This window comes from Pan paniscus, chromosome 9 (assembly GCF_029289425.2).
Source record: "Pan paniscus chromosome 9, NHGRI_mPanPan1-v2.0_pri, whole genome shotgun sequence".
NCBI lineage: Eukaryota > Metazoa > Chordata > Mammalia > Primates > Hominidae > Pan > Pan paniscus.
This window is the reverse complement of record NC_073258.2, coordinates 57,752,665-57,824,753: the sequence shown is the minus strand read 5'-3', so window position 1 is coordinate 57,824,753 and position 72,089 is coordinate 57,752,665. Positions and strand designations below refer to the sequence as shown.

At 36.6% G+C, this 72,089-nt stretch overlaps 4 protein-coding genes and 2 pseudogenes across 4 annotated transcripts; 4 read left to right on the top strand and 2 right to left on the bottom strand.

Moving 5' to 3' along the window:
* Positions 1 to 609: 609 nt before the first annotated feature.
* Positions 610 to 1,538, top strand: LOC100973568 (olfactory receptor 10A7-like; annotated as a pseudogene).
* Positions 1,539 to 7,339: 5,801 nt separating this feature from the next.
* On the bottom strand, positions 7,340 to 8,272 carry LOC100973224 (olfactory receptor 5AR1). The gene has a single exon (XM_003806809.4). The coding sequence runs from the start codon at positions 8,270 to 8,272 to the stop codon at positions 7,340 to 7,342; it is 933 nt and encodes a 310-aa protein (XP_003806857.2).
* Positions 8,273 to 29,507: 21,235 nt separating this feature from the next.
* Positions 29,508 to 30,459, top strand: LOC100975587 (olfactory receptor 5AP2). Its single transcript, XM_008957732.5, is given in 2 exon segments — positions 29,508 to 30,413; positions 30,415 to 30,459. Coding segments are annotated over 2 exon segments (951 nt in total).
* Positions 30,460 to 39,523: 9,064 nt separating this feature from the next.
* On the bottom strand, positions 39,524 to 40,506 carry LOC100978835 (olfactory receptor 5M5-like; annotated as a pseudogene).
* Positions 40,507 to 54,543: 14,037 nt separating this feature from the next.
* Positions 54,544 to 60,159, top strand: LOC103787108 (olfactory receptor 5M1). The gene is made up of 2 exons (XM_057299114.2): positions 54,544 to 54,561; positions 55,884 to 60,159. Exon 2 carries the CDS (start codon positions 55,901 to 55,903, stop codon positions 56,846 to 56,848), a length of 948 nt encoding a protein of 315 aa, XP_057155097.2. The 5' UTR covers positions 54,544 to 54,561; positions 55,884 to 55,900; the 3' UTR covers positions 56,849 to 60,159.
* A 10,897-nt stretch (positions 60,160 to 71,056) lies between these two features.
* On the top strand, positions 71,057 to 71,995 carry LOC100978172 (olfactory receptor 5M5-like). Its single transcript, XM_003806081.3, has one exon. The coding sequence runs from the start codon at positions 71,057 to 71,059 to the stop codon at positions 71,993 to 71,995; it is 939 nt and encodes a 312-aa protein (XP_003806129.3).
* Positions 71,996 to 72,089: the final 94 nt, after the last annotated feature.

Sequence of the window (72,089 nt, the reverse complement as noted above, 5' to 3'; positions counted from 1 at the left end):
CAGATTCCACAGTACGGAAATGGTAAGGTGGAAAAATTGGCAATTAATGTGCCTCATGACGGTTTTTGTTAGTGTGCACAGTCTTTTTTTGGTGTCAGGGTGTCTAAGGACTAGAAAGTTGCATCAGGGTAATGTAGAGGAAGCTTGGCTTTATGTGTAGATTAGTGGGGTAATGCATGAAGCAATAATCTTCATTGCCATTTATTTGAGTGATGTGTTGTGCTGCTCTGTCAGGTGGAGCACAACAGCAACAAGAATCAGATCTTTGTGAAGTAAGTGAAGTCTTTGAAGACTAAGTCTTTGAAGAATGAATCAAGTTTGAAATGATTATGAATAGGCAAAAGAGCATTCCCTTTCAGAAAAGGAAAGAATATTTACTTAACTCAAATCGGTATTTTAATTTGACAGTCTGATCTCATCAAATATTCCCTGAAAAAGCAGAAGAAAAGCTTTTCATTTGTACTAAAACTCAGACACTCAGGACACAGTCTTAGACCAAGATTTCTCCTTATTTTTTCCATCCTGAGTTTCCAAAACTCTGACATATAGGGCATTTTGTTTTGTCTTCAGGTGAGTCAATGGTTCTGTGAGAGGAAGATGCCATGAAAGATGGAGTCAATAAACACAAACTTCACTGTCACTGAATTTGTGTTCCTGGGGTTGTCCTCTGAACCAAAGATACAGCTTATTCTTTTTATTATGTTCTTGTTCTATTTATCAACGGTGGCTGGAAATGTTATAATCATCACTATTATCCAGATGGAACCTCTCCTCCAAACCCCCATGTACTTCTTCCTCACTAATTTATCCTTTCTGGACATTTGCTACACATCCACCAATGTCCCCCAAATGCTGTCCAACATGGCGGGGAAAAAGAACACCATCTCATTCTCCAGCTGCACTACTCAGATGTACTTCTCCCTCTCCTTTGGAATGATTGTGTCCTCCTTGGTGTCATGGCTTATGACAGATATGTAGCCATTTGTCATCCTCTTCATTATACCTTCATTATGGACCAAAACACCTGCATTCAACTGGCAGTTATTTCTTGGTCCAGTAGCTTCCTGAGTTCCATGGTTATCAATGTTCTCACGTTGAGTTTGCCCTACTGTGGGCCTAATATCCTGAATCACTTTTTCTGTGAGGTACCTTCTGTCCTGAGGTTGGCTTGCACCAACACCTCATTCACAGAGCTGGTTGTTTTTATCTTCAGTATCATCATTGTCTTCATCCCTTTCCTCCTCATTGTTGTTTCCTATGTCCGGATCCTTCAATCTGTTCTCAGGATGCAGTCAGCCTCTGGGCGGTATCAGGCATTATCCACCTGTACCTCCCATTTGACAGTGGTAACCTTATTTTATGGGACTGCCATCTTCATGGACATGAGACCACAGTCGAGGTCCTCCTGGGCTGGCGGCAAGATCATTGCGGTTTTCTACACGGTGGTCACACCCATGCTTAACCCCTTGATTTACAGCCTGAGGAACCAAGATGTGAAAGGAGCTTGAAGGAGAGCTATTGCAAAGCAGAGGATGTGACAGCTGTTAATGAGACACTAACCTTCACTCTTAATCTAACATAATTACCTTCTGATTATGAAGTGATAGAGTAAAAAGTAGCTTAGACAGTCAACATCTGCCCTGCCATTTATAAAGGACACATAAACCCAGGTGTAAATTCAGCAGAAAAAAATGTTTCCTCCAAGCACATGGCAGGGCTTTAATGTGTCCAAACAACTCCCTTCATTGAGCTACTGCTCTTATGTTACTCACTGAAAAACAAAACAAAACAAAACACCTGTTTCTTTAAAGTCACAGACTATCTGAAATTAATTTTTTGAAATTTTGTCCGTGAGGTGAAATATTTTTCTCTGTGCTTGAGAATCTAAGTCACTTTGATCCAGAGGAGAAATCTCAATTTCCAACTCAGGTGCAGGAATTCAGATTAAAGGTTTTTTAATGCAACAGTCCGCATCTGTGTTAATTTTGTGGTTTCCAGGAAAACAAGACCCCACATCTACTTTTTGGTTTGGACTTATCATTGTTCCCTTTGCGTATCCTACTTTGTAATATTCTATCAAAATATTGCTTCATTTAAATTTCACCTAAACTCATTTCTTTTTTTTTTGTATTAAAAACTTACTTTAATTATTTTCTTCATTTGATTATCTACAATTTTTGTCATTTTATTGAGGTATACTTTACACATGATAACACTTACCCTTGTAGAGTTCCAAGAATTTTGACAATTGCATGCAGTCAGCTAGCCATACTACAAACAACGTATAATGCACTTCCATCACCCCACTGTTTCCTCATTCCCCCTCCTATTTAATCCCCTTCCTCCAACACCCAGCCCCTGGCAACCACTAATTTGTCTTCTGTCTCTATGGTTTAGCCTTTGCAGAATGTCATATGAACAGACTCATATGTAACCACTGAATCTGACTTCTTTCATTTAGTATAGTGCAGTAGTATTGTGCAACTTAGTTCACTCAGATCATTTTTTTTAATTGATGGGTAGTATTTCATTGTATTGGTGTACCAAAATTTTTTTTAAAAAATCTATTCAGCGTTTGGACATTTGGCTTGATTTTTGAATAAAGCCATTACAAATATTTATATGGACACATTTTCTTTTCTCTTAGGTCAATAGCTAGGAGTGGAATTGCTAATTTTTAGGTGCATTTTTAACCTTATTAAACACCTCTAAATTATTTTCCAAAGCGTCTGTACCTATTTTTATTTCTATCAGCGATGTATAAGAGCTCTATTTGCCTTTCACATCCTTATTAGCACCTATTATTGTCAAAACTGGTTTGTTCATTTGCTTCTCTATTTCTTTCCTTTTTTTACCATTTTGAGATGGAGTCTTGCTCTGTTGCCCAGGCTGGAATGCAGTGGCGCAATTTTGGCTCACTGAAACCTCCGCCTCCTGGGTTCAAGCAATTTTCTGCCTCAGGCTCCCAAGTAGCTGGGATTACAGGCGCCTGCCACCACGCCCAGCTAATTTTTTTTATTTTTAGTAGAGATGGCATTTCACTATGTTGGCCAGCATATTCTCACTCATAGGTGGGAATTGAACAATGAGATCACATGGACACAGGAAGGGGAATATCATACTCTGGGGACTGTGGTGGGGAGGGGGGAGGGGGGAGGGATAGCATTGGGAGATATACCTAATGCTAGATGACGAGTTAGTGGGTGCAGCGCACCAGCATGGCACATGTATACATATGTAACTAACCTGCACAATGTGCACATGTACCCTAAAACTTAAAGTATAATAAAAAAAAAAAAGAAAATACACAGATGTCAAATAAATATATAAAATAATTCTTAATATCATTAGTCTTTAGAGAAACGCAAGCTAAAACCACAGTGAGTTACCACTACATAACTATCACAATGATAAGAAAGAAAAAAGAGGCCAGGCGCGGTGGCTCACGCCTGTAATCCCAGCACTTTGGGAGGCCAACGTGGGTGGATCACGAGGTCAGGAGTTCAAGACCAGCCTGGCCTAAACTCATTTCTTCCTACAAATCCTGTGATAGCTCTATTTCTTCCTATGTTTGAAGAAATAGTCCATGGTTCCCCTGATGTGTGTTCCCTATCTTTGAAATGGGTCAGAAGCATCTTAATTTGTCTATGTATAAGTTTGTTCCTGGTGACCTTAGACTAATTGTGTATACAAGAGGATGGCAATGATCAGAAGCAGAAGATTTGGTCTCATATTAATTAACATGTTAAAGGATTCATTTATTCATTGATAGCCTATTATTGCATGACTATGTAATATAATGTTAAACAGAATAGAAATGTGTCTTTTCCTCAAAGCATATATATGTCATATACTTATTGTCTATGTTATATACATTATACATAAATTGACAAATTGTGATAGCTGTAATAAAGAAATAATTTTCAAGAGGCAGTAATAGGCAATAGGTAGGATGTCCTCCTCTGAGGAGGTTGCATGCAAGGACCAGAAAGAGATATAAGAGAAAGATTGAGGTCTTTCTTAGTAAGGAGATGTTGGACCAAAACTGGAGATGTAAAAGAGTGGTGCTGCCTTTGAGGAAATAAGCCACAGCACTGGAAGTCTGGCTGGGGAAGCAGCTGCTAGCCCATGCAAGGCTGAGGGACTGTGGGGAGCAGTAGAGGCTTATTCTTAGTAAAATGTAAGTATTCTGAAGAAGAGTGGTACAGCACAGCTAATGTTTTCATCAGATTTTTCTGTGTGGTGTGTGGTGGACCTTAACTAGCAGCACACATTTGTGAAAAAGAGTGTTTCCAGCATTTTGATGCTTTTCAGCCAGTATGTTGAAGGAAAATTATTCTTTGAAGTAGAAGAGTAGCTAGATATAATTTAGTATTAATAAAATTAATAAATGATTAATATTATTAATATTTAATTAATATGGTCTGTGATTTACACATTATTAAATTAGAGACAAACTCTAAAAGTTTCTCACTGGTTTATTCAACAATGTAGAGTAAATTTTTTTTTAAAGTTCATCTTTCAGATATCAACAACTAAAATGAAACAATTTTTTTCTAACTAAATATAAAGATCATATATAAACAGTAAATAAGACATATCTAATTGCATAGGTAGAGTAGACATCACTGACTTAAAATTAAAAATATTTAAAAAGCTAAAAGCAAAATCACTAGCCAAATAATCAAATTCTTTACACAGTAGTTTTTTTTCTTTGTTGTTGCTTTTTATATTCACCTTGCTTTATGGATGACTCGATATATTTTATATTTGATTAATATGTAAAGTAGGAATAGAAATATATAGTTTAACAAATTTCCTTTTGAACAATTTATTAAAAGTAAAAGTAACATTTAAAATTCTCTCAGACATTATCAAATAAACAAGCATGCTTAGCAGTTAACTATTTATAATTCAGAAACATAATATTTTGTTAGTTTAAAAAAAACACAAAATATATAAATGTATATTCAGTTAAAACATTTATTTTTTGATTCACAATATTATAAGCCCATCTTACCCAAGAGGTAATGATGAAATTCATCCTAAAAATGAATGAATTAAAAATGCAGAAAACATTGCAAAACCCTTCTCATAAGGGCGCTTAGCTTTTATAAATATATAAAACAAGTGGAAGTAAATATTTGCTTTTTAGCAATTCATTATTTAACGCAATGATCTCCAATTCCATCCATGTAGTTGCAAATGACTGGATCTCATTCTTTTTTTTTATGGCTGAATAGTAAATAGAAAAGAATGAATAAGACCTATTATTTAATAGCACAATAGGGTGACCGTAGTCAATAATAACTTAATTGTGTATTTTGAAATAACTTAAAGAATGTAATTAGATTATTTGTAACTCAAAGGATAAATACTTGAGGGGATGGATACTCCATTCTTCATGACATGCTTATTTCACATTGCATGTCTGTATCAAAACATCTCATGTAAGCCATAAATATGTACACCTACTATGTACCCACAAAAATTAAAAATAAATAAAAAATAATAATAAAATAAATAAAATGAGGATAATGTCTACTTCAAATGATCATTATATGAATTTAATAAGATTTAAAGTGGTTTGTTTATTGTGTGAGTACAGGAAATGAGAAAAGGTAGCCCTGTAGCCACAAGGTCACTGATTAGAGACTTAGCAATGGGATTCCAAGATGCCTGATTCTAAGGCAATTGCTCTTTCAATTGTAACATACACTTGGTTTGTAGTTAATGGGATAGGAAAGCCCTTTTTTCTTACATTTCACAGAGCATACATGATTTTCACAATGGTGAAAAAAAGAAACTGAAGGCTAGAGCTGGACTGTTTCTGAACTGTCAACTCTGTATCTGTGCATTAGCTGCAGGTGGTTCTTTCCCCAAAATGAGTTATGATGTGACTAATTTTAAACTAGATCAATTACAACTTGTGTACAGATAAACCCCAGTAAATCCTAGGTTTTTTATCGTAAAAACTCTTCAGTGCCTTTTATGATGAATATGGCAGCTCTATACTTTAAGGCAACCATTGTGTTTCCCTGACTTTTAACTATGTTACACTGGAGGAAGGGTTGAAATAGAAAGATGATTGATTATAAGTATTCAAAACTGTTATTGTGACAGAATTTCAGCACATCTGGGAAAATGTTAGTTTATTCAAGATCTCAATCTGCTGCTGATACCTGACATTCTTGTTTTCAATTGAATATTTTGTAGCCTTTAGAACATGTGAATAAAAATTATATAATTTTTTCTTGTTAGTCATTCCTACATCAGGATTAATGAGACTGTTCTTTGAAAAGGGCCTGCTGATGCTGGTGGAGGGCATGGAGACCCATGGCATCCCAGGGAAAGCTAGGGTCTAATTAAGATACAAGACAGTACTAATTTTAGATGGGAGCAGGTAAGCTAACCTTGTAGACATAACAATCTTGCTAAAATCAGCCTTAGAGATTGCGTCCAGCTTTATCTTTCTTAGAGCCCCAGAATTATTGGATTTCCTCTGAGGGCCAAGAAGATGTCAATATATACAGTTGACAAAACTATGATGCCTACTCCTTTTTAACATTAGGTAGAGAAGGTCAAAGAAATCCTGTGGTTATTAGTTGAACCCACCCACTTGACCCACTAAAGGGAAAGCTGAGGACAGAAAAAGAAGACGATTTTATTCCCTGATTATAGCTAGTTACCAGCAGAACTTAAATATCTGGCTCTTATCCTTGGACTTCGCATAGTCACTGATTTGTTACCAGTGGCAGCAGATTCAGAGAGACAATACAGTCACTGGAAGCACAGCAAACTCCTTGTTGGCAAAAAGCCTTGTGTTTATATTCTCTAGAACCTGGCACATACATAACACTTAAAATTTTTTGCTAAATATATGAATGGATAGAACTCAGACTGAGTTACATTGTCCCTCACACCAGCCTCATTCTCCATGTTTTTAACTACATTTTCTCTGACTTCTTTTGAGAGTAAAAAAAATTTCAACATTTGGACCTGGCATTCCTCATGACCCCAGGGGAAAAAAAATTGTTCAGAGTTATTGACTATTTCTTTCTCTTACTGAGTCCTGTCCCAGTTTCTAATTAATATGTGAACCAACTTTAAATAAGAAATGAATGTATCTTGCCCAGTATGTCTTTCAAATATACTAATTTAGTTTATATTTCTTTCAGATTGCAGAGTTAAGGATTAGAGCCCACCCTTCAGAATTTAATATTCACTTAGCAAGGAGATGGTAACTTGGGTAGTGTTTATCGAAAAGTTATTTGCATTTTCTATGTCCTTCTACTACTGTCATTTACCTATGACAGAAACAGATTATCATTTTGTGTTATTATTGAGATTTTTTTCCAATTAGCTTTTTGAAAGCAGCTTTCACATCCTTGTTCCGCAAACTGTAGATCAAGGGATTTAACATGGGGATGATAACCGTGTAGAACACAGAGGCCCACTTGTCTTGGTCCAGGGAGTAGCTGGATGTTGGCCTCAGGTACCTAAACATGACTGTGCCATAGAAGAGGGTGACGCCAGTAAGGTGAGACCCGCAGGTGGAGAAAGCCTTAAGGCGGCCTTCAGCTGAACGCATTCTGATGATTGCAACAAGGATAAAGGTATAGGAGATGAAGATGATGAGGATGGTGCTGAATTCAATGAAGCCACACAGACTGAAGAGCAAGATCTCACTGATGTAGGTGTCTGAGCAAGAGAGGGCCAAGAGTGGTGGGATTTCGCAGAAGAAATGATTGATGATATTGGAACCACAGTAACTCAGGCTGAAGGTGAGGGTAGTGTGAGCTACTAAACTCACTAGACCAGCCAGGTAAGAGCCCAGCATGAGAGCCAAGCAGACCCGCTTGGACATGAAGGTGCTATAGTGGAGGGGTCGACAAATGGCCACAAAACGATCATAGGCCATGGCTGCCAGGACATAGCACTCAGCATCCACAAAACCTACAAAAAAAGCAAACTGGGTGGCACAGCTGGAGAAGGAGATAACTTTGTGATTTGTTAGGAAGTCAGCCAGCATCCTGGGGGCAATGGCTGAGGAGTAGCCCAGGTCAACAAAGGAGAGGTTGCAGAGGAAAAAATACATGGGTGTGTGAAGCTGAGTGTCTGTTGTAATCAGGATAATCATACCAATATTCCCCACTACATTAACCAGGTAAACTATGAGGAAGACCACGAAGAAGATGATCTCCATCTGAGGGTCCTGGGTGATGCCCATGAAGATAAACTCAGTCACCATTGAGCTGTTTTCTTTATCCATTGCTTCAAGTGTATGTGTGCCTGGATTTAGTTTTTTGATGGATGTAGTAAATTCCCTGTCACTGAAAATATTCAAACTAAAGACGAGCAATCATATGCCAGAGATATTGCAATATACACATATATATATTTATCTATTGTGTATATGTGTATACATATAGTTCTACAGTAAATGAAGGCTTTGTTTAGGATGATTCATAAAAATCTTTCCAGTAATTAGATTCTATGACCAATAGAATAACTCAAATGCTTTGTTAAAATGGTGATGTGTCCTCTCCATGTGCCCACTGACAGCATGAGGGGTGTTAACTTCTTGGGAATGGCAAGTTCTGCTTCTTCAATGACCTTGGTGCTCCGGGGTCATTTATCACATGATACTAGATGTTTGACTCAGTCTGCACAATTGTGTGTCTTATTAATGAGTAAAGAAGAACAGTGTGGATATTTCTTCTTTCTAAAAGAAAGCAAATATAAATTCAGATAATGAATAAACTTTAATTTTCATTACAGGTAGACATAGATAGGAAAATAAGTGACATGAGGACCTCAAAGTATAACACATCACACATATACAGAAAGTGAAATACTTGGAACAGAAGATCAGACATATAAGAAAACACAGTAAATGATAATTTTTAAAAAGCCAGAGTTACTGAATGGCACAAGAGAAATTAAAAAAGACATATTTCTGATTTAAAAAACTTGTATCCATAACATACAAAGACATTTTAATACCTAATAATAAGAAATCAGACAATCCAATAAGAATTGGTCAAAAATTTCAATAGATACTCACCAAAGGAGATAACTGAATCACAAATAATTGCGTAAAAATGCTCAAATATTCATTAGGGGAATACAAGTTAAAAACACAATAAAATAATGTTACACACTAATTATTAAAATTTTAAAAGACTGACTATACCAAGTGTTGACAAGGAAAAGTAGTAATTGGAAATTTTATCGTTGTTGGTAGAAATGTAAAGTAGTACAACCACTTTGGAAAACTGTTTCATAGTTTCTTATAAACTCAAAAATATGCATACCAACTCTATGATTCAGTCATTAAATAACCCTGCAAACAGCCTAACTGTACATAAGTGACAGGGTAAGTAAACTGGGGTATGTCCATAAAATGAAATGCTAATTAATGATTAAAAGAATCAGATTATTGACACATGCAATGTGTTAGATGAATCTCAAAATAATTAGACTGAGAGAAAACAGCCAGATAAAAAAGATAACGTTTATGATTTCATTTGTAAAAATCTAGAAAGTGTAAGATAATTAATATTGACAGGAGGCAGATCAATAGTCACCTGGATAGAGATATGTGTGAGGTGGAGCAGAAGGGAGGGAGTATCAAGAGGCATGAGGAAACTTTTGGGGGTAATGGATTTATTTACTATTTTGCAGGTGATAACAGTTTTGTGAGTGTATACATATATTAAGACATATCACATTTTATATTTCAAACATATTTAATTTGTTGCATGTCAGTTATACCTGAATAAAGCTGCTACAAAAAAAGAAGAGAATATTTGTCCCTACTGCAGTTCAGCTATTTCTCACTACATGTGAATGCAGACATCTCTTCATAGGTTAAATTGATGAGGAAATAAAAACCTAGGCTGAGGGGACTGACAAAGTCACTTGCTGATTCTGTGAGTTGCAGGATCAGCCACTGAATTTGGAACTACCAATTCCCTATATAGTGCTGTATTCATTGTATTCATTTTCCCCTTGTCTCTTCATGCAGGAATTTTAAAATAACCTACCAGGAAAAACGAAAAAAACAAACAACAACCACAAAAAAAACGAAAAATGATCCGATATTTGTCAGCATGTTCTTCAACTTTTAGCAAGAGAAAAAATAATCCTATTGTTGAAAAAGGACCTATCTAGCCAACCTTATACTTATACTTTATGTATGTATGTATGCATGTATTTATGTATTGTTAAGACGGAGTTTCGCTGTGTCTCCCAGGCTGAAGTGCAGTGGCACAATCTCAGCTCACCGCAGCAACCTCTGCCTCCTGGGTTCAAGCAATTCTCCCGCCTCAGCCTCCTGAGTAGCTGGGACTACAGGTGCTCGCCACCACGCCTGGCTAATTTTTCTATTTTTAGTAGAAATGGGGTTTCACCATGTAGGCCAGGCTGGTCTCGAACTCCTGACCTCAAGTGATCCAACTGCCTTGACCTCCCAAAGTGCTAGGATTACAGGCATGAGCCACTATGCCTGGCCTATACTTATACTTTTATAGATGAGGAAACAGATTCAGACACTAATTAAAATGCAGATACCAGATTGCAATATTTAAAGGAGTAAGAGATAACCTTGTAAGAAGCACTAGGAATCAGGACTCTAATCCACAGCTGGGTATGTGCCAGTCAATCCATTTCATTTGATTGGAAAATGTAATTATCAGATAATTCCTTCCTCCCTTGTAGATTCGAGGCTCTGGTTAAATAAAGCAGTGTATGAGAAGGTGCTTCATCAGCCATAAAGCATCCTGCCTGTTCTCATTTATAGTGGACAGACAATTTCAGGTTTTACCATCTGCTACTCCTGATTTCCAGCACAATACTTAGCTTCTCGGAGTCATAATTTTTCATTTGTTCCTTGAGACTAATAATGCCTCCCTTAATAACTTTCTGCAAAAATTGATTAGAAAATATATAAAGGGCTGAATTTAGTGACATCATGTGTTAGGTGCTTAATGCAATTGTCAATTGTGTGCAAGTATAGATGTTTTAATTTATTAGATGAGCATGCATTCATAATTTCTAGAAAAAATGTTTCATGCTTATTCCTTAGAGAGGATGTATCACGAACTGCCTGAACTTTTAGGGAGACATAAATTTAATTCTTTAGTAATTCCATTAAATGATATTTAGAGACAAGGTTGTAATATTCAAAATTGAGCTTGACTAAGACAAAAGGAAAGAAAACCTCTACACTTTTCTTTTTGGTCCCATGTAGCCAACGTTCAGCCCATTAGACTCTTAAAGAAATGGTAGAATATTCAGCAAATAAGCATATTCCTTTGTTAATAATAAACTCAAATATTTAACAAAAGACCAGCACAAGTATTCTGTTATGGAAATAAAGGAAAAATGTACTTTAGATTTCTATGTATCACTTGCTTTTTCAAGTTTATATGAAAAGAATAGTGGAGCAAGAGTCTGGAGATCCTGGTTATAGTCCTATGTTTTTTAAAGAATAAATTGTTTGATCTCAGTAAATTGACACATTAGATGCACCTTCCTTACCTGTAATACAGATGGGGTGGCGAATACAAACTCTGTAGAATCTTCCATTCCTAGCATTTTTTGAATTTATACTTGTAACGAGATATCCTAAAAGCCAAACTCATGGTTTTGTCTTTTTTTGAAATGCTAAAATGGCAGGGACCTTGTGCCAAGAATAACCCATGCTCAAAGGGGCACTGGGCAGCATAACACTCCCCCCAACAGGTCGCATCGCTTTCTACATTCAGACCTATGTCCTGACCTGCTTTCTACCTGCTGGTGAGAGGTTGAGTGTTCCCCTTCTTTGATGGGTTGTACCAAAGATATATTCTGAGAAGAATCGAAACACGGTGAATCAATCTGGTCGTTGTCTGAGCTACTAGCTCATCCCACCCTCGCTCCTGTGTGCAGGAGGTATTTAAGTTTCACAAACAATTCCCAGAAGTACTTTATGCACTCACAGGAAACACAAAGGTTTGATGAACTGTGATCCTCCAAGGAATTTCACTCTCTTCTCCTTCAAATTGAATGATAAAAGAAGGAAACGCAGGGGAATTTTGTAAAGCATTCTAGTGATGATTGACTTAGTGAGAAGCACTGCATGGGGTGCTTTGTGCAACCCAAAGATGCCTACATAATGAGAATTAGGGAGTAGTTGAGAAAAGTCTTTTTGATGGTGCCTGAAAGTCTTTTGAAAGAGGTTACTTTCTGTGTTTTATGAACTGGCATATATGTATTGCTATAATGCTTAGAAAGAAATAAATACAGAGTTATTTCTAATTAAAAACAAAAATAAAAGAACACAGGGAAACCCTGGGTGGTGTTAGATATTTCTATTACCTTGATCGTGGTGTTGATATCATGGATGTTTGCTTATGTCTAAACTCAACAAATTGTACACATAAAATATGTGTAGTTATCTGTGTATCATTTATAACTCAGTAAAGCTTTTTAAAAATAATTTCAGGTGGCATAAAAGAGCTACCACAAACAAAGTCTTATTGAAGTTCCTTGGAGAAACCAACATTTACCTATGAAGAAAATGAAGAAGCATAAATTAAAAAGCAGTAATTCAGAGTTCTATATACCTGTCACCATGAACTTTCTGGTGTTTCCGGTCATTTTCCGTAAACTGCAGGCCAATATCCTTAGCAAACTAATGCAGGGACAGAACACCAAATACCACATGTTCTCACTTATAAGTGGGAGCTAAATGATGAGAACACATGGAACCATAGAGGGGAACAACACACCCTGATGGAGGGTGGGAGAAGGGAGAGGATCAAGAAAAATAACTAAAGGATACTCGGCTTATCACCTGGCTGATGAAATAATCTGTACAACAAATACTTGTGATTTAAGTTTACCTACGTAACAAACCTGCACATGTACCCTGACCTTAAAAATTAAAAAACAGACACAATTAGTTTATATTTTCTTTTAATTTTTACATAAAAGAAACTTCAGGTGCTTCCTTTGGCAAAGAGGAATTTTTGATTTCATTCACTAGCAGATTGAAGAACTTCTTTCTGTTTCTAATCAAAATGAAAAAGGATCATTGAAATTTCACTCAGGCTTTTTCTTTTTGCTGAGGCACTGACAGGGTTCTTTGAACTGATAAAACAGACTTTAAACCAACAAAGATCAAAAGAGACAAAGAAGGCCATTACATAATGGTAAAGGGATCAATTCGACAGGAAGAGCTAACTATCCTAAATATATATGCACCCAATACAGGAGCACCCATATTCATAAAGCAAGTCCTTAGAGACCTACAAAGAGACATAGACTCCCACACAATAATAATGGGAGACTTTAACACCCCACTGTCAACATTAGACAGATCAACGAGACAGAAAGTTAACAAGGATACCCGGGAATTGAACTCAGCTCTACACCAAGTGGACCTGATAAACATCTACAGAACTCTCCACCCCAAATCAACAGAATATACATTCTCTTCAGCACCACACCACACCTATTCCAAAACCGACCACATAGTTGGAAGTAAAGCACTCCTCAGCAAATGTAAAAGAACAGAAATTATAACAAACTGTCTCTCAGACCACAGTGCAATCAAACTAGAAATCAGGATTAAGAAACTCACTCAAAATCACTCAACTACATGGAAACTGAACAACCTGCACCTGAATGACTACTGGGTACATAACGAAATGAAGGCAGAAATAAAGATGTTCTTTGAAACCAACGAGAAAAAAGACACAACATACCAGAATCTCTGGGACACATTTAAAACAGTGTGTAAAGGGAAATTTATAGCACTAAATGTCCATAAGAGAAAGCAGGAAAGATCTAAAATTGACACCCTAACATCACCATTAAAAGAACTAGAGAAGCAAGAGCAAACACATTCAAAAGCTAGCAGAAGGCAAGAAATAACTAAGATCAGAGCAGAACTGAAGGAGATAGAGAAACAAAAAACCCTTCAAAAAATCAATGAATCCAGGAGCTGGTTTTTTGAAAAGATCAACAAAATTGATAGACCCCTAGCAAGACTAATAAAGAAGAAAAGAGAGAAGAATCAAATAGACACAATAAAAAATGATAAAGGGGATATCACCACTGATCCCACAGAAACACAAACTACCATCAGAGAATACTATAAACACCTCTATGCAAATAAACTAGAAAATCTAGAAGAAATGGATAAATTCCTCGACACATACACCCTCCCAAGACTAAACCAGGAAGAAGTTGATCTCTGAATAGACCAATAACAGGCTCTGAAATTGAGGCAATGATTAATAGCTTACCAACCAAAAAAAGTCCAGGACCAGATGGATTCACAGCTGAATTCTACCAGAAGTACAAGGAGGAGCTGGTCCCATTCCTTTTGAAACTATTCCAATCAATAGAAAAAGAGGGAATCCTCCCTAACTCATTTTATGAGGCCAGCATCATCCTGATACCAAAGACTGGCAGAGACACAACACAAAAAGAGAATTTTAGACCAATATCCCTGATGAACATCCATGCAAAAATCCTCAATAAAATACTGGCAAACCGAATCCAGCAGCACATCAAAAAGCTTGTCCACCATGATCAAGTGGACTTCATCCCTGGGATGCAAGGCTGGTTCAACATACGCAAATCAGTAAATGCAAATCCAACATATAAACAGAACCAATGACAAAAACCACATGATTATCTCAATAGATGCAGAAAAGGCCTTTAAAATTCAACAAACTTCATGCTAAAAACTCTCAATAAATTTGCAATTGATGAGACATATCTCAGAATAATAAGAACTATCGATGACAAACCCACAGCCAATATCATACTGAATGGGCAAAAACTGGAAGCATTTCCTTTGAAAACTGGCACAAGACAGGGATGCCCTCTCTCACCACTCCTATTCAACATAGTGTTGGAAGTTCTGGCCAGGGCAATCAGGCAGGAGAAGGTAATAAAAGGCATTCAATTAGGAAAAGAGGAAGTCAAATTGTCCCTGTTTGCAGATGACATGATTGTATATCTAGAAAACCCCATCATCTCAGCCCAAAATCTCCTTAAGCTGATAAGCAACTTTAGCAACGTCTCAGGATACAAAATCAATGTGCAAAAATCAGAAGCATTATTATACACCAATAACAGAGCCAAATCATGAGTGAACTTCCATTCACAGTTGCTTCAAAGAGAATAAAATACCTAGGAATCCAACTTACAAGGACGTGAAGGACCTTGTCAAGTTGAACTACAAACCACTGCTCAAGGAAATAAAAGAGGATACAAACCAATGGAAGAACATTCCATGCTCATGGGTAGGAATAATCAATATCATAAAAATGGCCATACTGCACAAGGTAATTTATAGATTCAATGCCATCCCCATCAAGCTACCAATGACTTTCTTCACAGAATTGGAGAAAACTACTTTAAAGTTCATATGGAACCAAAAAAGAGCCTGCATTGCCAAGTCAATCCTAAGCCAAAAGAACAAAGCTGGAGGCATCATGCTACCTGACTTCAAACTATACTACAAGGCTGCAGTAACCAAAACAGCATGGTACTGGTACCAAAACAGAGATATAGACCAATGGAACAGAACAGAGCCCTCAGAAATAATGCCGCATATCTACAACTATCTGATCTTTGATAAACCTGAGAAAAACAAGAAATGGGGAAAGGATTTCCTATTTAATAAATGGTGCTGGGAAAACTGGCTAGCCGTATGTAGAAAGCTGAAGCTGGATCCCCTTACACCTTATACAAAAATTAATTCAAGATGGATTAAAGACTTAAATGTTAAGCCTAAAACCATAAAAACCCTAGAAGAAAACCTAGGCAATACCATTCAGGACACAGGCATGGGCAAGGACTTCATGTCTAAACACCAGAAGCAATGGCAACAGAAGCCAAAATTGACAAATGGGATCTAATTAAACTAAAGAGCTTGTGCACAGCAAAAGAAACTACCATAAGAGTGAACAGGCAGCCTACAGAATGGGAGAAAATTTTTGCAATCTACTCATCTGACAAAGGGCTAATATCCAGAATCTACAATGAACTCAAGCAAATTTACAAGAAAAAAACAAACAATCCCATCAAAAAGTGGGTGAAGGATATGAACAGACAGTTCTCAAAAGAAGACATTTATCCAGCCAACAAACACATGAAAAAATGCTCATCATCACTGGCCATCAGAGAAATGCAAATCAAAACCACAATAAGATATCATCTCACACCAGTTAGAATGGTGATCATTAAAAAGTCAGGAAACCACAGGTGCTGGAGAGGATGTGGAGAAATAGGAACACTTTTACACCTTTGGTGGGACTGTAAACTAGTTCAACCATTGTGGAAGACAGTGTGGCAATTCCTTGGGGATCTAGAACTAGAAATACCATTTGACCCAGCCATCCCATTACTGGATATATACCCAAAGGATAATAAATCATGCTGCTATGAAGACACATGCACACATATGTTTATTGCGGCACTATTCACAATAGCAAAGACTTGGAACCAACCCGAATGTCCAACAATGATAGACTGGATTAAGAAAATGTGACACATATACACCATGGAATACTATGCAGCCATAAAAAATGATGAGTTCATGTCCTTTGTAGGGACATGGATGAAGCTGGAAACCATCATTCTCAGCAAACTATCGTGAGGACCAAAAACCAAACACCACATGTTCTCACTCATAGGTGGGAACTGAACAATGAGAACACATGGACACAGGAAGGGGAACATCACACACCTGGGACTGTTGTGGGGTCGGGGGAGGGGGGAGGGATAGCGTTAGGAAATATACCTAACATTAAATGACGAGTTACTGGGTGCCACACACCAACATGGCAAATGTATACATATGTAACAAACCTGCATGTTGTGCACATGTACCCTAAAACTTAAAGTATATAAAAAAAAGAAAATAGATAAGAAACAGCTAAAGGCCCAGTGCAGTGGCTCACATCTATAATCCTAGCACTTTGGGAGGCTGGGATGGGAGGATCATTTGAACCCAGGATTCAAGACCAGTCTAGACAACATGGTGAAACCCTGACTCTACCAGAAAAATACAAAAATTAGCTGGGCATAGTGGTGTCCACCTGCGGTCTCCAGTTACTCGGGGGGCTGAGATGGGAGGATCACTGGAGTCCAGGAGGTCAAGGCTGCAGTGAACTGAGATTGTGCCATTGCATTTCAGCCTGGGTTACAGAGCCAGACCTCGTCACAAACAAACAAACAAACACTAGAAAAGTGTCAACCAGAAAAGCTGTAGGTATACAAAACATACACTAAAGTGGGGATTTGTTAGTAATGTCAGTAATAATCACTATAGACAACTAAGCATTGATGTTTCTCGAGGAAGAACTGGTGGGACAAGACAATGCCAGCTGCTTTTGGCTATCAACTTTTTTCCTAGAGTCTCAGTTTTTACTAAGAGAATATTGAGTATACGGACATTGGAGGAGATGTTCTATATTGTTCATTGCAAGGAAAGCATAAATCATCTTTCTACAAATGAAGGGACCTATAGAATCCACTCTTTTTCAATCAGATGGACGAGAGAACAGTTGAAAGTTTCAGCTATTTAACAGTGTGGAGACATCCATAAATAAAAAAAGTTTTAGATATTTAACAGTGTGGAGGCATCTATAAATACAAGATCTTTAATGAAGATCTATAATAAACACTCTAGGGAACTGGAGACAAATTTGCAGTCTTTCTTACTCCTTGGTCATTAACAACAACAACAAAAATTGTGGAAAATGACATCTTAGGGTAATTTCTGGAGGAGCGCTCTATCCTATCACATGTGAGGCTGTTCTAATATCTAGTAACATTCTCTTTAGTAACTTGAAAAAATTATAAATAACTTACTTCCATAAATAATTACTAAAACATTATGTATTGCTATAATTATTAAAGAACAAATACATGAAAAGTTATTTCTAATTTAAAAAAAGTATATGAATCTGTCATAGGGACATACATCTGGAATTGAACATTGTAAGACAAATTAATAAGATTTAATCTTGTTTGACAGCCTATTTTTGTGGACAGGGAAAGGAAATTAACATTTTTAAAGAACTTTTATTCACTAGAGATGCTGTAGGGCTCCTTCACACATGTGATCAATTGAATGTTTTGGGGCTAATGTCTCTGGTTTCAGATAAAATTAGTGAATTTCTTCTTTATAGATAAAGTGAGTGACTGAGAGTTAATTCCCATTTCTAGGGTTACACAGCTTAGTGAGGTAGATAGAACAAAAACACCCATCTGTGTATCACATTCATGCTTTTACTCCTTTTATAAGAAGGATGAGAAGATCAACATCCACAGGGCTAAGATTCTCACCCAAGGAAAGAATTTAGGGCACCTTGACAAAAGTTTTCATTTTTGATCTCATCGTATATATTCTTGAGGAAAATAGAATGAAGGAAAGATAAGATTCAAATATTAAACCAAAAAATGGGATTAAGTGAGTAAAAATTTTTATGCATTTTTTTGTAAATTTCAAGAGATAACATACAAATTTGTTCCAGATTTCCATTGTGAAGCAAACACAAAAGAACAAAAACACTAGGAAAAAAGAGCAGTTTTAAGATTCTCATTGCCTGTACAATTGAAAACCACTTAGGAAATGCTATTTGACTTGAGAGGCATTTCTTCTATGCGTCCTCACATAAAGTTTACTGTGTGATGCACTGAAAAATATCCTCAATTAATTTCCTAGAGAAAATACAATCAAGAGTTTGCTTAGGATCTCATAAGATCCTTCAACGTACGCTCATAGACATAAAGGAAAAACACTTCAATTATTGAATTTCACTATTCCAAGTGAATAACAGTCTAGATTAGAATGAAAGAAAATGGAATGGAACTTTTCAGTGGACAGCGGGAATACTTACATGTGTATGTGTGTGCATGATGTGTATATACATACACACATGAATTACACATGTATGTAGCACGTGGGTTCATACTGTTGTTTCTAAACACAATTTAAAAAATTTTTTTTTATTTTTATTTTTATTTTTTGAGACGGAGTCTCCCTCTGTTGCCCAGGCTGAAGTGCGGTGGAGCGGTCTCGGCTCACTGCAGGCTCCGCCTCCTGGGCTCACGCCATTCTCCTGCCTCAGCCTCCTGAGTAGCTGGGACAACAAGCGCCCACCACCAGGCCTGGCTAATTTTTTGTATTTTTTAGTAGAGACGGGGTTTCACCGTGTTAGCCAGGATGGTCTCGATCTCCTGACCTCCTGATCCACCGGCCTCGGCCTCCCAAAGTGCTGGTATTACAGGCGTGAACCGCCGCGTCCAGCTAAACACAAATTTTAAACCTACAAAGTTGTTTATTAGTTTTTGTCTTTATTCCTGAATCTTTTTTTCTGATAAATACTTAATTCCTAATAACATTGACATAATCGCATATTTTTAGATATTAGTTTTCAAGTCAACTTTTGGGTCTTTTCGTTTTTTACTTTTTAAGTAAAGCAAACATTTACGTGTTTTCCAAGTCAAAATTTTACAATAGTGACACATACAGGAGTCTTATTTATACCCCTGTTTTCTTTACTCCATAACTTCCCTCAGTCTAGCCATTTCATCTTTTTCTATTCACATATGTATTATTTACTTCTGAAGTATAAGTAATGCATATATATATATATTTATATTTTCCACTTCTTATATACATGTTGTCATTTATACCATATTGCAGATTGATTTTTAAATTTTTCACATATTCTATAACTTACTCTATGTCAGCATATAAAAATCATTCTTTCATTTTTGCAGCTTCATAATAATCCATTGTGTGGATATACCATTGTCTATCAGGTATCTGTTCCTAGACATTTGAGTTGGTATCGAAATCTTGCTATTAGGAAAAAATGCAATGATAAATAGCTAACTGCATATGCTTTTCCCTACTTTGTCCAGTATATCACTAGGGTGGTTTCTTAGAAGAGGGATTATTGGGTGAAAGGGAAATGTAATAGGCAGTTTTGCTAAATGTGGCCAAATCTCCTCAAGCAAAGCATGTGTGCTTCTTTCCCCTGGTCTTTCCAATAAAGTTTATTGTCTAGGTTTGTATTTCCCATCTAAATTTACCTCTATCTATCTATCATTTCTCTCTTTCTCTCTCTCTCATTTATCTATCTGTCCGTCTATCCTCTATCTCTGTTTTTGCTGATCTTAAAGGTGGAAATGTTCTTAGAAGCTAGTTGTAATTTGTATTCTTTCTTGTTAGGAATAAATATCGTTCCACTCATAACTTTTTCTGTCTTTCAACTCCAAACTTACCCATCTTTGCCCTGCTTTGGTCCTACTGCACCTGGACATGGTAAATTAACCCTACTGGGTGCTTTCTTGCTTGCTAGGCCTGGCCAAGGAATGTCCCTGCCATGTAGCAGGACACAGCAACACCCAGTACAACCACATCAGAAGGAGCCATAAAGGAGGGGTGGGGGTCTTCTAGTTTGTTTGTTTGTTTGTTTTTTCCTACTGTGGATATTCTGCTTCAGCTCTAGAGGCAGTGGCTGCTCTGTATCTATTCTTCCTGTTTACTTGAGACTTTTCTCAATCACTCGATAATTAATTTACTGCTACCAGGTGATAATTCTCTATATTAAATTTTGTCTGTTAGAATTACTGTGTGGTTTTCTGTCTCCTGACTGGATCCTGGCCATTAAAAAGATTGAACTTTTAAAAATATTAAAGGGACATTTATTTGCATTTCTGTTTTTGTGTGTCTAATTTTATCAGTGCACATTTCTTCTGTCTTTTTGATGTTTTTATTAATCTTTCTCTTCATAGCTTTTAGGTGTTCTTTATATATGGGAGACATTTATTTGGCCTGGTGTATAAGGTATACCTTTTCTCCACTTTATCATTTATCTTCTGATTTTGGTTAAGATATTTATTACCATACAACAGGTTTTTTTTTCTTTCCTTCCTTTCTTTTTCCTTCATGTTGCCAAACTTATCAATTTTTAATTTTGTCATATCTGGATTTTGAGTCCTATTTATATTCAAATTCACATCAATTATTACATAATTCATCATGTTGATTTTAATACTTGTATGGCTTAATTTTTTTGTATTTATAATTTGATTTGTTAACATTTTGATAGTGTATGGCAAAAGAAAAAAAATCAAATTTTATATTTTCCATAAGACTATACAACTGCCTAAATGGCATTTATTTAAAAATTTACTTTTCCTCCCATGTTTTGGGGTGTTGTTATTACATATTGAATCTTACTTTCATTTCATTGGGTCTTTATCTTTATTTTTCCTATTTTCTGTTTATTTGCTACATCTACACAAATCATTTATCAATAATACATGGTTTTAATACAAGCTTCCTGATATATTTTATACCAGTAGGTAGGTCTAGCCCCATTTCTATTTGTTCTCCTTTTTAAGGGTTTTCATTGCTATATTAGAATTTTTTTTAAATCTTCCATATAAACTTTATAGTCAACATATTTAGGGAAAGGTATTGGAACAATGTAAAATTTATGAATTAACTTTTGGACAACTGACACCTTTAGGCACTCCAATCTTGCTATCTAAGAGCACATATGTCTTCATATGTGCTCAAGTCTACTTTTGTATCTTTCCGGAGTTTTACAGTTTTTCTCACAGATGTTTTTGCACATTTCTCATTTGGTTAATAGGTATTTTATGTTTGAAAATCATAAATGGGAATCTTCTCTTCCATTTAAATGTTCTAACTGGAGATTTGCTGGCTTATATGAAGGCTATTAGATCAATTTTACATTTTGCTAATTTACTAAACCCTTTCTCTTGTACTAGTAGTGGCAGTAGCAGTAGTAGTATTTAATGTTTGGTGTGTTGGAATATAGCCATACATTTTTTAAGATTTTACTTTAAGTTCTGGGGTACATGTACAGAACGTGCAGGTTTGTTACATAGGTATACATGTGGCATTTTGGTTTGCTGCACGTATCAACCTGTCGTCTAGGTTTTAAGCCCCGCACGCATTAGGTATTTGTGCTAATGTTCTCCCTCCCCTTGCCCCCAAACCCCCAATGGGCCCTGGTGTGTGATATTCCCCTCCCTGTGTCTGTGTATTCTCATTGTTCAACTCCCACTTATGAGTGAGAACATGCGGTGTTTTTCTGTTTCTGTGTTAGTTTCCTGTGTTAGTTTCCTGAGAATGACGGTTTCCAGCTTCATCCATGCCCCTGCAAAGGACATTCTTTTTTATGGCTGCATAGTGGAATATAGCCATACTTTATACTAGCTAAAAAAAGCTTTCTTTAGGATAAAATAAATTTATAAGGCCTAAGAAGGGAATTCCTCTTCTTGGTTTGGCCAGGTGACATAAAATCTATTTGGATGGAATCGTGTTAATGGCTGGAGACTGGCACATAAACCTCCTCTGTAACAGTGATTCTATAACCTTTTGGACCCAATGCCATCTTTTTATAGCAAGTATTTTATCTTGACCCTTCTATGCTCCTGAAAGAGCTATGACATTCTCAGAAACTGTTATTTCCCTACATGCATAATTTAAAGAGAAAAAATAAAAGGAAAGTAATTGATAGTAAACAATTTAATGCTTATTTTAGTTACTAACTGGTCAGGCATAACTACATAATGAAAAGGCAGATGCTTGTATGTGTATGAAATCTCCATAAATGTGACTATTAAAAAATGCAGACTGGTACAGGTTTGTCCTATAAGCACCTCAAGCAGTTTTGCTACCTTATAACTGAGGACATAAATTTCTGAAAGGATGAACAGCTCTTGGTAAAGCTCCAAACCATTTTTTCCCCTAGAGTTACTTAATAGATGCATTTATGGCAAGTTTGTTACATAAAAAATCATGCAACAATATTCATATTTATATGTAAAATGTGTTTACATGTAAAATGGAGGTAGAGCTATCTAAAAGGCTTAGCTAATTGTATCAAGTGCATTATGACTATCAGGATACTTAAAAATTCTAGGGGGAATGGGCAATTTTTGTTGTTTGGGACTGTCTTATAGCTTGCAGGCTTTTTGTATTTTTGCCTCCCACTCACTAGATTCTACAGTATATCCCTCTGTCACTATGACAGCCCAAAATTTCCATAATGTCTCCAAAAGAAAAAATCACCTCCACTGCGATTGCCTTTAAGTTGTAGGCATCTGACATTAAGTAATTCTTAACTAAGGGATGATAAAATTTGCTGTTAGAAATTTAGCCACTCCACCTTTCCACTCCTAATACCTATAATTCACTCTCTCAGCAACTACTGTCATCAAGATACTACTCCGGAGGTTGCCAATATTGCCCAGAACACATAAAATAAGCCATTAGTCGTTATTGTGGTTTATGTATTATCCATATTTAAAACAGAAGGATTTTTTTTTTTCACAAAATCTTTGCTGCCTTTGAACTGCAGAAACACATAATGGTTAGCAATGCACATTCTGGAGTATGAAAAAAACTGTTTGAATCCCATTTCTGATCTGAATTAACTATTTAGACAAGTTCCTTTTCAAGGCCCAACTTACTTATCTGTGATGGGGAATGCATGTATCAGAAAACACATGTGTTTAGGGGGGCACATGGCAAGCAGGACATGCCCAGTAAATGTTAGCTGCTATTATCTCTTAGCCCAGTCTCTTCTTCTATGACTAGGGAAAGGTCTGACTGAACAGGTTCTCACATTATTCATGATACATATTAATGTGTAAGCTCTCTGGAGTGGAGGTCACATCTTTATTAGTCTTCATTTCTTCTATTAGTTGCCCGATAAATGCTTGTTGCTTGGTTATTGGCCTGTGGGGGTCCCTTGGTTCTTTGTAAAATGTTCTTTGCAACTTAACTGTCAGTGATTCACTCTTTACAGTACTGAGCTCAAAATTCTGTCACCAGTGTGAATTCTTCAAATTCTTCATAGAGATTTCATTTCATCCTGACTCCTGATTTGTTCTCATCGTAGTGGCAGGGAGATATACCATCATCTGGTGCCTCTTTGATGACACTTGTTGAGTTCTCTTCTTGTTTTGAAGCTCTTTATAGCCTGGGGCTGATTAGGACCTACAACCTAACCTGTCCAGGTCCTAATTACTCCTTTATGCCTAGAAGTCTCATTCTACCACTCCATTACTACCTAAAATCTTGATATGCTATGTCCCTTACCACTGACCCCCTTATGCCATATGATCTTTCTTCCAACCTCCATCCATACTGTAATTGCACAAACCTTAATCTCACTTAAATCATCACACATTGTTCTCATATAACAACTGATTTACACTTATTGCGATTACTTATTTATTTATTGAATAAATCGTCTCATTTACTAGTTATGTTTGAGACTCTGAATTGATAGGAACCTACTGCATTTTTCCTCCAAGATATTAATTTAAAAAGCAAGAAGGTTAAGACTTAATCAAGGTAATGCAAATATTTCTTGTCTGAATTGCTTGACATAAAACAAAACAGTTTTAAAGTCTTTGTGTCCCTCAGCATTTCATGCAAATGGCATTGATTAAATAATACAGAGAGATGGATTAATTAAAGTGTCTTCTCAAAGTAGCATAAATAATGTAAATGATGATTAGATATTGATCAATTTGTTTCAGATTCTATGTCTTTTATATGGAAGATATTTTTGGACAATAGGGCATCCCATATGTCTCAATCTAGGCTAGATAGGCTGATAACTATTTATTTCTTTTTTTTTTTTTATTTTTGAGATGCAGTCTCTCTCTGTTGCTCAGGCTGCAGTGCAGTGGCACCATCTCGGCTCACTGCAACCTCTGCCTCCTGAGTTCAAGTGATTTTCCTGCCTTGGCCTCCCAAGTAGCTGGGATTATGAATGCACACCACTATGCCAAGCTAATTTTGTATTTTTAGTAGAGGCAGGGTTTTGCCATATTGGCCAGGCTGGTCTTGAACTCCTTACCTCAGGTGATCCACCAGCCTTGGCATCCCAAAGTGTTGGGATTACAGACATAAGCCACTGAGCCTGGCCACTGATAACTATTTCTTACTCTGGAGAGTGGGGAAGAATGTAAGGGTGAGGGAAACTCATTTATTAATTATTATATGTATTGGATGCAGCAATTCACATTTGTTAAATTATTTTCTCTCTGGAGTCACCCTATAAGGTAGATATTAGAAAGGAAAAAGCTAAGACACAGAAGGATTTAGTGAAATGCCCAAAGTCACACAATCAGAAGACATGGAGTCAGGATTCCAAGCCAAGAGCTTCCTGTTTTCTCTACCTCTTTCACCACTATCCAGGTAGCCCAACTGCTAACATGTACACTTATAGAAGATGGGGCCGCAGGTAGATCTAGTCTGCTATTTTGTGGATTCTTTTGATTCTCCCAAGGACAAACCTCCAGCTACCAGGGGAGACAGAAGAAGGATGATTCATGGTGGTTAGGAATATGGGACTCAAATTCATTCTCCGCTGGGCCCAGGTGTCCCAAGGGTAAAGTAGAGAAACATGAAAAAGGGCTGTGATTTTCTTAATTTCAAAGGGGAAAAATAAGCAGATTACAATGAGGTGACATGAGAGACACAGTCCCTGGAGACCAACTAACAAGAAATATATTTTATTTAAGTTAGGATGCTTACTCGAGAGTCAATTCTAGAGACTCCACAACTGAAATTAACTGCAATTGATATGACAACTGCACTGCAGTGATAAACTCTGTATACTGAGGTGTATTTTACTCTGATATTAAAAATCGTGATATTATCTTTAAGGAAAAGTTAAAGAACAAAAGACTCAATCTCTGCTGAATGCAGGTAACATCACAAGGAAGGGGTAAACAGTTTTAGTTGTCCCACTTCTTTAACGGGTGTACTATAGCATCTGTTCCAGTTATACCTCCTGCTTACCCTGGGTGAATTAGTGTGAATACTTCCTCTAAGAAGAAAGATTTCTTTTATTGTTTCTGCTTTCTTTCTGGTGAATTTAAGCATTGGACGGAAGCATGCAAAGGGATCAAATAGAAATCAAATAGTTACTAAAGGTAAGATGAGATATATAAATGTTTCCATCTATTTAACTTACTCTCCTTAAGAAAAATTCACAATCCTGTTAATTTCCTCAATCACTTATCAACACAAACTTCCAAGAGCATTGAGTGGCTAAAAAGGAATGTTAAATAAATGTTGTGTGTGTTATTTTATTGCAAAATGTATAGCCATTAGGAAAAATATAAGCAGCAATAAATAATATTATTTTAAAGCTTTTTTAAATAAAATAAATAGATCATGAAACTTTAGTATTATTTTTAGAAACTCTTAGAAATTGAGAGCCCAGATCTCTGACTAAGGAATCTCTGGGCTAAAGAATTGACTGAAAAATCTCAGCAGAGCCTGGGGAGATACTGCATAGAAGCAGGAAGAATATTTATCAGAATAGAAGGGGAGACAGAAGAATGTTATTTATACCATCAGATGGAAAACAAATAATATTTTGCTATCTTGCTGAGTAATATATGTGAGTCCTAAGAAAGACAATTTTCATCAACTCTAATTATATTTTCTCTTTAGGATATATGACATGTTTATTTAACTAAATGTATTTTAAAGTATTAATAAATCTTTGAGAATCACGATATCAAGCTCTTTGTCTATCAGTGCTCACATCTGTTATTGACAGAGCTTTTCTAAACGACCTCAAATGTTAAGAGAATGAAAGTTACATTGGCTGGACATACATTTAGACATTATTAGGCTAACTTTGAGAGCCTGGAGAGGCTTCGGGCAAGTTAGTCTTTTATACCTTACATTTCCTATCTGCAAAAAGGAGATGATAAATGCCTATTATGTAGAATTTAAATAAAATAATGCAGGCAAAACAGTTAATAAAGTGTTTGTAGAGCATAAGAAATCCTCAACAGATTTTTGCACATGTCAATACTTAACGTTTTACTCATCATTACTTACGTTGTATGTTTAGCACATATAAGACATTTTATTCTGTGCAATATTTCTGTTAATACTCAGAGAAACTTTCTGTTTGAGAAGGAGAGAAGAAAGATCTATTCCTTTTTTTTTTTTTCCATTTCTTCTAAAGATGCTGTTCTTTGAAGTTCAGACAGCAAGTTTGCTTCAAGAAAGAGGACATAGGCTGTACGCCTATGCCAGTGAAATACAGACAGAGGCATTGTCACATAATTTAGCATCAAGAGGCCTACATTCTAGCTCAGGATTCACCATTGATTGGCTGAGAAACCCCCACACTTTGCTGGCCTCATCTAACGAAAGACTATATTACTTATACTCTTGGGATATTACCTGATAATTTCTTTCACTGATTTGTGGTAAGGCTTATATAAGATAATGGGTGCAATGACACTTTTCAAAATTGTTATGGAATTCTTTCAAAATGTCAGCTTTAATTATTGATTAGGGTATTGAGCCCCTATCTCAATGACAATTAGGTGGAGCCCAGCATAAATAGCTGCTTCTGTGTATGGCACTGTCCGTGATAATAGGACCAGTTGCTGCCCACTGTTTCCCTCACTGTTTTCAGAAACTTCTTTATCTTCAATGCTGGCAAGGGTACTGGGTCACTTTGACCCCGTGTGTGTGTGTTTTTTTTCTTTTTTTTTTTGAGACAGAGTCTTGCTCTGTCACCCAGGCTGGAGTGCAGTGGCGCAATCTCGGCTCACTGCAAGCTCCGCCTCCTGGATTCACGCCATTCTCCTGCCTCAGCCTCCTGAGTAGCTGGGACTACAGGCGCCCGCTACCGCGCCCGGCTAATTTTTATATTTTTAGTAGAGACAGGGTTTCACGGTGTTAGCCAGGATGGATTCGATTTCCTGACCTGGTGATCCGCCCGCCTCGGCCTCCCAAAGTGCTGGGATTACAGCCGTGAGCCATCGTGCCCGGCCGACCCCATGTTTTAATTTAAACAGTATCAAATAACTTTTTTCCGTGAGTAGAAAAGGATATAACTCTGTCTTACCTTCTGAGCTATATTTTGACAGTTAGCCTAGTAAGTTTAAACTTTTGTTTAATAATCTGAGATCATGGAAGGGGTGGAGGATTTGCATTAAATTGGAGAAGAATTCCGCTGGTGGTGTTTACATTTTGATTTGGAAGATCTAGTCTGGGCGTCTATTCTGAATTTTCTTTTTTATTTCTTTTACTTTTCTTATCCTATGTTTGTCTTCATTACACCTAGGAAAGGGTGACTCTTATTTCCATTTTGATTACTTGGTATTAAATTATTCCCTTGATTCAGTATGGTGGCTGAAAAATTGCATGTGCTACATCTGATGTTTTCTGGTTCTCTTGAGAACTTGTGAATGTGATATTAGAGATTTTCACTGGCTTGTCTACTTCTGCCATTTTTATCAGGGATGCCTACTCATTCTTACAATCTGATTCTCTAAATATTGGAATGAATTATGGAAAATTACTATTTAACTGACCCTATTCTGTTCTCTGTAGATGTTTATTATGGAAAATCAGAGTGGGGTTCGAACTGTACTGGCTGTGTGGGAATATTCTCTATTTTCTTCTTTGGCCAGACATTTTTAAGTTCTTCCTCTACCCCAAGAGATTCTGCTGTTTTTCTTTCTTTCTTTCTTTTCTCTTTCTTTCTTTCCTTCTCTCTCTCTTTCTTTCCTTTCTTTCTTTCTTTTTTCCTTCCTTCCTTCCTTCCTTCCTTCCTTCTCTCTCTCCTTCCTTCCTTCCTTCTTTCTTTCTTTCTTTGTTTCCTTCTTTCTTTCTCTCTTTTTTTTTGACACCGTCTCACTCTACTGCACAGGCTGGAGTGGTGCAGTGGTGCAAACCCAGCTCAGTGCAGCCTCAAACTCCTGCGGTCAAGCAATCCTCCCACCTCAGCCTCCTGAGTAGCTGAGACCACAGGGATGAGCCACCACACATAGCTTTTTTTTTTTTTTTTTTTTTTAATATTGCAGAGAGGAGATTTTGCCACATTGCCCAGGCTGGTCTTTAACTCTTGAGCTCAAGTGATCTGCCTTGCCTTGGCCTCTCAAAGTACTGGGATTACAGTTGTAAGCCACCAAGCCCAGCCCAACTATTTTTCTTGTCTGGCACTATAGATTAATTTTATTAACTTTCAATATTTTTATTCATTCTATTAGTACTGAGGAGGAATTGGAAGTGGCCTGAATTCATTCTATCATCCTTCTCCAGAAGTTGTGTCTGGAGGATATGTCAGTATATATAAATTAATTTATTTATCACAAGTAATTATGACAGTCACATCTTAAGAATAAGTTATTTTAATTATTCAATAAAGAGTTAACTGTAGGAATGACCATAGTTAATACATACTAAATCACTTGCTTCAGTCATTAGTAGACAGCACATCTAGTACTACAAGTCTTTTGATTTGGCATCAAATCCAACATACCTTTTATTATGCTTTTCACTTTTTGCTCTTCTGTTAGAAGTTGTTTCACTAAAAATATATTATAGCTCCATCATGTATTCATCTGACTAAATTCCACTGTGCATCTTCTTTCTTATTGCAGCTCAAATTATGAGACTTATGAAAGAGGTTCGAGGCAGAAATCAAACAGAAGTAACAGAATTTCTCCTCTTAGGACTTTCCGACAATCCAGATCTACAAGGAGTCCTCTTTGCATTGTTTCTGTTAATCTATATGGCAACCATGGTGGGCAATTTGGGGATGATTGTATTGATTAAGATTGATCTCTGTCTCCACACCCCCATGTATTCCTTTCTCAGTAGCCTCTCTTTTGTAGATGCCTCTTACTCTTCTTCCGTCACTCCCAAGATGCTGGTGAACCTCATGGCTGAGAATAAGGCCATTTCTTTTCATGGATGTGCTGCCCAGTTCTACTTCTTTGGCTCCTTCCTGGGGACTGAGTGCTTCCTGTTGGCCATGATGGCATACGACCGCTATGCAGCCATTTGGAACCCCCTGCTCTACCCAGTTCTCATGTCTGGGAGAATTTGCTTTTTGCTAATAGCTACCTCCTTCTTAGCAGGTTGTGGAAATGCAGCCATACATACAGGGATGACTTTTAGATTGTCCTTTTGTGGTTCTAATAGGATCAACCATTTCTACTGTGACACCCCGCCACTGCTCAAACTCTCTTGCTCTGATACCCACTTCAATGGCATTGTGATCATGGCATTCTCAAGTTTTATTGTCATCAGCTGTATTATGATTGTCCTCATTTCCTACCTGTGTATCTTCATTGCCGTCTTGAAGTTGCCTTCGTTAGAGGGCAGGCACAAAGCCTTCTCCACCTGTGCCTCTCACCTCATGGCTGTCACCGTATTCTTTGGAACAATCCTCTTCATGTACTTGCGCCCTACATCTAGCTACTCAATGGAGCAAGACAAGGTTGTCTCTGTCTTTTATACAGTAATAATCCCTATGCTAAATCCCCTCATCTATAGTTTAAAAAATAAGGAATGTAAAAAAGGCCCTAAAGAAGATCTTATGGAAACACATCTTGTAGAGCCATGTTACCCATCATTTGTTACGTAGAAGAAAATGCATTTTCATGTTAACTGTATTCTCTGATTGTTTAACCTGTTTCTCTGTGTTAAAGTAGATAATTTAAAATGAAGTATACTTTTTAATACCCTAGTATCTCATATATATATACACACACACACGGGTCCCTTTGATGCACCAATACACTAGATGAAGGTTGGGACTGGAAAAAGTATCAAAACACTTGGAATTGGCTAATCTGGACTTAAGTTTTAATTTAAATATTAAGCTTATCTCAGTCTGAGTTTTATTATACAAACATTGGTGTCTTTGGGTTCTGGGCAAACAAACTGAGACAGACAGATATTTTTAGGCAGAAAGTTTATCAGAGTGTTCTCACAAACAATATATAGTGAGGGGAGCAGGATTGGACAGAAGGAGTTGAATTGTGATGAAGACTGAGCCACTGTTACATGGCGTTCTGCAGAGATGTCCTTCAGAGATGTCCCAAATTAAGAAAAAAGGAACAAGTATTTGTACCTCCACAATAGCCAATTTTTGGACATGGTCACCCACTGAGAGGGGGTAATATTATCTTGGACAAGGCAATTCCCTTGAGCAGGGGAAATTCCTGGAGTGTAGGTCAGCTATCAGCTGTCAGTGGCCTATATGCCTGGAAGCTGGGGAAATGAATACTTCAACCTGAGAGGCAAATCTGGGTAGTGTGCCACAGCATTCATAATAAATAATAACACTACTCTACCTACAAGTATGTCAAGAGGTACCAAATCAGATAGATGAATAAGTCTTATCAGGTATTATGATATTGTGGGAACCACAAGAATAATGGGGGAATATTTTACTGACTTTTGAATTAAACTGAATATTTTGTTGGTAGTAATCAATGTACTTCAACGTTTTATCTCTGCTCTTCCTAAAGGTTCACGGAATTTTCAATAAATACTTATCAAAGAAAATTGTATCTGTATTGCTTATCATAGTGAGGAGGAAACTCTCAATGTTGGAGCAATGAGACAACAGCCTTCTGTGATGAGATGACATGTTGAAGGAAGTCTGTGTAATGATTTGGAGTTAGGTAAATGTCTAGTTCTAATTTCTTTCTATTCCGCCATCCACTGTAGACCAGGAGGGAGACACCAGTGTTTTCAGTGTTCCAACTGAGACCACCTCATTCTTAAAAAATTCATTAGAGGCTGGGTGTGGTGGCTCATGCCTGTAATCCCAGCACTTTGGGAGGCTGAGGTGGGCGGATCACAAGGTCAGGAGTTCGAGACCAGCCTGGCCAATATGGTGAAACCCCGTCTCTACTAAAAGTACAAAAATTACCTGCGCATGGTGGCAGGTGCCTGTAGTCCCAGCTACTCGGGGGGCTGAGGCAGGATAATAGCTTGAATCCGGGAGGCAGAGTTTGCAGTGAGCCGAGATCACGCCACTGCACTCCAGTCTGGGTAACAGAGCGAGACTCCGTCTCAAATAAATAAATAAATAAATAAATAAATAAATAAATAAATAAAATATTCATTAGGGACCACAAAAGAAGAACTGTTTCCTCCTAACCACCTGCAAGAGCCCTCTCATGTCATATTCCAATAACTTCCACTTTCAATTGTTAACTAAGGTTTCTCTGAAACACATCCAAAACTGTATCAGAACTTTCATTCTCCTTCATCTTTACTTTTATTCTAGTTTATCTGCTATCATATTTATCCCTTAACTTTTGTCTTAAATCACCACTCTAAGGATAGTTGTACTTTATCATTATTCACCACTGTCTTATGTCCGCATTTCACTCATTACCCAGCTGAGATTTCGTGGTCTATCACATAATGACACACTATTAGTTATGCTCAACTCCATGGTTCCACCCTCCCTCCATTCTGCTCATCTGTCTAAATACCCACTTACTTAGATTTAATTGTTTCTTCTATGTGTCCCCCATTTAAACTGCTTAATACAGTTAGAGAGAATTAATCATCACTTTACTCTGTGTTACTGAACTTTCCTCATACTTCAACCTGAAAAAAAAAAAGAAGATACGATCATCCTCACCACCTCTACATCTTTATAAATACCCTCCTCCCTTCATGTCATTATGGATAATGTATCTCTGCTTCTACCTAAGACCAGCTCTTTCATGTGTTTGAGTTTTCCACGGCCTTTACTTCTGAAATTATATCTCTACTCTCCCCAAGCATTAGTATCTCAAACTCTTATTATAATATCCTCATTTGTATACAAATATTTTCTAGTGTCACCCTTCTTTTTTTAAATTATACTTTAAGTTCTAGGGTACGTGTGCACAAAGTGCAGGTTTGTTACATATGTATACCTGTGCCACGTTGGCAGTGTCACCCTTCTTCACAGTGTCCTTGACAGTAAGTCCCATCCAGTCACCAACTTATTAATTCATCCCTACTCCCCTCTATAATTAATCTTTCCAAAAGAGCTACCTCTACTCATTGCCAGACTTCCTCATATCTTATTTACACTATAACATGTTCCAGGCGTATTTCTGTAACATCTGTACATTGAGCCTAATCTTGTCGAGGACACATGACACCTCAACACTACTTTATCCAAAGATCACTTCTCTGTTTCACTTTTACTTGATAGCTCAGGATTTGTCACAATTAATTCCTCCACCTGCCTTGATATAACCCTATATAGGTTTCTATATCACCTCACTCTTACATTTTTCCTTCTTTCATTCCTACTTATTCCCAGTTAGCATTTATTGTTTTTCCTCCATCTCATGCTGACCTTTACATCTTGGAGCAAAAGTCATAGTTTTGACATTTGGTTCTCCACCTGCACTTAATTCTTGGGTGACCTAAGAACTGTGCCATGATTCCAAAACCTGTATCTCTAGCCTTGACCTCTCACCCAAGTTCCAGATTCATGTATTTAATTAACAACCTGGCATGTAGGGACTTTGGATACATTAAAGGATTAAGAAATTAATTTTCTCTTCTTAGTTATGATACTCAGACATATGTAAAATAATCCCACCTTTTGTACTACTAGAAGAGACTATACCTGCAAATCATACTTATGTCTTTGGAGTTAAAATTATCTCAATATTAAGTCACAGATTGTATTTTCTATTAGGTTGGTGCAAAAGTAATTGCAGTTTTTTGCAATACTTAAAAAAATAGTAAAAACCATAATATTTTTGTACCAACCTACTATTATACTTCTTTAGTTTGTGCTGGAGCAAGAAAATTGGCAACTTTTGTGTCTTTACTCATAATCCATTAAATATTTGTTGAGTAACTTGCATGTAACTTATACTGGAGATATAACAGGTAAGAAAACAAAGTTTCTTATCTCAATAAACTTATATTTAAGTGAGGGAGATTGTATTGTCTCTGTCAAATGTATTATGCATGTGTGAATGTGTGTGTGCATTTCACATAAACATAAATGGCATTTTGAAGTGGGCAATAAAATAGGGAGTGGCGGAGTGAGAAAAGAGCTCTCTGTTGAAAAACATCTGAGCAATGCCTGGATAGGGATGATACCACTTGAGTGTTTGTGGAAGAGCTTTCTGTGTACACACGCATTAAACACAAGGGCTCCTAGGCAAGATCCTCTTTGGTTTGTTAAAAGAATTGCAAGGAGACAAATATATGTGGACCAGAGAGAGAAAACTAAAGGAGGTAAAGAACAGCAATCAGGAAAATTCTGAGAAAGGGAGGCAGATCACATAAGGCCTAGTAGCTCATAAAGAGGTTTTGTGCTTTATTTTTTTCAAATTACTTTGTAATAGTTGTGTCCCACCAATGCCAGATGGTAAGATGCAAGAGGGAATGGGCAAGATTAATTTTCTTGGCTATTTTACCAGTACCAAGGGTAGTGTCTGCTTCATGAAACAAACTTATTAATATTTGTTGAGTGAATAAAAACGTTAATGAAATGAAAGCCATATTCTAGTAGAAAAGAATAAGGATTGTATTTTAAGTGGAATTCTGAGGGTTGGAGGCAGGATCTGATCAATCCTGTAGGTTTAATTCAATGCTGTGCTCAATGGCGCCTCTGGATCATGAGATACTTTTTTTTCTTCTCTAAATTCCTAAGATACTCTCTGAGGTATAAATGATGCACTGGGGAAAATGTAGTTCAATTATCTCAGTGAAAAATGAATTCACTTTTTAATTATGGATTGGCATATTTCAGACTTTAGACTTTTTAGTGTTTAACAGAGACTAAATCTCCAGAGAATGATCACAGTCTTAATAAGACGTGATCTTGGGTCTTGGATTCAAAAGCAGTGCATTTTATCCTTTGTTGAATTAAAGGATAAAATGCGCTGCTGAATTCTGCCATAGTTGATTCCTTTATGTCACCTGCACAGTTTTTCAAAACCATAAATCTGACTGTTGGAAACAGAAAACCTGTATTCCTACAAAACAAAAGTAAATTAATAAGAACCACTACTTTCAGTGAATATTACTTAAGGACAGAAGGTAAGATCATGTAATTTATCATAACTTGTTCCAATGTAGAAAGTTTCAAGAGGACTTAAAAAAACATTTAAGAAATTAAGATTAAACATCTTAAATTAAATATGTCTGAAATACTAAATTTAATATTGTCAACTAAACTGTGAACATAAATTGTTTTAAAAGAGGGAGATTTAGAATCACTAGAAACAATTTCATAGAATATTCAACATATATATACACATACATACAGGAATGTATGTATACATGTATATATACACAAATGTGTGTGGTGTAAAAATATGAAAATTTAATTAATTTTGCATATAAAGAGAGCAAAACCCAAAGAGATATTTAATTCTCTGTGAAGAACCTTAAATTGAATACTTTTATGCCATTAAATGCATAAATTGATAAACTGATAACAATTTTCAGCCTTTTTCTTGAATTTCAGTTGCACTTGCTCTATGACATCGAACAAGTTAATATTCCTTAGTTCAAATTTATGTTTAATACAAGGATAATTCTATCTTGATTAAGTTTGTTGCAAATCCATATGTCCATGAGGGATGATGTATCCTATGCTCTTTTGTAATAAATGGAATGTAAGCCACTCCATGTATATTTTTCTAAATATGAATCTAAATTATGTACACATGGTGGGAAAACAGTTACAAAAACTAAACAAATTGCTTCCCTCATATATATGTGTGTGTGTGTATATATATGTATAAAACATATATAACATAACATACTCATACACTCAGAGGATCATATATATCAGAGAAAATATGATAGCTTTTACATCACCTTATACATTTAGTACATATATAATGTGATTGATCATATGTGTGTACATATATATTTATGCAAAAATAAGAGACTTAAAGAATGGCTGCAATATTTTAAAGAGGTTATAGAATAGAATTTTAGCTGTTTTAGAGATGGGAGAATCAGTTTAAAAGACTATCGCAGGCCGGGCACGGTGGCTCAAGCCAGTTTTAATGAATTGAGCTGTCTCCTACTGAATCTTGTTTCCTATCTCTACATCTTTGCTGCCGTCTTGAGGATCCACTCTGCAGAAGGGAGGCACAAGGCCTTTTCCACCTGTGCTTCCCACTTGGCGGTGGTCACTGTCTTCTTTGGGACAATCCTGTTCATGTATCTGCGTCCCAGTTCCAGCTACTCAATGGATCAAGACAAAGTGGTGTCTGTCTTTTACACAGTAGTCATCCCCATGTTGAATCCTCTCATCTATAGTTTGAGAAACAAGGAAGTCAAAGCTTCTTTAAGTAAATGTTTAAAACAGTCTCTTATATCTCTACTTAGAATCATCAAGCCATAGGATGACAGGGCGCTAAGGAAACTTACAAATGACCAAATCTACTTCCATTTACCCTAACTCTATTTCATTCTGCCATGAGGCTTTTTCCCGATAGTGGAGTTGGACTAACTGTTCCAAGCTTTCTGGAGAATATGGCCACTCAATGTAAATCCCACTTATTCTACATAACCTAAATCTCAAAAATAACCAACTATCACAGTTCAACACCATGTTCATAGCTGTATAACCCAGTATAAAAGTTGCTGAGACAGAAAAAGACTGAGTGGCAAAAGGAGCAATTCTACCTTCTTCCATGTGTGATGGCTCTTTGATTGGATGACGGTTGAACTGCTAAAGAAGTTATGAGGAATAAGCTGAGCCAGAAAATGTCCAGACACCGAAACAGGGCTTAGAAACTATGCTGTTCCCCTAGTGAACCAGAGAGAAATACCAGAACTAAATAATGAGAGAGGGGCTGAAGTCCAGTGTTCTTAACCTAGAGAAAGAATATGTAGCAAGAATAATGAGAATAAACGCCAGGATAAGTATAAGAATAAAACACCGAATAAGAATGCTAAGAGTTATTATGAAGCAGAAGTTTCTGGGGTTGGGAAAGAGGTATTCTGCATAATTCTTGTATGTAAAGTGTCAGGTTGTTTGATCTTTACATGTGGAAATGATTTAACCTTCAAGAACTGGGGCAAGATGCACATTCTTTCTCTAATGCCTTGGCAAATAACCATACATGTCTATTTTGCTGCTAGATGCAATTTTATTTGGGTAAGTTCAAAGTTTTCAGCGATTTGACTGGTAGTTTTAACTGAGATATCTTCTAAGTAGGACTATGTTTTCTTTGCAGATTGTGATCATGGACATGTGAACAATAAATGCTTCCAAATGGAGGGGATTGGATAAAATATAGTTTGTATGATCATAGTAGATGATTTCATTCAAAGACTCGTTGTCATCTAAATGGAAAAGTGGCCACTTAAAAATGCCTAAGCAATAATTTTGCTTTCAGTTACGGCGTATTATTTTTGATGAGAAATTGAACCTCAATATTATAATTTTATCCATCTTTATTCTGCTTTCAGACATCGCATATTAAAAATACACAATGTATTGCTCAATCAATGCTTTTGTCCATCTCACCATTCTTCTTCCTGAAAGACCTTCATGCTTCAAGACACAGCACAAACATTATTTTCATTGTCATTCCCAAAGTAGCCAGCTACACATGTATATTCCTGTGATTCTGTAGATATTACAACTCTAATCAGCTCTTAGTCTCAGAAACAAAAGCTAATAATAGTAATAATAATACAATGTAACGTTTCCTAACATAGTCTGGGAGCCCTGTGAGAAATGAAACGTACTTATATACATCTCCATGCCTTCATAGTAGCCCATCAATAAGAGTTTTTAAATTGAGGACATAATTCCAATAGAAGGCACAGGACTATGGAAGACAAAATCATTTTTGATAACCTCAATTTTAAAAAGTCAGTGTTAGAATTGAAAGTTCTATTATATCTGGTTGGGTAATCTGTCAGATAATGTTTAGTCCTTTTAAAGCAAGTTGTCCTGTGTTCTTAGAAAGTAAAAACTTTGATAAACAAAAAAATTTTAGTATTTTGTATCTTTAATTTTACATAAAACAAATGTGATTTCACCATATAGTAATAGAATATTCATCTTTTTTCCATGAAAGGACGAAAAGTTAATCAAACTGACATAGACCTGGAATTAGAACAGTCTCTCTGATGCCAACCCTTTCATTTATTTTCTCATATTATGGATTGATTTTTTCCTGTTCACAGACTTTTTACACAATATACTCATCTTGACACATTTTCAGAATTATTGCATTACAGGCAAGGTGTCTGTTTTTAGAAAGAACTGTTCTCGCCTGAAATGGCTCATGTGTTTGTTAGCTCTGTGTGTGTGTGTATGTGTGTGTGTGTGTGTGGTATGTGTGTATTTGTGTATGTATGTGTATGTTGGTGAGAGGGGTGGGGTCATGAATTACCAGGAGAAATCTTGCTCTACAATAGTGGCTAGAGTCCACAATACATTTATTCAGTAAAATTACATTCCTTGCCTTCCCACTGTTTTTTTCATTAACAAACTCTTAAGTCTAGGCAATGATGCTTTATGCTGTTTAGACCTCAAAAATAAGGTTAAAATAGCTCACTCGATTAGTTGATGGACCAGATGTGTCCCCATATGATGTAATTTATAGGTTCCTTTTAACAAAACATGTTTACAACACCGTCTGTCACATTTCATAGAGTTCTTCTAATAGAAAAGATAACTATTGAGTACTGAGCTTAATACCTGGGTGATGACATAATCTATACAACAACCTCCATGACACTAGTTTACCTATATAACAAACCTTCACAGTTGCCCCCGAACACAAAAAAAAGTAAAAATAAATAAGTATGGCCAGTGTATTTCACATTTGCTTTGACATAATGGTCAGCATTTGCCCAACGAGCAGTGTGGGTCATTACATTTTATTTTACTAAACACACTGATTACTGACTTATTCTAACATTTTAAAAAATAAAATACAGACGTCAGAACCTTCTTAATATAAATATGATAGTGACTGTAAATATTAGGATTAAACTAGCAGCCAGGTCTCCCTTATATAGTAGAGAATCACGAAAAAGGCCATAAAGTATGACAGAAGACCTGAGTTTTAGACTAAAACCTTGAAAATGCAGCTCTTGCTTCTTTGGTTTTTTGATATAGTCTAGATTTGAAAGCCTCATGTGTTTTCTTCTTTGCGTCTCAAATTAAGTTTCAAATTAAGTAGACATAGACCAAAGCTACAGTAAGAAAAATCTGAAATTGCAAGATTTTTTTTGAGAAGATAATCATCTTTCAGTAGAGGAAACTGCAATGTATCATATGAATGTAAATCATTTTCTTATTCAGAAAACATGTTGTAAATAATTTCACTTTGCTGATAAGAGTAGTTCAGAGATGCCCAATATTGGTGACCAAGGTAGTGAAAGGAAAAATTTATCTGCTGACTAATCAAGTAGAAATAAGTTCTTGAGTAAGACTAAACATATGACCCTGCTTAATCATAAACAGCTGACTTCTGCTGTGGTGATTCCTATCAATCATCACTTCCAAACAACTTTCACATTCATTATTCCCATTAGACTTGCACTTGATCCTAAGCCATGCATATCCAAAAATATATCACTGTTATTCCAGAGAATTGCATTTAGGTAGAACCAATGAAGGTCACTTTTTGATGTTTTTAGAGACTCATTTATTTTTTATTGGGAAACTGTAGTTACTGAAGTTTTCTTCATCTTACCAAGGTTTCTCATAAACACTCTTTTCAAGGCCTGTTTCACATCCTTGTTTCTCAGGCTGTAGATAAACGGGTTCAGCATGGGACTCACAAAAATACAAAACACCACCACCATTTTCCCTTGCTCAACAGACAGCTCATTTGTTGGTCTCAGGTACATGCAGAATAGGGACCCATAGAACATAGTGACAGCTGTGAGGTGGGAGCCACAGGTGGAGAAGCCTTTGCGCTTCCCTTTACTGGAACGGATCCTCATAATGGTGATGAAAATGAAAATGTAGGAGATAAGAATGATGAGCAGGGAAACTGTGAGGTTAATCCCTGCTGACACAAACAAGGCAGTTTGTTTTATGTAAGTGTCAGAAGATGTCAACATTAAGAGGGGTGGGTCAGCACAGTAGAAATGGTTGATGGTGTTGGGTCCACAAAAGGACAAACGAGAGGTCAGTATTACTTGCATCGTGCCCACCATAGAACCCCAGAAGTAGGGGAAAGTCACCAGGCAGATGCAAACTGCTCTGGACATTTTGCTGCTGTAATGTAGGGGATTGCAGATTGCCATGTAGCAGTCATAGGCCATGGCACCAAGCATGTAATACTCAGTAAGGAGCAGAGTCACAAAGACAAAACACTGGGCCAGACACCCAACGTAGGAAATGGTCTTCTTCTCAGATAAGAAATTAACAAGCTCTGCAGAGAGACATTAGTGGAGTAAAAAATATCCACACATGCTAAATGAGTAAGGAAAAAATACATGCGGGTTTGGAGCTGAGGAGTGAATCTGATTAGGAAAATCATCCCAAAGTTCCCAGTCAGGGTGATGAGGTAAATAAGGAGGAATACCACAAAGAGCATAGGCTGCAGCTCTGGCTGGCTAGTCAGTCCCAGCAGAATAAATTCAGTTACCTCTGTGCCATTGCATTTGGGATCTATCTTCATCTTCATAGTCTCTAATAAGAAAAGAGGAATATGCCAGATACAAAAAGAGAAATAAATTATATGCAATCTAAGAATAGGCAAAATCAATGAGCATTAAAAAAAACTAGAGTTGCAAAGAGAATTGCAAGCAATATTTCCCTTAGAGATGGAAAAGTCTCGATAGATGCTTTCAGGTAGTTTGTGGCTCTGGTTAAAGCAGACAATACAGGAGATTTTGAGGTTTATGCACCAAATTGTGCTGGCTGTTTTGGCTTCTTCCACCTCAACTCCGCTAACACATATAGGATTTGATGTAGCTCACTGGTGTCCCTAAATAGGCTGTAGAATCAGGATCTTTTATCCTCAAAAAGGTGACCGCTACAGTCTGATGATGACACAAATGCTTGATCTGGGAACACGGCCAGTCTCCCTGTAGACTGGCTCCATTGTTACCAGCAAAGGTAAACCTTCTGTGCATTGGAGGAACACATATTTCCTGAGTCTATGGTATATACATTCAGGTTCAGTTTCTTCCTCATTTCTTACTCCCCAGTAACAATGGACATCTCCTGGTCCCTTGGTGTTCTGTCCATCCTAATGTTTTTTGTCCAAAGCAACAATTGATGGATAATTTAGATTGTTTCTTCACCTAATATCCACTTTCATTTCATAAATCTCATTGTATCTCACAACATCCCAATTTAGTTTATATTTATATTTCAATTTATCCTACACCTTTGACTTAACACCTTATATCTGACCCATCAGAAAGTCTTCTGAGATCTATCTTCAAAAAATTACATAATAAATTTTAAACCCACTTTTCAGCATTTTATTTGCTACCAGTCAGGTCTTAGATAAAATTATCTCTTGCTTAAGCTACTACAATAGCTCCTTCTTCCACTCTTGAAATTATCTGTTTTCCAACACCAGCCAGTTATATTTTATAAACATAAATCACAACCTATTACAAATTTGGTTAAAAGGTTCAAGATTTTTCATCACACATGGGCTAAAATCTGAACTTCTCACCAGGACACACAAGGACCTACGTGACGTCTTCCCACCTGTGTCTCCAAATTCTTCTCTTTCCACTTTCTCTTCTGTCCTTCTTCTCCTGCTACCTTGACCTTTCTAGCTGTTCCTTGATCATGCTAAGAATATTCCTACTTCAGCTCCCTCTGCCCAATTCCTTCCCAGATTTTGAGTGATTCATTTCATCACTTCATTCTATTTCAAATACCTTTTTAATCATGAATCATGATTTATTTTTCTTTATATCATTTATCACTTCTGAAATCATTTACTTAAATATTCATTGTCTGTTCCCTCCAAAATGTTAGCCATATGAGCACAGGAACATCATTTGTGCCATATCCCCAGAACCTGGACTAATGCTTGAATCATAGTAGATCACAGTAACCATTAATGTATGAATTAATGAGCTCACTTTGCCAACTCACATCAGCTGACATTTCATGGTATGCAGATCTCTTACCTTTCAGACGTTATCAGTAGAGACCAAGTTACTACAAAAAAATTCCAGCTACCATGTGAAGAATGTATGGAAGGGAGTGCAATTAGTGGTAGAGAGATCATTAGGGGCTTGTTTTAGTAACAAAGCTAGTGATAATGATGCCTGAGCTAAAACTTAACATATTAATAGTTAAAACTTTCAGTTTGCACTGTTGAAAATTAGGTGGGAGTTGACTCAAGGCTACAAAAATGAGTTGTCTTTAATTGCTATAGAAAATTTTGCAAGGATGAGAGGACACAGAATGTTCATACTTTTTAAGGAAAAACGATATTGCTTTATTTAGCTTATGTATCACACATTCACAAATCTAACATTTAGTTCAGTGTTTATCAGCCCTGGCTTCACATGAGAATCAAGTTGGAGTTTTTAAAAACACTGATACCTAGGTTCTAGCCCAACCCAGGTGGGACACACACACACACACATATATATGTAACTAATATATACAATATATAGAATTAATAATGACATATATATATATATATAAAATATTATTTTAAGTTCCAGGATATATGTGCAGGATGTGCAGGTTTGTTACATAGGTAAATGTGTGCCATGGTGGTTTGCTGTACCTAATTGATATGATACTTTTTAACAGACTTTCATTCTATTGTAAAGCACAGACAACATTGAAAGCTCTGAACAAGAAAACTGAAATGGCCTGTTTGTATTAAACAAGATTTTTTTTCACGTGGTTTTACCCCGATAGCTTACACTTTCCCCTTACAGTAGATTCTGAGATATTGTCACACAAAGTCTTTTTTCCAGCCCCCAAATATAGAACTTGCCATCATCAATGCATATAAAACTTTCCTTCATTGGTTTGGAATAAAGTATCCCATTATCTGACGTTATCCCTTACAGTATTCTGTTGGTGCTAGAAAGCTTAAGAAAAGAAAATCTTTCTGAGAGGCTTCATGATCCTATCTCAAGTCTTCTCACACCCAAGAAACAGAGGGCAAAGGATGAAACTATAGAGGGTTACACCATCCAATTGTTGATTACATACAGCCCAGGGTTTGATTTATGGGATACATATGAAAAGAGTGTTTCCTATATATCACCAGTTGTGAAAGTAGACCTTGACATAGTTATGTTTCAAGTTATGAGCTAATGTGGGGAATGGGAAAAAAGAGCTATGTTATAATTCCCAGTAACATGTTCACACTTTTAAAAATGCCATTGCAGATGGTTTGTGGTGAATGACGCCTAAGATATTTTCAGTCACACATCACATACCATAACCCACAGTAACATGGGCCAACACCAGATGGACACATCTCATATTGTTGAAAATTCCAACAGCTTTCACTTTTCATTCAGTGGTGTTCTGTCACGTCAGGAGAGAGATGAGTAAGAAAATGGGAAGAATAAGGAGAATAATCATTAAATATATGAAATTATTCTATTTTAAATAATGGAACTATTGGAAAGAAACCAAACTATGCTTACGGCAGGGAAGAGTTAAAGCTCTGTGTACAATGCAGGAGGAAAAAACACAACTTCAAGCCAAGCAGAGTATTTTCTGAAAAATTCTGCCAAGTGGGACACATCAGGTGAAAGCTCCATAAATCCATAGCAGTGTTGGCAAAGGACAGAAAAATGTATTCTCTTGGAACAAAATAATGCAAACCTATTTTTCTTTTTCTTTTATGTATTTATTTTTTTTGAGATGAAGTTTCTCTCTTGTTGCCCAGGCTGGAATGCAGTGGCGCCATCTCGGGTCACTGCAACCCCTGCCTCCCTGGTTCAAGTGATTCTCCTGCCTCAGCCCCCAAATAGCTGGGATTAAAGGTGCCCGCCACCACACCCAGCTAATTTTTTTGTTACTTTTGGTAGAGATAAGGTTTCGCTATGTTGGCCAGGCTGGTCTCGAACTCCTGACCTCAGGTGATCCACCCACCTCGGTCTCACCAAATGCTGGGATTACAGGCGTGAGCTCAGACACAGCATTGCCATCATATTCCAATGCAAAACCGAATTGAAGAAACCTAAGAAAAGCTCCTAGAAATGACGATGGAAATGTGTTCACTTTTTTTTTTTCCTTCTCACCATTAACCTTACCCTCATTTTTATCCAATTCTCTTGACACTCTCCTCTTAGTAATAATTGTATTAAGTAATTAAAGACATAGAAGAGTATATTTTCTTGTGCCAAATTCTAAGGCTCTAGTTTTGGAGAAGGTAAACAAGTTAGTGGAAAAATGTATGTTTTTGAATTCCAAGATTTGACTAAAACTCAACTTGTAAGCCCACTCTAAGTCTCAGCTGTGTCATGAATAATGGATCTGTAACTAATGACAGGGGTATTTGCAGAGCCTGCCTGACCTCCTCGTATATCACTAGTTACCTGTTGTCTTCATCAGAGAGTCTGAGGCCTGTCTGCCTATGGTTTTGTTTTACCATGACAATTCTTATGGCCACTACTAATTTCATTTTATGTTCAAAAGAGGAAATAGGAAATCACACAAATTTCTTATGAGTTCTTGATTCTCAGAACTGTCAGACTTACCTGTGAAGGAATAGTAATTTCTTATCCTACTCAAAAGTCCCCAGTGTGGGAGGATTTATACTGAATGACTAATCTTGGTAGACTCATTCCTGAAGCATTAGATAAGAAACCCACAGGATATCATTAGGGCTCCCTCTGGAGGCGTTTACAAAAGTCACATCACAATGGATAGAATCCTAATTTAGATGTACATAGTGTCTTTCAGTAAATGCAAAAACACTTGGTACAGATTTTGATGTTGGGATTAATTCTAGAGCAGATAGAAAGGTGTTCCATTCTTGGTAATCAAAAGACTTCTGCCGTGACTCTGCACATTATATCCTCAGCTAAAATAGTCTTTTGCTTTTCTGAAAACCTTTGTTGGTTTTTTCTGCCACTCTTGCAATATATGCTTTCTTTTATAACTATTCTGTTACTCCTATGAATTGTAAATGCTCTGAGGATAAAGCTAACTTCAATTTCATCTTGATAATTCCTATGGAAATCTGCACAACACTTTGGGTGTACAGTTAATATTTGTTGAAGAGTTATTGAGTAAATAACTGAACAGTGGTAATTAGTTTAAATAAAATTAGTTCAAGTACACTTACTGCCATGGGCTACTTATACAAAGATATGTATAATTTATGATTGCAGAGATATGTTAATTCATATAATGTTTAATCTTTGGGTCTCAAGTAGATTAACATTTGAAATCAAAGTCCTACTACTACTGGGTCAGATTCATAATAATACTATTATAAATAAAAATAAAATAATATAATAGTATTATATCTTTCATTAGGGCTAAAACAATCTTCCTCTCCCGCACTCTAGTACCGTTAATTTTTGACGTTAAAAAATGTAGATTATGACAGAGAGAAAATCCAAACCCAAGTCCTGGTTCTTCGGCCTGGACACACTAATGAATGGAGAGGAACAACAACAACAAAAAAACTTAGAAGCTTTCTCTGAGACAGGCTATCCCAATCTCCCTTGCCCAGGCTTTGGCCCTGAATCAACTTGTTGAGTAGCTAAAGCAAAGTCAACTTTGGGATTAGCTTATTTGGGCAGCTATGATCACAGCTATTTCCACAGTTTCTTCAGTTTCCACGTGGCATAGACAGTACTTAAATTTCCAAACTTCCAGCATGTCCCTAGTAGGTGAACATGCAAATAGCTAAGATTTGATGACCTGGACGTATTGCACCAGTGAAGCTGAGTCCTACACAGCTGACTTCCCAGGCCATTTCCGAATGGATATAAGGGGCAGACCTAAGGGAGGTCTGTAATTCTTTAAAACCAAGGTGCAACTGGGTCATCAGGGAAGATAAGAAGGCTATGGCTATATTCAGCCAAGAGAGTGAAATGACTCTGAGGTACATTTATCATGGTGGATGACAGCAGAGCAAAACTCTCACCAGGCAGATTAGAGGTCAAGAAAGACCAGAGAGCAGCAACCGGATGCATTTCTAGGCCTCCCTTCCTTACCGATAGAGGCCTCGCAAGTTACAGAACGGAAAAAGGGATTAAAATTTTAATGACTGGATATTTACCTAAAGAGAAAGACAAACCAAAAGAGTTATTTCAATCATTGACCATTTTAAGTCCAAAGCTGCTTTGTAAAAGAAAGCCGTAGATCACAAGTTCATGTAACATGTAATTGGGTCCTGACATATAGACACAAGCTTTTGCAACAATTAAAGTTTTGTTCACTATAAGTCTTTTTTGGAAAAGAGAGAGAAACATTCAAATTATTTACATACCAGTTTCCATTAGCATGTGAAGAACAAACAGAAACACTTTTCAGGGTGAACAAAATTCCTGCTACAGTTATAAAATCCTGCATATACTCTTTACTTTGTGATTCTGAAAAACACCGTTCTACCTGGTTTATTGAAATGGGTGAAAGCTCTAATGTAATGTTATTTTTTACATTTTGTAACACTTAAGTCATAAAGCCAAGCTATTCTCAAACCTTGATGAAACATGTTGGAAGAAATTATGTTTTAGTGTTTGGTGAAAAAATTATGTTTCATCACTTAAGGTGATAAATTGTACTCATTAAAGAACTTTGAAAGTTCACACACAGCCAATGGTTTAAAATGCACTAATTTAGATTCCCAATTCTCACAAAGGCCAGTTACCCTGGACCATTCAATCGCCAAAGAGGAAAACTGGGGACATTCCCATCCCGGGATATGGGAAGTCCCCGAGCTTCCAGCCTGGTCCTTGTGGCCGAAAAATGGCATGTTTTGCTTTTGCTTTTGGATCCTGTTCGTGCCGCCAAAAATGTTCTGTGTGGGGAAAGTGTGAGGGGAGAGAAAAGACACGGACATGATACGTTTAAGGGTAAACAACGTTTATCCCATGTAAGTGGCCATGCAGATATAGTAAGCAAATGATATAATAATAAGCAAATGATATAATAAGCAGATTGATATAATAAGCAGATTGCAATGGAAAGGGGAAAAGGGAAAATACATCTACATTCACCAGACTATGGAGGATTCAACACCAGACTGGGAAGCAACAGCCTGGGCTCCAGAGTCAGACAGGTAGGCAAAGAGATCCTAGTTCTATACAGATACGTACCACGGAGCAGTTCCACTTTCCTAAGCACATTCAGTTGTGATAAAAATAGATGAGTTTCAAGGGCTGATACATTACATGCCACACTCAAAGGTGTGTTGTTAAACAAAGAATTACAATTTCAAATAAAAGCAATGTTTACAACCATGGGTTCAAGAGAAGTCTAAGTGAACACATATAATAAAGACTTGCAAAATGATAAAAGATAAGGCTCTTTAACTATCAAAAGACTTGCAGAAAAGAACCACAGAAAACCATTTTAAATATAACTGCCTTCGTATGTAAGAAATTCTACATTATTTTTGATGTTAAAACATCAATCTCATGCTTACTAGGCTATTTCTTAATGACACATGTATTTACAAATTTGAGAGAAGAGGAAGAAATATCAGGTGACAGCACTGGGTTAATGCATAAATGACAAACCTAAATGCATTTTAATTTCCTTTTCTTTAAATCGAGCTGAGCTTCAGCCCCTTCTTTTTGTGGTGTTCTTAGTCATCTACCTTATCACAGTAATCACAATGTAAGCATGATCTTCTTTTTTTTTTTTAAGTGCACAATATTTTTAACTGTTAACAATATACCTATTGTTACCTATGGGCACAATGATATACAGCATATCTCTAGAATTTATTCTTGCAAAACTATAACTTTATACCTGCTGAACAGCAACACCCCATTTCTCCCTTTCCTCCAGCCGCTGCAACCACCTTCTATTCTCTGTTTCTATGAGTTTGACTATTTTGGATTCCTCATATAAATTTAATCATGCAGTATTTGTCCTTCTGTGCCTGGCTTATTTCACTTAACATAATGTCCTCCAGGTTCATCATATGACAGGATTTCTTCTTTTTCTTAATGATGAATAATATTCCATTACATGTGTATACTACATTTTCTTCATCTTTCAATGGACATTTAGGTTGTTTCTATATCTGGACTATTGTAAATAATGGTGCAATGAACATAAGAGTACCTATGTCTCTTCAAGAGCTTGATTTAAATTCTTTTGGATATATGCCCAGAAGTGCGATTGCTGGTTTATATGATAATTCGATTTTTAATTATTTGAAGACTCATCATACTGTTTTTTATAGTGGCTGCACAATTTTATATTCCCACCAATGTTGTACAAGGGTTCCAATTTCTTCATATGTCACCAATATTTGTTGTCTTTTGGATTTTTTTAAAATAAAGTAACAGCCATCATAACAAATGTGATATCATGCTTTTGTTTCATATGCATTTTCCTGATGATTAGTGTGTTGAGCACCTTTTCATTTTTATTTATTTATTTATTTATACTCTAAGTTCTGGGATACATCTGCAGAACACGCAGGTTTGTTACATAGGTATACATGTGCCATGGTGGTTTGCTGCGCCCATTAACCTGTCATCTACATTAGGTATTTCTGCTAATACTATCCCTCCCCCAGCCCCCCACCCCCTGACAGGTCCTGGTGTGTGATGTTTCCCTCCCTGTGTCCATGTGTGTGAGCATGAGCTTCTTAATAAGAAGTGATTCAACACTACACACTCCAATGTGCTTGTTCCTCAGTCATCTCTCCTTTGTAGATCTCTATTATGCCACCGATGCCACTCCTCAGATGCTGGTTAACTTTTTTTTTCCAAGAGAAAAACCGTTTCCTTTATTGGTTGCTTTATCCAATTTCACCTTTTCATTGCACTGGTGATCACAGATTATCATATGCTCACAGTGATGGTGTATGACCACTACATGGCCATCTGCAAGCCTTTGTTATATGGAAGCAAAATGTCCAGGTGTGTCTGCCTCTGTCTCACTGCTGCTCCCTATATTTATGGCTCTGCAAATGGTCTGGTACAGGTCATCCTCATGCTTTGTCTGTTCTTCTGTGAACCCAATGAGATCAACCACTTTTTTTTTTTTTTTTGGAGAAAATGCATTATATGCACATTTAATTCCACTATAAATTTTTGAATGGACGGTTGGAGAGGAAGGGAGAAATACATATTAACGGAGAGAATACCACCCAGAAAGTATATACAATGGGAGAAAGGAACCTGTTGATCCAAGTTTCCATATTCTTATTATGGCATATAAGGTCATGATTATTTTCTCAGTATGAAGCATCTCCCAGGGCTGACTCTGATGTAAAATTGGAGATCAACCACTTTTATTATGCAGAACCACCCCTCTTAGTCCTCGCCTGCTTGGATACTTATGTCAAAGAAACTGCCATGTTCATGGTGGCTGGTTCCAACCTCATCTGCCCTCTCACTATCATCTTTATTTCCTACACTTTCATCTTCACAGACATTCTGCATATCTGCACTGCTGAGGGAAGGTACAATGCCTTCTCCACCTGCGGGTCCCTTGTGACTGCCGTCACTGTCTTTCAAGGAACGCTGTTTCGCATGTGCCTGAGGCCCCCTTCCGAGGCATCTGTAGAACAGGGGAAAATTGTAGCTGCTTTTTATATCTTTGTGAGTCCTACGTTAAACCCATTGATCTACCGTCTGAGGAATAAAGATGTTAAAAGAACAATAAGGGAAGTTATCCAAAAGAAACTGTTTGCTAAGTAAGGTAGATATTTTAGTTACAGGTTATGTAATACATTATTTTTATCTTACCAATTAACGAGCATTATAAATTAACAAATCACTTTCTGTGATTGAGTGTTTTTTGTCTTTTGTAACTTGCATATGGGAATTGAAAGTGTATACCAAATTATTAGCTAGAGTTGACAGTGCCATCTCAGTGAATTTAAGAAGAAATCATAGAAATTTAAATAGAAGACTTATGGCATGTAAAAGTCAATAAAGAACAGTGATTCCTTCTTTAGTACTCATATTGGTAGCAAACGATAAAAGACAGAATGCAATGGAAATTACAGTTCATTACATTTTTATAGTACTTAATAACTTCCAAACTATTTTCTAGACCCCTTTCAAACATAGTATATGAGGTTTTCTCCTTTCTTTTATACAGATAATGCAACAATAAAGATCACTGATGTAGGGAAAAGAAAGAGAGATCAGACTGTTACTGTGTCTATGTAGAAAAGGAAGGCATAAGAAACTTCATTTTGATTTGTACCCTGAACAATTGTTTTGTCCTGAGATGCTGTTCATCTGTAACTTTGCCCCAACCTTGAGCTTATAAAAACATGTGTTGTATGGAATCAAGGTTTAAGGGATCTAGGGCTGTGCAGGATGTGCCTTGTTAGCAGAATGTATACAGGCAGTATGCCTGGTAAAAGTCATCGCCATTCTCCAGTCTCCATAAACCAGGGGCACAATGCACTGTGGAAAGTCACAGGGACCTCTGCCCTGGAAAGCCGGGTATTGCCAAGGTTTCTCCCCACGTGATAGTCTGAAATATGGCCTCGTGGGATGGGAAAGACCTGACCGTCCCCCAGCCTGACACCCGTGAAGGGTCTGTGCTTGGGAGGATTAGTAAAAGAGGATGGCCTCTTATAGTTGAGATAAGAGGAAGGCCTCTGTCTCCTGCCTGCCACTGGGAACTGAATGTCTCGGTATAAAACCCGGTTGCACCTTTCTTCTATTCTGAGATAGGAGAAAAACCGCCCTGTGGCGGGAGGCGAGACATGTTGGCAGCAATGCTGCTTTGTTATTCTTTACTCCACTGAGATGTTTGGGTGGAGAGAAACATAAATCTGGACTATGTGCACATCCAGGCATAGTACCTCCCCTTGAACTTATTTGTGACACAGCTTCCTTTGCTCACATGTTTTCTTGCTGACCTTCTCCCTATTATCACCCTGTTCTCCTACCACATTCCTCTTGCTGAGATAGTGAAAATAGTAATCAATAAAAACTGAGGGAACTCAGAGACCGGTGCCGATGCGGGTCTTCCATATGCTGAGCGCCGGTCCCCTGGGCCCACTGTTCTTTCTCTATACTTTGTCTCTGTGTCTTATTTCTTTTCTCAGTCTCTCGTCCTACCTGACGAGATATACCCACAGGTGCAGAGGGGCAGGCCACCCCTTCAATTGAAGTATATCTCAGAATACTACTTTGAGATACAGTCTTAGAATTATATTTTGAGCCAATGAAATCTTCTTTCTTGAAGCTTTTGAAGCAATGCCAAATTTCCGTTAGTAGGCTTTATAAATATCATTGTTTGCATTACCAGGAGGCATTCACATCAATGTGTGACCTCACTTCTCCACTCTTTCATTGCCATTGAAGCAGATACTTTCAAGTGTGTCTTAATATATTGATTTTTATCTTCTCATTGGGGGAACATGGGAAGTGTCACATGTGTGACTACACCGTAATTTGGGTATTTGTAGTCTTAAGGTTTTCATGAAGCTTCGTGTGGGCCTCCATTTCTCTAGAACAATTTGATGTGTTCGTTTTTTATCCTTCACAGCAACACATGCTTAGGCAGATGAATCACTGCAGCAGCATTTAGACACATTTGTGATTCAGGGATAGATAGCTCTTCAGTAAGATGGTGTGAATTTTGGGATAATGGCACATACTTAAAACAGAACTACCTTTTGACCCAGCAATCCCATTACTGGGTATATACACAAAGGAATATAAATCATTCCACCATAAAGACACATTCATGTGTATGTTCATCACAACAGTATTCACAATAGCAAAGACATGGAATCAACCTAAATGCCCTTCAACAGTAGATTGGATACCAAAAAATGTGGTATATATACATCATGGAATGCTATGCAGCCGTAAAAAAAAAAGAATGAGATTATGTCTTTTGTAGCAACACGGATGAAGCTGGAGGACAATGTCCAAAGCAAACCAATGCAGGAACAGGAAACCAAATACTGCAAGTTCTCACTTACATGTGGAAGCTAAACATTGAATACACATGGACACAAAAAAGGGAACAACAGGCACCAGGACCTACTTGAGGGTGAAGTGTGGGAGGAGGGTAAGGATTGAAACTCTGCCTATCGGGCACTGTGCTTATCAACTGGGTGATGAAATAACCTGTACACCAAAACCCTGTGACATGGAATTTACCTTTATAACAAAGCTGCACATGGACCCCTGAACCTAAAATAAAAGTTAAAAAAAGAAATCTGTCCCAAGGAGACTGTTTTCTCTTAATGTGCTGCATCCTGCTTAATGAACTATGGATTTCATGCATTCTTTTTCAAGATTATATTGCCTACCTGATTGTAGACAGTTTGATGCATTTTACATAGTATCAGTTAAACATTAAACATAATTAAGAGCATTTGGCTTCAAAATAATAGTAAATGGGTAGAATTTATTATGGTTATAGTACTACTCATACAAATAATAATACAACATCAGTGATGTAGTGTCTAGTGAGCATGACACTATTATAGAACACTTCTTAGGCTGGATTTTGATAATAATAGCATGCTATAACTTTTGAATAAAAATAGTAAATTGAATAATCACAAACAAGTAAAAATCTAAAGGGCCAGTAGTATGTATTCAACTAGCTTACCAGTGTATCATTTGTGTAGCTAAATCCATTCGCTGTCCCTCTAGCAGACACGCATGCTAGTTATTGCAGTGGAAGAAAAATGAAATGAACTAAGGAATTAATGTCTTTGAGTAATATAAACAGAGCCTTCTGGAGGTTTTCTATGAAAACTAACATAAGTATGTGTAAAACTCTTCTTTGAGTAAGTATCATACACATAGCTAAATTCTGTATTTTCTATTCATTGCTGTATAAATAAATTAACATTGCCTTCTTTCGTGTGAACATCTGATCATGTGATTCCATACTTAAAATTACATATACTTTGCTCTTTCTAAATGAAAATAGCCCATTCATCTATACTTTTCATCTAACCATTCAGTTATTATAGGGCTAGTTTTATTTTTGTCAGAAAATTCACTTTGTAAATCTTATGTTTTATTATGTAGCCATTGTATACCAACATATAAAAGAAAATACATACATACATACACACATACATTAGGGAATTTTTTCTTCAAAGTGAAAGCAGTCTACTTAAAAATTATCCAAATCTTCAACATTTTTATGCAAAACAAGGCACCTCTACATTAAGGGAGGAGGAAATGAGGGACACCAGTTTTATAATCTTATAATACCTTATATTCCATCTTAATTTTTTTTTTTTTTGAGATGAAGTCTCGCTCTGTCACCCAGGCTGAGGTGCAGTGGTGTAATTTTGGCTCATTGCAACTTCTGCCTCCTGGGTTCAAGCAATTCTCCCTGCCTCAGCCTCCTGAGTAGCTGGGATTACAGGCACGCACCACCAAACCTGGCTAAGTTTTGTATTTTTAGTAGAGAAGGGGTTTCGCCATGTTGGCCAGGCTGGCCTCAAACTCTTGACCTCAGGTGATCTAGCGGCCTTGGCCTCCCAAAGTGCTGGGATTACAGGCAAGAGCCACCATGCCCGGCTTCCAAAATATTTAAGCAATATTATTGCATTTTACAATTTTAGTAATGCAAGGAACCAAAATAAAACAGAATAATTGAGATAGAGAAGACTTTACACATCAATTTGAAATAAACATATAGGAATGCCCTATATTCTCAAATTTCATGGGATGTAACAAATCTACATTTTGATTTTGATATATAGCTATATTTTATTAAATGATTTCTCAGAGTATAACCCACCACCCACAACTCTAAGAAAATTAGGGATGCTTCTCCGTCTTGGTCAGACTGTACTTTGATCCATTCGTGCTAACCTGCAACTATATGTGCACTGGAAGATACAGACTAATGAACGCATCTCTAGGTCCCTTTGTCCTCCAACAAATACAGTGCTACACAATTTTCAAATATTCTCATTCTATTTGCAATTCCCTTTCTAAATCAACAATTTTATGCATCATCAATTTTATAAATAGCCCTGGTTCTGAGACCTTTGATGATTAGCATGTTAATATTAACCTTGATAGTGCAGACTAGTTCCAACATAAATCCATAACGCCCGTCCTCCAAAGGATCCTGGGCCCTGACCAATACTTCTGCCTCCTTCTACTGATTATGCCACTCTTCTGCTCTCACAGTCTTTCAAATCTTTCCTCTTCTCAAATGTCTCACCTGCCATAACTTCCTACCCCTCACCTCATTAGATGACCTCACTGCAGTGTTTGTAGGCAAAAGCTAAAGAATTCGGATGAGAATTCCTTGTTTTCATTATACTAAAAATGCAGAAGTTATCTACCCATATTTTCCTCTTCCATGTTATTGAAAGGGATGGCTAATTTCTCTGTTTGTACTAAGGATCTCATGCACACTTGTACCGAAACTCTACATAAATGTAACATAGGAATTTTATCCTCGCAGGAGAGTCTAGCTCCAGGAAGCATCAAATTAAGGTTATGCTCTTGAGGAACAAAGAATATTTTAATTGGCTCTTTAGAATTAGTTTAAAAATACTCTAGGGAAGATAACTAATAAATATATTGTAAATCTTGCTACCTTGTTTTCATAAGATATGGTCCATTAACATTAACAGGTAGGTCATTTTCTACATTTGTTCACTAAAAATACAATTTGTGTGTGTGTGTGTGTGTGTGTGTGTAGAGATAAGTATTCCATCAATGGGGAAAACAAATATTTTCTCCAATTTCACTAGACTTTTCTATCCATATGTTAGTATTGCATTGACTCTCTACAATCAATTATATATAAGCTCTTTTGATGTATACTTGAGAACTAAATAAACAATGGCTTTAAGGTGCAATTTTTGGAGTAGAAATTTTTACAATCTTATGTTACTTTCAAAGAGAACTGAGAGAGAGTGGCTTGAGTTGGAAGCTAAGACCACTTTTAAAAATTATCTGTACATACCTAAACAATATTGTCATGAGTGGGTTAGTGGCACAAAAATGGGAACAAAAAAAATCCACACTTTCCCCAAATAGTAGAATTGCATATCTGCTGTTTAAATGCTGCATTCCTAGACATATCTTCTTTGAGTGGTCATCTAAAAGCATCCTACATTCATGTTTTCTTCACAGAAAAATGGTTTTACCTGAAATTGTGTGTATCTTTTTCTGTGTGTTTAATCTCTGTTCCCTCTATTATAATGTGTGCTCTGCTCCCTCTATTATAATGTGTGCTCCCTGAGCTGGGAGACTTGTTTACTGTAGTAACCGCAGGAATTGGAACAGAAAGAAATGAAGCTATACAGTATACATGAGTAAACAGGCAGTGACATTACAAAGTGGAAAAAACAAGTCTTCATTTTGTACCCTCTTAGCCATATATCAGATAGAAATTAATTTCTCTAGTTTAATCATTCCTGAATAAAGGTAAGGCACACAGCTGTGGGTCTTAATTGAAAATGCTTTGCTTTTCTTTCTTCATTTTGTATCTGAAACAATACAATATCAGAGCTGGAGGTATAATAAAGATCAGACTTCCTTTATTTATCCATTTGAAAGATGCAAATAACCTAGGGTTTTTGTATTTAATTTTCATTCCTTTGGAATTTTTGTTTCCTCACAAAGTTTGAATAAAATTACCAAATGTGGAGTACACCAAGAAGACAGGTATAAACGTATGAATGAATAAACTTATGTATGTATGCACATATGGCAGAGAGAAATAGAGAATATGTATGTTTGTGTAAGTATGTGGGTTTGATGTATAGAAAGATACAGATTAAAACAGACATATAGGGAGAAAATGTTACGTAAAATTTCTGATGTGATTATTGAAACAAGAGAAGTAATTGTCACCTAGATAAATAGATGAATGAGCGAATGATAAATGGATGAAACAAATGCCAAATCTGAATCAGAGAGAAATCCTCACATTCTTTGTCACTTTCAGTTTCAAGAGATAAGAAGATGTTCTCCCCAAACCACACCATAGTGACAGAATTCATTCTCTTGGGACTGACAGATGACCCAGTGCTAGAGAAGATCCTGTTTGGGGTGTTCCTTGCGATCTACCTAATCACACTGGCAGGCAACCTGTGCATGATCCTGCTGATCAGGACCAATTCCCACCTGCAAACACCCATGTATTTCTTCCTTGGCCACCTCTCCTTTGTAGACATTTGCTATTCTTCCAATGTTACTCCAAATATGCTGCACAATTTCCTCTCAGAACAGAAGACCATCTCCTACGCTGGATGCTTCACGCAGTGTCTTCTCTTCATCGCCCTGGTGATCACTGAGTTTTACATCCTTGCTTCAATGGCATTGGATCGCTATGTAGCCATTTGCAGCCCTTTGCATTACAGTTCCAGGATGTCCAAGAACATCTGTGTCTGTCTGGTCACTATCCCTTACATGTATGGGTTTCTTAGTGGGTTCTCTCAGTCACTGCTAACCTTTCACTTATCCTTCTGTGGCTCCCTTGAAATCAATCATTTCTACTGTGCTGATCCTCCTCTTATCATGCTGGCCTGCTCTGACACCCGTGTCAAAAAGATGGCAATGTTTGTAGTTGCAGGCTTTAATCTCTCAAGCTCTCTCTTCATCATTCTTCTGTCCTATCTTTTCATTTTTGCAGCGATCTTCAGGATCCGCTCTGCTGAAGGCAGGCACAAAGCCTTTTCTACGTGTGCTTCCCACCTGACAATAGTCACTTTGTTTTATGGAACCCTCTTCTGCATGTACGTAAGGCCTCCATCAGAGAAGTCTGTAGAGGAGTCCAAAATAACTGCAGTCTTTTATACTTTTTTGAGCCCAATGCTGAACCCATTGATCTATAGCCTACGGAACAAAGATGTAATCCTTGCCACGCAACAAATGATTAGGGGAAAATCCTTTCGTAAAATTGCAGTTTAGGCCTGTGTTTATTTGCAGTCACGAATTGCTTGTGGAGTAACAAACTGGCTTTTGAAATGGAAAAACCTAGTGTAGTCATGATTTATTTAACATCATGGACTGTCAGTAACCACTTCATTTTCTTATCCAAATGAAAACCTTGAAGATTGATTTCTTAGAAATAAAAGCCTTAATGTTGAGAAATTTAAAATGTTTTATTTGTCAGAAATTCTATGAAAATAAATTGTTTAGTATCTAATAATTGTATATGAAAATACTATGTTTACTTACTTGGGGGGTGGGTAAATTTTTAACTAACTTAGCCTGAGAGAAATTCTGAAAATTCATCTCCTTTGAATATGATGGTCCACAGAGCCATAATGAGGTTCAAGATAGGGTGGATAATTTTACACTTTTTAAAAAATGAAATTATTTCTACTTCAATATGATGTCTTGAACAATAGCTCAGCCACCTTTGTACTTACTGTAATCAATGTGCAAAAAATATAAATATATGGGTCACTGATATGTTAAATTTGCTGTAAGTGTTCCCCAAACCCATCTTGTAAATATCTTGAGAAGCTTCTTTTTTGTTCATGTGATAATACTGGTTATCATCCCTGATTCTGAAAATCAACTCTCAACACCTTTTTATGAGTTTCCAAGTGTATGGATCCAATTCTATCATCAAACTACTTTGACTGCATTCCAGTTATGTTTCCCAGTGCCGTACCTCTGACTTAGGACTAATTTAGTAGTAGTCATTAGGGTCTATTAACTGCCCTCTGCATACCCATAAATGTCTTGAAACAGTATACAAATAAATAAGGGTGTATATATGTTTCTGGAGGAAATACCCAGTGTTTATTTTGCTTCATAAAGCTTTCTGTGGCCCATTATTTTTAAAATAAGGGTGTTCTAGTAGTTCTTGAAGCTGCTATAGAGAAAATCAATCTCAGAGAGGCTACCTAAGGAGACACATTAATCCATGCATTATTAGTCAACCAGATGACTGCATATTGATACATATGTATTTAGCCCTAATAAATTGCCTCATATGTTTGGCATTTTAATATTTTGCACTCTGATATTAACTAACACCATACAGAATATGCTACAGAAAATGTCTGTATGATATCAACTACTATATCTACTATAAAGTGTTCACATGGTTTTCCAGAATATTAAGCAGATGACTTGCAGTTTTTGTAAAATGGGGGCATATTCTTGAGTCTCATTTGATTAAGTCTGGTTCTAGCCAAATCCTCTTTCAGAAACAGTATCTGAAAAAGAAGGAAGGCAAATTTCAGTGACAAGAATTTAACAATCACATTTTAGCACTGTTTGTTTTTGTATTTGCTTGGTTTTGGCAATGATGGTGGGACAACAGAGGAAGGTGATCTGCAGAGACAACAATGAAGCAGAAAAGCTGGGAATTGAGTGACACAGCGTCCTCACTTCCTTTTTGAGGGCCAGCATCATTTCATCGGTGGGGTATTTCTTTATTTTATGAGAAATTTCCATCTACTAGGCAAAGCATTGTATTCCATTTCTGGCAAGCAGAATGGTCTCATATCCAGATTTGAAACCCTATTTGAAAATTGGATTTTAGAATGAGTGCAAAAAATACTCTATTTGGCCTGAATAACTGTACGATTCCATTTATTTTCTAGTTATGAGAATTGCTCTGGCTTGCAGCAACCATTTTTAAACTTTGACATTCTTTTAGTCCAAATGACTGACCTGTTTCTAATTGATTTTTAATAAAATATTTTATTTATTTCCATTTGTGATTTAATTTTTTCCTTCTGCATGTCTTTGGGTAAAAGTCACCTCAGAAATTCTTTGGAGATAGGACAGAACATAAATTGACATGAATAAAAGTAATTATAAGAGTTGCAGTCACAGTGTAGTGCTGATTTTAGGATCACTTTATTTTAATCTTCATAAATGAAATAATGAGAGAATTATTATCTCCATTTACAACATTGGAGCCTGAGGCACGGAGAGATTAAATTTCTTGCCCAAAGTCATTTGGCCACTCAGTAGGGCAAAAGCAGGTTTCTTGGTTTCAAACTCTCTCTCTTTCTAATTCATACTGTAGTTGTTATTAAGGAAATTCTCAACACACTGCAAATGCTTGATGGAATGTTGGAGATTATGAATTGATGAGATTATTGCTATAGATGAAATAGTGGTTATTATGTGATAGTTATATGTATCCTAAGAATAGCTAATGGGAATTTCCCTTGAAAATTCCGGTTAACATAATTTATAGGCATTATAATTAAAATTGTCTTAATGTCCATGTGAAGGGAGAAAATTTTGATATACAGAAGACATATATGCTATTTAGGCTGCATTTTATTAATATATTTTCCCAGTCACAAAGGCATACATATTCATATTAATTAATTACCAGGTACAGACAAATATGAGGGAGTAAAATTTATGAGGGATCTGTCCTGTGACAAAGGATACATTTTCTTTTATTTTGTTACATTTCTTCTCAATAAGTTTATATGCATACATGTTACTAAAATGCATCGAGCAAATGTGAAATCACTTATCATATACAAATTTGAACACTGATTTTCACTTGATATAATGTATGCACCTTTATATAGATTAAATATTTCTGATGAACGTCATGTTGAATGTCATATAATAGTTAGATCATATGACCTTAATACAATAATAATACATATCAATTGTAGAAAACTGACTGAACCATATTGACATACATAAGACATAGAAGCAACATTTACTTATAATCACCTACCTGAAGAGAGCTGAACTCAGCATTCACTTGTGTTTTATTCCGTTTGATTATCTTGCAAACCATGATTCCATCATATCAATGTATCTTAGTATTTTTATGACTGATGTATCTGTGCATCTCTAATTGTTCCTTTTGTGTATGTTCCCAGAAGTGGAACTGCTGAATTAAATGTTTTGAATGCTTTTGAAACTCCTGCTAAATTTTTCTATGGGTAAATTTTTCTCCAGAAAGCTTCTAGCAACTTAAACCTGTACTAGTAATATTTGAGAATAATCATTTCACTATAACTCTATCAGTATTAGGAGCTCTTGTTTATGGTTATTTGCTTCTTTGATGTCTCAAGTCTTAGAAAATAATTCTGTTCTAATAAGCACAGAATAAAAATTGAAGCATCTATTGAACAAATGAAGGCTACACATAAGGTTGATAATTTCTCTTCATGCTATTGCTGATAATTTCTTGCATGAATAATATTTGTATTTCTATTTGGAAAAATGTGACCTTTTGCTTATTGCTGTTATGTAAGTTTTCCTCATCTTAAAATTGAAAAAACAAGCACTTTTATTCATTGCAATATTTGATAGTGATATCATGAATTATTTTAGATATAATACATTTTTGTACTGTGTTGTAATATTATAAATTATCTTTTCCCTCTTATTTTTAACCAATTTCCTCCCACTATTTATTAAGCAATGCTTTGTTTTTCAACTGATTTGTGATGTCACCTTTATTATACCATAAGTGAATCTATTTCTGCCTATTTCCTCTTTATGTTTGGCCACAATATACATATATTTTAAACTAAATTCGTATGATTAGTGTACACTTAAAATATGTTTTAATTTCTGATGGAAAAATGTTATCTTCACTTTTCTCTTAGGAGACTGCAAATCATCTGATGATGATTGCTTTTAGATATCCAGTATTTTTAACCCATAAATTATGCATACTATTGTTCAATTTAGAAACTATATGCATACTTTATATATGCAAATATATATTTCAATGTGGCTATACATGAAATACTTAAACACTGTAAATTATTTGAAAAACAATGAAAACTATTTTCCTCTCTATGGAGGCCATTGGAAAACTGCTTATTGTTAAGTTTGTTTTCCAGAAAGGCAGGAAAACGTTGGTGGCCTGTGAGTAAGGAGAAAACACTTAACCTTGGTATATTAATTCTATCGATTCATTAACACCTTTATACAAACATTTATTTTTATACCATACTGGCGTTCATAATAAAACACTTTTTTTCGACAAATATCTCTAAATACAGATTCTTTTCTCTAACTATGCTGACTTTTTGCCAGCAACTCCACCCAAAAGAGTTGACATGCCCACATATATTCTTCTGCTACGAATCATTTCAAACACTGAAAAAAACCCTGTTAATTAGAATTAAAATAAATATTAAACATTTAAATAATCAGAGAAAAATTACTCTGTGCTTCCTAAGAATGGGAATACTTCACAGTAATACAGTTGCTTTAATTTGACAATAAAACTATTTAAAAATAAGAGCCACCCTACAGTCTGGCAATGTGTTTTCCACAAATAAGACAAAGTGGCACAATTACTGAAAGATGTTATGTTAATATAAATCATTTGAAGCACTAAAACATGACCATATAAATAAATGTTGAATACTATACGTAGAAAATTGATTAAAATACAAAATGCTAAAATTAACGCAGAAAATAGTGGCAGCTAAAAACATGAAGTACAATACTGTTTATGTGTCTATATTTAAGACAGCTGAAAAAGTCTAGCACGTTCATACATTTGTTGATTAATGGTATAAAATTTTTCTAGAAATAAATACAATATTATTAATATTTTAAGGAGTCAAATGTTTCTACAATTTTATTCAGCTATTCCAAATTTAAGAATCTACTGAAGGCATAATTAGAAACTTGTGTGAAGAGTTTCATGGTGTTCATTTTATAATCAAGAAAAAGCAAACAAATGATGTTTGAAATACAAGTAGCTCCCCCTTAGCACCGTACCATGTAACAGAAACCTTTCTATATGGGAAATGTGTCTGTTTTGCATGGTTCTTACTTAGATATTACAAAATCTCAAAGTGAGGACTGCCTGCTTTGGATAACTGGTAAAGCACGGGCATCTACCAGATGGGGTAGAAGGTGTTTCTAAATAACTAGAATGTCATCAGCCTTGATCATGAAGGAAAGTGTAAAGTACAGGTTAATTTTTTTTTCTCAGAATGTTATACAGCTATTAAAGTGAGGATGTTCCTAGTTAAGAAAAAGGTAAATCATTTTGTGTAATATATTATGTGCAAAGACATATCCAATGCTACATATGGATATCTTGTAAAATATCAGGGATAAAGAGAAACAAAACTTATTAATAGCTATGTCCAAATTTTCCATGATAAGCAATTGTTGCTATTACATGTGAGAAAATAAGCTAACAAAAACTTCGTGTGCCCAGTTTAATTCAGATCTCAGGATATATAATTACAGGATGCTTATTTATAATAGTAGAATTTAAAAATAAAAGTAGGAAAAAGCAAGGAGTTAAAACTTGTAGAGCGTGATGGCAGAAGAGGAGGTGCTCAGTTCTGGTTTCCAGAACAGAATGACCAGTTAGCAACTTCTCACAGATAAGAATGCCTAGGTAAAAATTCCATAACCCAAGGGTGAGGTGGGGCACACTCTTGGAGCATAGAAACTGGGAAAAGTCATATTAGAAGTGTAAGGGGAGCAGTTTCACTTTGACTGTGTTGCTTCTTTCCCGACCAAACAGTGTCACACTGAAAGGGATTTCTTGGGCCTGCGTTCTCTAGTGGAGAAAAGAGAGCCCACGGCAGACATCCAACTTCCCTGTGTTCCAGGGCACTTCCCAAGAGGCCTAGTTCTGTCTAATCTTGTGGGGAATAATGGAGGAATTGGCAGGGCTTGACCCCTTATGGTCAGTTCATAACTACCTCCTTCTACAACCCATTCTGTATTCCCTTTACCTTCAGCAAGCACCTTAGCAGGACATGGTTTTTTACCTGGTGGAGTGACACAAATCTTCATTCCTGATGGGTCTGGGCCATTTGTAGTTTTGCCTGGATTGGGTTGTTGTAGTTTCTCATTGACCTTAATCACAGGACATGGTAATACTGTGACGTCCTATGGGATCTCCTGTATTCCACAAATACTCTTCCTTAACCTCCATTGTGGAGTAGTAGTTTGATTTCATCTTGATAGTCTGGGTCAGTCACCCCAGCCAACACTGTACCTCCCTTCTTAGCCTGTTGACTTAGAGGCAGGAAGAGCTCAAAGTGGCCAGGTGGCAATCTTATCTTCCAGTTTGATGGAATCATCTTTCTGTCTTCTGGTGGCAAAGTTCCTCCCTCCGGAACGAAGACCTCTAGGCCCACAGAACATAATGTCACAGAAACAGGAAGGAAAATTTTGCTAGTGGGTCAGTAGAGGTGATGGTAAGTGGCACCACTTCCACTTCCACCCCTTGATTCCTGCATTCTTGGATCCTAGCTATGGAAGAAACAGTACCACATATTGGATGCCTACTCAGAGCATACAAAGACTTCTGGAGAAATTTGCCCCAGGCCTGCATTTTTTTTTTTTTTTTTTTTTTGTAAAATGAAGTCCTGCTATGTCTTCCAGAGGCCTATAGTGCAGTGGCACGATCTTGGCTCACTGCAACCTCTGCCTCCCAGGTTCATGCGATTCTCTTGTCTCAGCCTCCCGAATAGCTGGGATTACAGGCATGTGCCACCACGGCTGGCTAACTTTTGTATTTTTAGTATGGATGAGGGTTCACCATGTTGGCTAGGCTGGTCTCGAACTCCTGACCTCAAGTGATCCACCCGCTTCAGCCTCCCAAAGTGCTGGGATTACAGGCATGAGCCACTGTGCCCAGCCCCTGTAATAAAGTATCACCTAGTTATTGTAACTGTTACTTCAAAAGGCTTTTCCACCTTTCTATCAATCCATCTGCTTTAGGATAATGGGAAACATGGTAAGACAAGTATATCCCATGAGCATGAGCCCACTGTCTTATTCTTTAGCTGTAAAATGAGTGCCTTGGTCAGAGGCAATGGTCTGTGGAATACCATGACAGTGGATAAGGCATTCTGGGAGTCCACGAATGGTAATCTTGGCAGAAGCATTGCATGAGAGATAGGTAAACCTATATCCAGAGGAAGTGTCTAATGTGACTAATCCACTCTAGAATTCTAATCACCAAAAGCTTTTGGATTCCTCCCTCTACATTAAACCAGGGAAGATCTGGCATTTCAAGGTCGCTCACAGTAGGCCATCCTTTGATCCATATTTCAGCTAATAAACTATTAGAACATTTTTTAACTCCCTGATTTGTAACATTGAGTGCAGAATCTCTGCTTAGTGGGCCCATATCAATACATTCAGCCTGATCCAACTTTATATTCCTCCTACCATTATCCCACACCCTTAATATCCATTCCTACACCTGTTCTCCAGAATTCTGCTTATATAAACTAGAAAACTCAAGCAGCTCTTTTAGGGTGTAGCACACCTCCTTGTAGACTTTTGGCTTACACCAACTAGCACCAGATCTTGGAAGGAGAAAAGGGATTAAAGTCTGAATGTATTTCCTAAAGAAGAAGACCAACCAAAATAGGTTATTTAAATATTTGGCTATTCTAAGTCCAAAGCTACTCTTTAAAAGGAAGCCATATTTAACCACTCCATGTAATATGTAACTATGTCTTGACATACAGAACTAGGTAATGCAATAATTAAAGGTATTTGGTCACCATAATTTTTTTCTAAAAACGGAGAAATGTGCAAATTATTTACCTACCAGTTTACACAAACAGGCAAAGCAAAAACAAAAGCACTTGTCAAGGTGGACAAAAATGCTGCTACAGTTAAAAATCTGCATGTACTCTTTACTTTGTCATTCTTAAAAATGTGTTTCTGGGTAGTTGGTTTATTGAAATAGGTGAAAGCTGTACTGTAATGTCATTTTTAAATTTTGTAACACTTTTTGTAACATTTTGTAACATTTGGTGAAGAAATTATGTTTCTTCACTTAAGGAGATAAATTGTGTTCATTATAGAACTTTGAAAGTGAATGATCATACCAAATGTGCAAAAATTGACTGAATATGAATTACTTTACACTTATGTGTGAAAATAATCTTCAACATTATGTATTCCATACACATGTTTTTGGTGTTTTAAATTATCTCCAGGCTTTCCTAAATTCAAGTTGGAGAAGCAGAATTAGTTAGATTTATAGCACACTCACTATAGAAAACATATTTTGAAAACTTGTTTTACCACATCTCTGTTCAGCTGGATGGGGCTCCTGTGAAAGAACAAAGCAATTACATAGAATTTTACACAGAATTGTAAAACCTGCAAAATTTTTTTAACATTTTCTTTACCTTATCTGATAGCACAGCACATATGTTGCAACTCTTACTCTGAAAACTACTATCACTTCTGAATGTTTATTAAATAACAGCCACAGGTGTGCAAAGAATTTACAAATGGATAGCCACATTTACTGCCAATGAAAAACAAAGTTTATTTAACATGTGCAGTATCTTTGTGATATATATATTATTCCTTATTTGGTACAGATGAAAACGCTGAAGCTCAGAAGAATGAAATAATGTTTTCCAGGAACACAGCAAGAGCTAGGTTTCAATTAAAATATTATTCTCGTAGATACTTCTGGGTTGACTCTAGAAACACCCCAAGCCACATGGGTTTGTTAAGATGTTTAACTGGGTAATTATTTTTATGGGTAATTATGTTTCAGACAGTTTTACAATTTTACAGATATAAAAATATATATGAAAAAGATATATATATATGTTGTAATGCATATATATATATATTCATATTTCATATGAAGAAGGCACAAGTGGAACACTCAGTGCCTAGGTAAAAAGAATGGAGTTGGATAGTAGGTTAATAGTGGTTGACGAGATAAGAAGTAGTCATGGCCATGACTTACTTTCCTGGTGTCATGCAATTTCTATTGACAGCATTTCTTCAAAGTTGTAATTTTTATTGAGAATAAATTAATAAAACTCTGTAAGATTTTAAGATAAAAGATCTCCCAATATTTTCAAAGCATCATTACAACCTTCTTTAAAGTTTCTAGCAATTGTATCAATTTCTTTATTCTTATTTTCATTGTAGAAAAAAATTGATTTTTGAGATATTTTAAAAGTCATAGAGAAAATATTTGGCCATGGAAAGGGTCCAAAATGGGAGGAGGAAATTAAAAAGGACTGAGATTTCTGAAACACATACATTGTTCCAAGGGAGTACCAAGCATGCTACAAAGGAGGCAGAGGATTGAATGACTGAAGAAAAGATTTTGAAGGACACTTTGAGGTGTTCTTCCTACACCTTCCATCAACCTATCTCAGGAGGGTGAATGGATTGGAGAGATTATAAAAAGAGTTATTGTGATGGCCTTGATGTTAGTCCAAAACATCCTTTTCTAGTCTATGTGATTGATAAGGATGCTGAAGCTGTTCATGGCTGTGGAAAGGGAAGGGGAGAGGAGAGTTATCCCATTGCTGTACTGTATCTGAGTGACTTCACCTCAGAGGAAAGGAACAGAGAAGCATCTCTAAACCACATTCTCAAATCCAAATTCACCTGCAATAATGCTAGTAATTTTCATATCTGACTCCCATGTGTAGACTCTAATTGAGTCAGGATCCAAAAGGAGGGCAATTCAATGGCTCCTTTAAGTTCTAACATGATGAATGTAGAAGTATTCCAAATTTTTAGCTAAAATAATATTTATCATAATAGTTATTATTACTGCTACTAACTCACTGCAAGACTTACGGAATAACTACTATATGATGCTCTGGCCAGGATCTGAGATGTCCACAATTCTACTCATATGTTTTAGCTAAAGATAATTTAATGAAAAGACAGAGAATAAAAAGGTAAAGTTAAAGAAATCAGCCAAAGGGGTTAAAAAAGTCAAGGCTAACTGTAGAAAACCATTTCCATCTTTAGGTCTGAAGGACCAAGGACAGTGGCTTCTGTCACAGAGCTCAGTGAGAGCTGAAGCCAGGAAGAAATCCCTTGCCAACATCTTCCCAAGACACACATCCCAAGACATTCTCCAGGGAGGGATGCAGCCAATTTAGCACACTTATAATGAAGCAGGAAGGGAATGAGAAAGAAATTGAGGTAATTCCCTATCTTTCCCACTTCTGACATCCTAGAGAGTCTTCTCAAAAGCCAAGGTCAGCTGGAAACCAGACACCATAGGTGCCCTGTTGACCAGGTCCATAGGAGCCCAACTCCAGGTGAACAATGCAAGGCACAGAAGAGAAGACAATAGATGTGAATGGGAGTAGGGTGGAAAAGGAGAACCACAAGCACACCTATATTATCTATAAATCCAAAATGTTCCACACTTACACATTACTATCCCTATTAAAAAGATAAATGTACAAAACTCAAAATTGATATATCACTAGTTCAAGTTCAACAAAAGTTAGTTTATCTTCCAATGGTGTTCCAGACTCTGAAACCTTCTCCCGATACCATCCACTATACTTGCTGTAAGCAGGAACTTAATATTTCCCAAAGTCTAACATATTAAATTATTTGGGAGTAAAGTAAAATAAATAATGAATCCCATTCCTACATCACTCTTGGGGGATGCGATTCCCTGAAGACAGTGTGGAGTTGGCAAAACTCATGTGCTCCATGAGCTTAGGATTTTCAGAAGAATCGAAATATTGTGGTTGTTCATAATTTGAATGACTTTTTGCTAGAAATAATTGACCTGCAGGGATTTGGTCTCCACACAGTAATTGCATTATAAACTCTACAGGTTCTCAATACCCATTCTGTAATCGTGAAATCATGCTTCTTTCTCAGGTAGGATTAGATATATTTTTTAAAAAGTTTAAAATCCAGCAGTAAATATTTTAATTGATAGAAATAAATGGAGCTGAAACATATTCTGATGAATTAGAAAATGTTTATATTAAAGTGTTGCTATTCTTTTCAGAGTACTGGTGTTTACAGAGTGTTTGCATAATGAAAAGAAAATAGGCCAAAGGAAATTTTTATTTCATCAATAATTATTGACTGCCTCCAATTCAGGAGGCACAAATCTAGGTGCTGCTGAGTCTATAACTAGATCAGATAAAAATCCTTGACCCTAAAGGAGCTCATGCTTTGATGTTGAGTTTCGTTCTGGACTAGACCTGGATCATTCACCAAATAATACTAGTAGCCTCAATTTGTTAAGCATGTAGTACATGACAGATATATTTTAAAAACTTTTACTGAATTAACTTTCTAATCAAGAGAGAATGGCTATTAATCAAATTTTATGGATAAGAAAACTGAGACACACAGAAATTAATAACTTGCCCCAGGCCACACAGGTAGGAACTAGAGGCACTGGGTTTTTCACCCAGGAAGTGTGACTGCAAACTCCCAGTAACTGTCCCACTCTGCTGGCTTTCAATAGTAAACTATGCTTACTGTTTATACTTGATTTAGAACAATCAAGATCTGGTATTAAATCATCCTTCTGATTCATTTTGTGTTAACAATGCCACTCTTTACTATTATAAGAGCTGTATCATGTAATATTTTATAGCCCTTTCATAAAGAATGGGCTACTTTTAGGTTTATAGCCTATATTACTTAAAAATAATAAAAATATATTTTGTGAAGCTGCCTTCTCTAGATTTCTTTTTCCACTCCAAATTGAACCATGACCACTTTCCAAGGAGACACCACTCTTGTTAAAGACAAAGACCAACCTTCTAGACTCTTTGTAGGACAGAATAGAAGAAGCAAGCATTCACATGGGAATGTCTCACTGTAGGGTGCATGTCAGGAGAGCACAGGCTCAGATGCCTCCAAAGCCATTTCTGTCCAATTGCAGAAGCTTCTCCCTGAGATTTCCTTGCTCAAAGCAGTAGGATATTGTGTTCTCGTTTTTTCAGAAGAAAGACTATTTCCACAAAATTCTCAGTTAAATTATTTGGACTATTTATTGCTTGCATTACTTCAACTTCCAACAGAAAAAAAAAAGACTCATAAAAAAAACAGATGAATTGAGACGTTATTTTGAAGGGTGATTAATATTTCAATAAAAAAGCCCATTAAAAATGTAATTAGGCGGGGCACGGTGGCTCCCGCCTGTAATCCCAGTACTTTGGGAGGCTGAAGTGGGTGGATTGCCTGAGGTCAGGAGTTCAAGACCAGCTTGGCCAACATAGTGAAACCCCGTTTCTACTAAAAATACAAAAACATTAGCTGAACGTGGTGGTGGGCACCTGTAATCCCAGCTACTCGGGAGGTTGAGGCAGCAGTATTGCTTGAACCTCGGAGACAGAGGTTGCAGTGAGCTGAGATTGCACCATTGCACTCCAGCCTGGGCGACAAGAGTGAAACTCTGCCACACACACACACACACAAATGAAATCCAGCACCAAAACAGTATTTGCCTATTTGGCAATTAAATGTACCATCAAACAGAGGGATAAAGAATGTGGTATATTATATTTTATATATATATATATATATATCATACATTATAATGTGATATAATATATAACACACCAGTTTCTTTATCCACTTGTTGTTTGATGGATATATACATATATATTATATGTAATATATATACAAAATGTATATGATGGAATACTACTCAGCCATAAAAAGGGATGAATTAATGGCATTCACAGCAACTTGGATGGGATTGGAGACTAATATTCTAAGTGAAGTAATTCAGAAATAAAATACCAAATATAGTGTGTTCTCACTCATAAGTGGAAAGTAAGCTGGCAGGATGCAAAGGCATAAGAATGACACAAAGGACTTCGGGGACTTGGGGGAAACGGTGGAGGAGGTGAGGGATAAAAGGCTACACATTGGGTTCATTGTATACTGTTTGGATGATGGGTGCACCAAAATCTCACAAATCACCACTAAAGAACTTACTCATGTAACCAAATACCACCTTTTCCCCCAAAACCTATGGAAATAAAAAATAAAAATAAAAACAAAAAGAAATTCAATTGGACCCTGTGAGCTTTAACAAGATAATTATGATTCTATTGATTTAGGTGACTTATCTTCTAACTTATTACCCTAGGCAGAAGCCCAATGTCCTTTTGTGTAGAATGAGATAATACGGTGGACAAGTTTTGAACATTGAATTTACAGAGTGCTTTATTTATGAAGTGACCTGTTTCCAGTGTTGGCATGGTAGTTATTGAAAAAAAGTTAGTATAACATTGCCAAGTCTGGATATGTGTCATAGAAGAAACACGTCGATTGTTCCATCATGGTCTTCATGGTCACTTTTATCTTGCCCAAATGTTGAGAGATTCAGGTCAGGATATTTTAAGTATGGTCTCAGTCATGTTGTTAATATGATTATGATTTCACTTTGATCTGTTACATGTTTTAACAAACATATTGAACTTGTGTTCCAATGTTTTTTCTTAGTTTTTCAAGTGTTAGAATGAGGTAGAGTTCAAACAACAGCATTTTAGTTTGAGGATAAGTTTCTTCATCATTTTATCCTTATTGCCCCCCTCCCCAGGAGCCCTTTGATACACTATTGTTTTCTTTATCTCCCTATCAACATTTAATACCATCAATACAGGTGCACGTGTGTATCTATATACCATGCAAATATATATTGTTTATGTATTATGTGCATATGTATTATAAATACAAATATGTAATATCTACTTTCATTCCCCAAGAACCAATTTTTGCCCCCTTGGACAAAAATATACAAAATGAAGAAATGTAGCTTGGTCTTTAAAGTTAAAAAAGATTTGTTGATAAGAGGGCCAGCTGAGGTAGAATAAAGTTAAGAAAATGGGCACATATTAGAGGGTCAGGGAAGATCTGGAAAATGATCTCCAGTTCACAGGGGCAGGCAAAGCAATTCTTGTTCTACAGGGATGTATACCAGGCATCAGTTCCACTTTCCTAAGCACGTTCAGTTGTGATAAACCTGGAGGGTTTCAAAGGCTGATACTTTAGATCCCACATTCAAAGGTGTGTTGTTAAACAAAGAATTACAGTTTCAAAGAAAAGCAATGTTTACAACCATGGGTTCAAGAAAAGTCTAAGTGAACACATATAACAAAGACTTGCAAAAAGATAAAAGATAAGGCTCTTTAACTATCAAAAGACTTGCAGAAAAGAACCACAGAAAACCATTTTAAATATTATTGCCTTTGTATATAAAAAAACTCTATATTAGTTTAGATGTTTAAAGCATCAATCACATGCTCACTAGGCTATTTCTTAATGTCACATGTATTTACATTTTGAGAGAAGAGGAAGAAGTAGCAGATGACACCACTGGGGTAATGCATAAATGACAAACCTAAATGCATTTTAATTTCCTTTCATTTAGACGTCATTTGAAGCCAAACAAACACAATGTTAAAGAAAAACCATACAGCCGTGACTGAGTTTCTTCTCCTGGGACTGACAGATCGGGCTGAGCTGCAGCCCCTTCTTTTTGTGGTATTTCTAGTCATCTACCTTATCACAGTAATCGGCAATGTGAGTATGATCTTGTTAATCAGAAGTGACTCGACACTACACACTCCAATGTACTTCTTTCTCAGTCACCTCTCCTTTGTAGATCTCTGTTACACCACCAGTGTTACTCCTCAGATGCTGGTTAACTTTTTATCCAAGACAAAAACCATTTCCTTCATCGGCTGCTTCATCCAATTTCACGTTTTCATTGCACTGGTGATCACAGATTATTATATGCTCACAGTGATGGCTTATGACCGCTACATGGCCATCTGCAAGCCCTTGTTATATGGAAGAAAAATGTCCAGGTGTGTCTGCCTCTGTCTCGCTGCTGCTCCCTATATTTATGGCTTTGCAAATGGTCTAGCACAGACCATCCTGATACTTCGTCTGTCCTTCTGTGGACCCAATGAGATCAACCACTTTTACTGTGCGGACCCACCCCTCTTAGTCCTCGCCTGCTCAGATACTTATGTCAAAGAGACTGCCATGTTGGTGGTGGCTGGTTCCAACCTCATCTGCTCTCTCACCATCATCCTCATTTCCTACACTTTGATCTTCACTGCCATTCTGCGTATCCACACTGCTGAGGGGAGGCGCAAGGCCTTCTCCACCTGCGGGTCCCATGTGACTGCTGTCACTGTCTTCTATGGGACACTGTTCTGCATGTACCTGAGGCCCCCTTCTGAGACATCTATACAACAGGGGAAAATTGTAGCTGTTTTTTATATCTTTGTGAGTCCGATGTTAAACCCATTGATCTACAGCCTGAGGAATAAAGACGTTAAAAGAAGTATAAGGAAAGTTATTCAAAAGAAACTGTTTGCTAAGTAAGGTAGATATTTTGTTCATAGGCGTTGGAATCTGTTCTTATTATCTGACCAATTAATGAACATTTTAAATTAACAAATCGATCTGTCATTGAGTG

Bases quoted from the DNA above. Each gene is read 5' to 3' on its own strand.
- LOC100973224 (XM_003806809.4), bottom strand. From the start codon at position 8,272: ATGGATAAAGAAAACAGCTCAATGGTGACTGAGTTTATCTTCATGGGC.
- LOC103787108 (XM_057299114.2), top strand. From the start codon at position 55,901: ATGTTCTCCCCAAACCACACCATAGTGACAGAATTCATTCTCTTGGGA.
- LOC100978172 (XM_003806081.3), top strand. From the start codon at position 71,057: ATGTTAAAGAAAAACCATACAGCCGTGACTGAGTTTCTTCTCCTGGGA.